Source organism: Argentina anserina, chromosome 6, assembly GCF_933775445.1.
Source record: "Argentina anserina chromosome 6, drPotAnse1.1, whole genome shotgun sequence".
In the NCBI taxonomy this organism is placed as follows: Eukaryota; Viridiplantae; Streptophyta; class Magnoliopsida; order Rosales; family Rosaceae; genus Argentina; species Argentina anserina.
Window position 1 is genome coordinate 20,068,815 of NC_065877.1, and position 60,948 is coordinate 20,129,762.

General features: G+C 39.0%; 5 protein-coding genes and 1 non-coding gene across 7 annotated transcripts; 5 read left to right on the top strand and 1 right to left on the bottom strand.

Annotated features, from left to right (window-relative positions):
• The first annotated feature begins 4,298 nt into the window (after positions 1 to 4,298).
• LOC126796671 (pentatricopeptide repeat-containing protein At3g58590) lies at positions 4,299 to 7,970 on the top strand. 2 transcript variants are annotated; one of them, XM_050523406.1, is made up of 3 exons: positions 4,299 to 4,649; positions 5,379 to 7,190; positions 7,386 to 7,970. In XM_050523406.1, exons 2-3 carry the CDS (start codon positions 5,610 to 5,612, stop codon positions 7,830 to 7,832), a joined length of 2,028 nt encoding a protein of 675 aa, XP_050379363.1. In that variant the 5' UTR covers positions 4,299 to 4,649; positions 5,379 to 5,609; the 3' UTR covers positions 7,833 to 7,970. The 2 variants fall into 2 exon arrangements, with proteins under 2 accessions (XP_050379363.1, XP_050379362.1); XM_050523405.1 differs by having other exon boundaries at positions 5,379 to 7,970.
• A 20,231-nt stretch (positions 7,971 to 28,201) lies between these two features.
• LOC126796692 (transcription factor GTE4) lies at positions 28,202 to 33,324 on the top strand. Its single transcript, XM_050523437.1, has 5 exons — positions 28,202 to 30,327; positions 30,407 to 30,452; positions 30,538 to 30,651; positions 30,770 to 30,853; positions 32,919 to 33,324. Exons 1-4 carry the CDS (start codon positions 28,537 to 28,539, stop codon positions 30,826 to 30,828), a joined length of 2,010 nt encoding a protein of 669 aa, XP_050379394.1. The 5' UTR covers positions 28,202 to 28,536; the 3' UTR covers positions 30,829 to 30,853; positions 32,919 to 33,324.
• A 589-nt stretch (positions 33,325 to 33,913) lies between these two features.
• LOC126797018 (uncharacterized) lies at positions 33,914 to 39,283 on the top strand. The gene is given in 9 exon segments (XM_050523709.1): positions 33,914 to 34,166; positions 34,169 to 34,253; positions 34,255 to 34,476; positions 34,544 to 34,640; positions 38,446 to 38,479; positions 38,482 to 38,595; positions 38,669 to 38,774; positions 38,927 to 39,008; positions 39,082 to 39,283. Coding segments are annotated over 9 exon segments (1,059 nt in total). The 3' UTR covers positions 39,148 to 39,283.
• Positions 39,284 to 49,733: 10,450 nt separating this feature from the next.
• LOC126801335 (small nucleolar RNA R71) lies at positions 49,734 to 49,840 on the top strand. Its single transcript, XR_007672826.1, has one exon. It is a non-coding gene; the product is annotated as a small nucleolar RNA R71 (small nucleolar RNA).
• A 5,488-nt stretch (positions 49,841 to 55,328) lies between these two features.
• LOC126800292 (signaling peptide TAXIMIN 1) lies at positions 55,329 to 56,336 on the top strand. The gene is made up of 2 exons (XM_050527623.1): positions 55,329 to 55,584; positions 55,958 to 56,336. The coding sequence occupies exons 1-2, from the start codon at positions 55,475 to 55,477 to the stop codon at positions 56,079 to 56,081; spliced, it is 234 nt and encodes a 77-aa protein (XP_050383580.1). The 5' UTR covers positions 55,329 to 55,474; the 3' UTR covers positions 56,082 to 56,336.
• Positions 56,337 to 56,727: 391 nt separating this feature from the next.
• LOC126800285 (seed biotin-containing protein SBP65) lies at positions 56,728 to 60,227 on the bottom strand. Its single transcript, XM_050527615.1, has 2 exons — positions 57,831 to 60,227; positions 56,728 to 57,622 (listed from the first exon to the last, which is right to left on the bottom strand). Exons 1-2 carry the CDS (start codon positions 59,808 to 59,810, stop codon positions 57,056 to 57,058), a joined length of 2,547 nt encoding a protein of 848 aa, XP_050383572.1. The 5' UTR covers positions 59,811 to 60,227; the 3' UTR covers positions 56,728 to 57,055.
• Between the last annotated feature and the right edge of the window lie 721 nt (positions 60,228 to 60,948).

The following is a 60,948-nucleotide window of genomic DNA, read 5'->3' on the forward strand; positions in this document are numbered from 1 at the left end:
GCCACACAACTCTTGAAGGGATTTGATAATGTTACACTCATACATATTCCACGAAAAGAAAATCAAATGACAGATGCATTGACAAACTTGCCAGCGACCTTGGCATTGTCTGGAGACGAAATTTTGGACATCCCAATTTGACAAAGGTGGGTTGTGACAACAAAGCCTTCACTCCAGTGTGCCAGTTCTCATGTAGTGTCAGTTCACACCATTGATGTTAAAGATTGGAGGCATCCTTTTATCGAGTATCTTGAGCACAATAAGCTTCCCAGAGATTTGAAGCAAATGTGGAGCATCAAGCGGCGAGCATCGCGCTTCCTCTACTACAAAGAAACTTTATATCCGAGGTCATTTGACGGAGTACTCCTTCGATGCTTAGGAAAAGATGAAGCGGTCAAAGCCATTGAAGAGGTTCATTCTGGAGTGTGTTGAGCACATCAGTCAGGACCAAAGTTACATTTTCAAGTAAGACGACTAGGGTATTATTGGCCCGCCATGGTCAAGGATTGTATAGAGTATGCACAAAAATGCCAAGCTTGTCAGTTTCATGCCAACTTCATTCATCAGCCACCTGAGCCGTTGCATCCGACAATTGCTTCGCACTCGTTCGATGTCTAGGGAATGGATGCAATCGGACCCATCACTCCGAAATCATCAGCTTGTCATATGTACATTCTAGCAGCCACAGATTCTTGCTCAAAGTGGGCAGAGGCGATACCGCTCAAAGAAATAAAGAAAGAAAATATTGTATACTTCATTACTGGACACATTATACAACGCTATGGTGTACCGCGATGCATCATCACGGACAACGCTAAGTACTTCTCGAATACCACAACAAAAAAGTTGAGCAAGAAATTTCACTTCAAGCTTCACTTCTCTTCGATGTACAACACTCCGGCAAATGGATTGGCAGAAACATTCAATAAAACGCTACGTAACATTCTGAAGAAAACTGTCAGCAAGAAGCAGAGGGATTGGCATGAGAAATTGGGCGAAGCTCTCTGGGCTTATAGAATGACGTATCGAGCAGCCACAAATGCTACACCTTATTCTCTTGTCTATGGTGTACAAGCCGTGTTACCATTAGAGAAAGAAATCCCGTCATTGAGAATTGTTTTGCAAGAAGGTCTCACAAATGAGGAAAATGTCAAGTTGCCCCTTCAAGAGTTAGAAGCTTTGGACAAGAAGAGGCTTGATGCACAACAACACCTGGAATGCTACCAAGCTCGGATGTCACACGCCTTCAACAAAGGTGTTCGACCACGGTCATTTCAAGTTGATGATTTAGTTCTTAATGTTCGAAGACCCATCATTATGACACACAAGACTGGCTCCAAATTCAAGTCAAAGTGGGATGGTCCTTACATCGTCAGAGAAGTATACACCAATGGAGCTTACAAAATTGTAGCGGAAGACGGTATGAGGATCGGTCTCATTAACGGCAAATTCTTGAAGAAGTATCATGCTTGAAAACGTCAAAGTATGCTCCAAGTCTGCATGAACCTAAACTGCACAAGACAAAAAAAAGAACAAAAAAATAAAACAAAATGCTCCAAGTCTGCACGAGCCTAAACTGCATAAGACAAAAAAAACCCTTGAACTATGTAATGACTTGATTCCTTCTTTAGAATGATATGTAGACATCTTAAGAATAACAATCTTAAGTTCAGTCACATCAAAAAAATATATATAAGAGTTTGATTGAAAAAAAAAGGAGCAGATCCTGAGCATTCAAGTCAGTTGTCACATCCAAGTCAAAACCTTGAAGCTGGTCCGACGTTCTTTAAAACTGGCTCATAACTTCTTTGCCTCTTCAATCTCTGTTCCACCACATGTTCCCCTATCTCTCTCTCGTTAGCTCTCTGCCCTCTTCCTTGAATCAATGATTCAATCATCACAATCACACCTCCTCTTCAGACCTCTCCTCCCCAATTATTCTCCAATCTTCTTCTTTTCATCATCTTCTTCTCTCTCCTTCGGCATCATCATCTTCTTCTTCTTCTTCTTTCTTTCTCTCCTCCTTTTTCATCTTCTTCTCATCTTCTTCTTTTTCTTCCTTTCTCTCTTTCTCTCCTCCTTTTTCTTCTTCTTCTCATCATCTTCTCTCTCCTTCGGCATCTCCTAAAAAAATGTAAATGCAAGTAATTATTGTAAACCTATAGAAGTGATTCCTTCCTCTCCAACAGCTGCTCCTCGTAAATTTGCAACACCAATTGGACGGTCCACATTACCTTTATCAACTAAGCCATCAAGATCCTCCACTCCCAATTCACGAACCACCTTACCATATGTCAAGCCAGTGGCTCCTCCAGTGAGGTCCTCAACTCCTTCTAGACCCACTGTGCATTCTTCTACACCAACTAGCAGAGCTTCTGTCCCGGCTTCTAAGACAACATCAAGATCGGCAACACCAACCCAGCTGCCAAGTTCATCAAGTACATCTACACCTGCTGCTCCATAAGAAAGTCCGGTAGTTACACCAGCTAGTGAAGAAACCAGTGAAGTCAGTCCTACTGTTGCTGAAACAGAAACATCACCTGCCTCTGAAAACATCAGTGAAGCAGCTCCTGAAGAAACAAGTGATAATACTGAAACCTCATAGGAGAAGACGGCAATGACTGAGAAGATGAGGATGAGGAAGAATGAAATAGGAGGCTACCTTTCTTTCTTCTGTGTTAAACTAGAAGATTGCAGGAGATTAAATAGGAGATTATAAAGAACTTTATGGGACAGAATGATGCAAAATGGCCCGATGCTCGCACTAACAATGTGCTGATGAGTGGCATTTGCCAGAAAGGGAGGAGTTGTGCTGTTGTTTGGTGAGATGCTTGGCTAACTGATGCATTTGTTTATGCTTGGCTAAAATGGGAACTAAAAAAGACGATGGGCATGTGACTTTGCATCAATGATACTTGACCTCATTCTTTGCACCATCATGAACAAGATGAGTATTACTGTGGACCATGAATTCCGGTACTTTTCATTATTACTGTCGCGAGGGCATAGACGTTTTCGGTGGTGGATGAAAAAAAATTTCAAAATTAAATTCATCTGATTAAAATATATGATGGAAAGATTACTACAAAATTTAAGGAGCCTCGAAAGCTAGCTCCACAAATTCTCCAAATCAAAGTGCATACTTCAAACTGCGCTTTCGACACGTGACGACGACATGTCTGCAACACGACTTGAAAGTGGGCGAATTTGTAGACATATGAAATTTAATGAAGTAAATTATCTTCATTAAATAATTAAACCGACTAAGGACCCGATAAAATTGCACACGTGGCCCAAAATTCAATAAAGTTGGTGCATATCCGAATAAAACTCGTGTCAGCACATAAATGGATGATCGTAATTGATGCTACGTAATTTAGACGTAAATCAGAAAATTGAATGTCATTGACGAATCGAAATTGTAATCGGACATTTGATTAAATTAATAAATTCCTTAACGGTTATAATTAAATCAATTATTTCTGTTTAATTTAGTTATGAGAATACATATTGATTTAATTATACAATTAAAAAAATTATTAATTTAGTGTCATTCAAATATTCTACAAAATAGAAATTTTGACACTATAAATACCCCCTTCAACATGAAGAGAATAGACTTGAGAAGAAGAGAGAAAATCACTTAAACAAGATCACTCTCGAGCAATGTTCTAAAAATCCCCGCCTAGGACCGCCTAGGCGCCCGGAGACCCTTGGCCGCCTAGATTTTGGGCCGATTAATCCCCGATTAATCCTCTAGGCGCTGGTTTTTAGCTGTCCGCCCGATTAACGCCAAGCGTTTTTTAGAACCTTGCTCTCGAGAAATCCCAAAGTCTATCAAGTTCACGAAGATCATCAAGTCCACGAAGATCATCAAGTCTACGAAGATCATAAAGTCCACGAAAAATCATCAAGCCACCAAATCGTTTGTTCTTCATCAAATCCAAATTCAAACTCAAGTCCACGAAGAATCGTCAAGCTACCAAATCGCTCATTCTTCATCAATCCAAATCCAAACTCAAGTCCACGAAGAATCGTCAAGCTACTAAATCGCTCGTTTTTCATCAAATCTAAATCCAAATTACTCAAATTCTCAAGATCAAGTGTACGTCACCCTTAAGCCAAGTCATATACGGAGATAAAATCATAGGAGATTACAAAGATTGTAACCCCGTGCTTGATATTCAATAAATCACATTTTATTTGTACACGTGTCTGTATTCTTGTTTGTTTTCATGTTCTCGTTCTATATAAGGCTCTCGTTTTCGTGAATCGGTGAGGTTGAGGATTGGTTTTTGTCTTTTGATTGGATTTGGTGAGGTGGATCTTGTGCTGCAACTTTCTCCTTTGGTCTGACTTTCGGAGTTTCGGGTTCTTCCCGATCGGATCTGAGGGTGTGCCAAGCTTGTCCTTGGAGTCCGGTCATCTTGAAGGATGATGGAGCTAAACGAGTTAGGAGATAAACGAAATAGGTGTGTCGTTCCGCTCTTTGTTTAATTCAATCGTACCTCAAATCTTTTTCATCCTCGCCCCAAATAGGAAATAGAACCCATCACTGCACCCCCAAGTTCAAACGCATTCCCAAGTTTCTCCACTGCTTTTCTTCTCCCTTGAAGCTCATCTCCCAGAATCGCCCTCACTGAACCCAGGTAATCTTGTCTTCTTTTCTTCTAATTTATGATCGAAATAGGTGACTTTAACATTGGGTCTTTCATTCAAGATTTAACTTAGGCTTTTTACTCACTTGGTTCTATGATGCTTGGAATTAAATTCTACACTATTTATGTGTGTGGTGATATCCAATGCATAGCCATCAGTTTATCAGTAACTGGAGGATAGATGTAACTAGAACCTTCCATTTCATTGTTGAAATTCCATGGTCAATTTCACCTGAGTGTTCTTTAGAAACTCTTGATAATAAGACAGTAACAACGAAGTGTTTGTGTCATTGAATCACAACAATGTCGCAAGCACGTCGTATGTTCTGATGGACACGGAAGCATCACTTGTGAATGTTTAATGTTGCAAGCATTCTTGGAGTCAAACCTAGTTCTTCTACTAGGTTGGTTGAAATATTATTGTCTTAACTGAAAAAACAACAGGAACGACATGACACACTCGGCAGAAAATTCATTGATAAAATGAAGCCGAATTTTAGATCGATTGCATTCTTTGTTAGAGGGTATTGAGGTTTTACTAGTGCGAAATTTTGTGTTGATTAAGCATTGAACATGCATTTCTGGATAAATTTAGTTATATCAAAGTTGGCAACTTAGAACTATTGTCTTTAAAGCAGATAATAGTGGTTATATGATCTGCAGTTTGTCTTGTAAATGCTTATGCTATTTTTTCTTGGTTCGTTCATATCTTTTTCACAGCTTATATATTTGGGAAGTGTTGAAAAGATGATGTGACTACCAACATTTGGACAAATTCTTCTTATTGTGATCAGAGGTTCAGCACACCCTATTCTAAAATATTCTGCTCCTTTCTTGCTTCTATGAAAAATCTCTATGGAAATCAAATGTAAGACTAAGAGATTGTCCATGTCCAAATCCGCATAAGTTCTAACCTTGGGTAAACCAAAAATAGTGTTTCTTACCAACTGCATGAGCTTCCATGGAGGTTTCCACAACCATCAAACACATCTTCTGCGACTACTGCATGCATGCTCAAGGGTACGATCCCTCAGTGCAACAAAAGCACTCCATGCTCTCAACATCACAATGGGTCCGTCTCCCAAGCAGCCCATTTTTGTTTCCAACAGTATCATGTCACAATATTCCTCCCTTGGGAAGTTATTGGTTGCTTGCAAGTTGTTTGATAGGATGCCTCTTAGAAATGTTGTGTCATATAATATCATGATTAGTGCTTATAACATGTCTGGGAATGTAGGGGAAGCTTGGAAAATGTTTTATGAGATGATGGCTTCAGGGTTCAAGCCAACTCAGTATACAGTTAGCAGGTTATTGTCATGTGTGTCATTGGATGTTTATCATGGGGTTCAGTTGCATTCTTTGGTAATTAAAAACGGACTGTTTGATGGTGATACTTTTGTGGGGACTTCCTTGTTGGGTTTTTATGGAAGGCATGGGTTGTTAGAGGAAGCGACTTGGACATTTCAGGATATGCCTTGCAGGAGCTTAATAACATGGAATTCAATGATATCATTGCTTGGGAATCATGGATTTTTTGAAAATTGTTTGTATTCGTTTCGGGAGCTGGTGCGGATGGATGTTGATTTGTCTCCAGGTTCTTTTGTGGGTGTTTTTTCTGCATTTTCATGCCCTGAAGACTTGAAAATTGGGGAACATTTGCATGCTTTTATCGTAAAGAATGGATTTACTTGTGAAACTTTGGTGATGAATTCTATAATAGGTTTATATGTTAAATGCACTGCCATATGCTTGATAGATAAAATTTTTGAAGAAGTACATGTTAAGGACGCTGTATCATGGAATAGTATCATCGGTGCAATAGCAAAAGTTGGTGCACCACAAAAAGCAGTAGAACTCTTCTCTCAAATGTGCATGGCTGGAGTGATGCCCACAGAGATAACATTTCTTAGTCTTATAAATTGTAGTATCAATGTGGAGATTCCTATTTCTGGAGAGTCTGTACATGCTAAGATAATCCAGCATGGTTATGAATCTCGTGTTTTAGTCGGAACTGCGTTGGTTGATTTTTATGCTAAATGTGCTAACTTGAAAGCTGCCCATATCTGTTTTTACGAGATATGTGAGAAAAATGTGGTCTCTTGGAATGCTTTGATCTCAGGTTACTCAAATAATTACTCACCTATATCTATATGTTTATTACAAGAAATGCTTCATTCGGGTTATCAACCTAATGAGTTTTCATTTTCTGCTGTGCTTAAGTCATCATTGGCATTAGAACTCCAACAGCTTCATTGCTTGGTTGTAAGAATGGGCTTTGAGCAAAATCACTTTGTTCTGAGTTCTCTTATAATGTCATATGCCAAAAATGGTTTAATATCTGATGCCCTGGTCTTTGCCACAGCTTCTCATGGTCTGCTTCCTGATGTTCCCTCTAATGCCATTGCTGGAATTTACAACAGAACTGGGCAATATAATGAAACTCTAAGATTCCTCTGTCCACGTGAAGAACTTGACAATGTATCCTGGAACATTGTGATTTCAGCTCTTGCCCGTATTGGTGATTACAAAGAGGTATTTGAGCTTTTCCAACAGATGCATTTGAATCAAGTCTGGCCAGACAATTATACACTTGCTAGTCTTCTAAGTGTGTGCGCTAAGCTTTGTGATCTTGCTCTGGGAAGTTGTCTTCATGCATATATCATTAAGACTGACTTCAGTTCTTGTGACACATTTGCATGCAATCTTTTACTTGACATGTACGGGAAGTGTGGTAGCATTGGAAGCTCAGTGAAAATATTTGATGAAGTGAGGTCCAAAAACTTAATCACCTGGACTACTTTGATTTCTGCTCTTGGAGTTCATGGTTATGTTCAAGAGGCATTAGAAAGATTTAGAGAAATGATATCATTGGGCTTTAAGCCTGATGAAGTGGCTTTTACTGCTCTTCTTACAGCTTGCAGGCATGGTGGGTTAGTTAGGGATGGACTGGAGTTATTCAGGCAAATGATAAGTGATTATGGGGTTGAACCAAAAATGGATCATTACCAGTGTGTGGTGGACTTGCTGGTTAAAGGTGGTCATGTTACAGATGCAGAGAAAGTTATTACCAGCATGCCCTTCCCACCAGATATGATTATATGGCGTTGTTTCCTCGAAGGGTGCAAGAGTCATGGAAATGCAGTGGATGTGGACCAAGCAGTAGCACATTCTTAATTCTGATTCAGCCAATATATTCATTTGGAATTTAATTATTCTGACTGATTTTTTGAGTCCTCCTTACAATCGTTACTACCTCTAAGTGTTTACTCAGAAATTGCAACAAGTGAAAGACGTTTCTTGTTTCTTGAAGCAGAGCATTCTTCATGGGGTATATTTTCATTTTGATGGGGTGCTTGCAATACGCCTCTATTGAGGAAATGGTTGTATATCTCCATCATCCAGAGAGGAGGATCTTGATCCCCATTAACACATAATGTAAGGCCTCATTAAAATTCACAATTTTAATCTGCTTCACCTTTTTTTTTTCTTTGCTTCTTGTAGCTGACTAGCTGATCACGCTGCTTCTACCCTGTTTTTTTTTTTTTTTGTTAATCCATTAGGCAACCTTTTGGGAGCAAAGAGAACATCATGCATGTGAAATGGCTGCATTAAAAAGAGAAAGTTGTTCAGTAGTTTACTGTGGAACTGAAGACTATTTCCGGAGTTAAAAACTTTAGTATGTTGCACCCTATTTGTGAACTTTTTATTGTGCACCACCCAAAAGGGGTTCCTTCTGTGGCGTTATTTGGTGTCAGATATGTCTATGGGATCTCGCATTGCTGAGTACAAAATCAGAGCGTTTCTCTATCTACACTAGAGAATGTTCATAAACTTGTATTTCTGCTTGAGTATCAACTGAGGGGATTGGGAAGGCTCCTACGGATTATGATGCAGAAGAGCAGACCGCACCAAAAGCAGTCCAATGGTATGCTCTTTATGAATGCCACAAGTGGAGCTTGGGGTTATATGGGTTGAAAAGAATTAAAGTTTAGCCTGATCGAGGGGATATACCTTATGGGTGGCAACATACACAAGGAGGATGAGAATAAGTGATGGATATTAGTCACAAGGGAATCTATTCCAGATTAATACAGTGAACTATCAACTCTTGGTTTTAATGAAGCGTTTTCCAAAGGCATCAGTCTTATGTCCCTTCTTTAGGGTTTGAAGTGTAGAAGTAGCCTTCAAACTGCTTGGTATCATGATGAGTAATGTTATCTCGGTGGAGATTTCAGAGATGAATAGACATGTTTGAGTTTAGTGGGAGCAAACAAATTAGAGAGGGAATTCTCTTGCTGTTATATTAGTGTTATTTGCTGACTGCATGGAGCATTATATCAATTCATTTGGAGGATCTGATGTCATGGTTGAATGGGCTTGAAGGTAAATTAAACCCTATTTTACTTTAATGATTTTTACTGGTGAAGCTCAATATGGCAAGCTACAAATCGAGACCATATGGAATTTTATTCACAATTAAGATACTCGATATCTTAGATGAACAAACCATCATAGATATCACATTTGACTGTTGAAGAAAACGAGTAAATTTTTTTTGGAAATCTCTGGAATTTTCTTTGATCCCAAATTCCCAATATCTGTATCAGCTTGTGTATAATATATGTTTACTAATTTTAATTACTAGGAGTTTCATTAAAACTATTGATTAGATTTGTTTGTGATGCTTTTGCTGGTGATAAGTAGATTGTATCTGCTAATGCACTGTTCGGTTAAGATTGTATACTTAATCCCCATAAACATAGATTTAGGGTTGTTTTTTCACTTTAGCGTGATTCAAATTTTGTTGACTGGCAGGGGTCCGCATTGCAGTTAGTAAACTTTCAAAAATGATCAGTGTGTCGGTCATTTAGGTTGAACTCATGTCGGTGCTTCCACGGGTAAATATGGTAAGAATCTATATTAGTTTTTGCTGATATGGTAGCCAAACATTTATAGCTTCCTGGTCACACAATTTCATTTAGCAGCTTGTGGTATTCTGTATATGGTGTCTGAGAATTCCTAACAAAATTATTAGGAGGTTTGTAATCCAAAAAGTATGATTCTGTTGCCTTGTTATTGTAATAGATGCATCAATGCATTATGGATTAAGAACAGATTGCAAATTTGAAATAATTTGTGAACCTTCATTTTCAACTAGAGTAGTTCTTTGTGGGCTTTGGTGTGCTCTCTAATGTGTACTTTCTCTTTTCATGACCTCATATCCACACTGTTTCTCTTTAATGAGAGTTAATTTTTTATGCAAAAAATGGTTAGTTGTCGGTTCATATACTTGAAATGAGGGGTTTCAGTTTCTGTTGAACATATTCAATTGTAGCAAGAGTTGTGGGGAAGTAGCTATTGCGGTGATATTCAATTGTTGAACTTCATTGCCACATCCTGTCTTGGAGTCAAGTTATGCAGATTAACATCCTTTTTCTTTGTTCTTTTTTGTTTTCTCCTATGGCATTGAACTTTTCTCTACAATGCAGTGGCTGCATATATGTTCATTTGTTTTTATATTTCATTTTTTCTTTTTCATAGTTCAGTTGATGTCATTTGTTGTAATAAATATATGTAAAGGTTTAGGCAGAGACAGAGGATACAAGGGGCCAACATTGGCTACAGCCTAGGCAGGCTTTGATTTTCTGTTCCAAGTAGTCCTAAAATCCTAAGAAACCAACAAAGCTCCACTAATTTAACCTCAGCCCACCCTCTATGTACTACTGTTTGATTGAGTTATATATTTTTCATTGAGCTTATCAAAAGGTTACAGAAGTTAGAGTTCTACCTAGTATTTAAAATGATAATTTTAACTAATTAATTACAAAAATGCTTAGCAGCCCTGTATCACCCTCTTGTTTCTTACTTTTGCAAATTAAATAGCTGTGATTTTGGTACCTATGAATTTTTGTTACTCAATATGGTACTTGAACTATTGCACTGTTATTAAATATGGTACATTTGTTAATTTTTCCGTTAAATCAATAATGTAGCACATATTTAGAAGGGCAAAATGGTCTATACACAGTAAATAATAGATTTTTGCTCCCTCCCTAATTTATTTTATTTTTTATCTAAAATTCTCACAAATTTCCACCAAACTATACATGGTCATTGAGGATAAATATATATATATAATTATATATATGTATGATGTAGGTTATTTGCAAATTTGATGAGACCTTAAAACTAACTGGTAATACAAAACATAACACAATTTTTAGTCTAATATACAAAATTAATTTAAATTGTTGTTTTGGCCATTACTTATTGAGCCAAAAAAAGTCAAAATACATATCACATGATTAATTTAACGGAAAAACTAACGAAAGTATTATATTAGATAATGAAGCTATAGTTCAGGAACTATTTTGGGTCATACAAATTCGTAGGTACCTTTAACAAAAATCTGGGTCCCATTTTAGGTTTTTACTCTAAATTTTTTCTTAGACTAGTATTTTATTGTTCAAGTTGGATCATACCTTCATCAGTTTTGAAACTTGTTATTTCTTAGTCACAGATGTCTTTGTTCTTCATATTCTGCAGTTTACAAGCATAGAGAGAACAGATAAATTGGTAGTATCGTCTGCCTCAAGATTGTTGAATGGATTTTTATACGTTACATACGGTCAAATAATTATCTGTCGTGGACGGGTGCCCTGAGGCCTGAGGGTGACAGAGCACCACCCTGTCAAGATTGTGCAAATACGGCAGGAGGTAAGTTCGAGGCCCAAACCTCAACATTGGATTTGGAAGCTGGCTGTGCCATTATCTTTCCCCCACGCTCTGCAATCCGAGCGCCAACTTCCTTTTCCTTCTTAATGGACGCGTCGTTGGAGGGAAATAAATTTTTTTTTTCCAGATTGATTCGAGTCTGAAAAACGTACCTTGGGTCTAGGCGAATTATATGAGGATCATGTTAATTGCTTGAAAATTCGTGTTGTCTTTAGGGATTAAGGTCTAAATGAAATCCTGAATCTCGTAACCCATTTATTCACGTACTATTCATGAGGCTCTGATACGTAAATTTTGGGTATCAACACTTGTACCGAGCAAAAATACAAAGCAACGATTCAAAATTTCAACCATCTTATTGACTTAACCCCATCCAATTACAAAGCGCTCATCTGCTCCAATACGCATAATTCAAAGATAATATTCAGGTTTAATATGATAAAAGAGGAATTAATGAAGGTCTCAAGGTTTTATCGTCCACTTTTTCATGGTGTATTCTATCTCTCCCTCTATCACCTTGTAATTCTATGAATATAGGTTGACATGATGGAAAGCTCATCAATTTATGTGAATCTTGCTTATCAATTCTAGTTTGCATTTAATTAAACATGTCTCTTTGTGTGCTGATTTTTGATTTTGTATCATGGAAAGCTTTTGCATACTTATTATCTGGTGTGCAACTTAAGACGATTGCATGTAATTGAGATATAATTAGGCTCACAATTCACTTAATAGTCTTGGAACCTAATTTACAAATTGAAAGCTACGCACAATAGCTAAGATCAATCAAATTGTGTTATTGACCAGACATGATCCGAAGACTGGCACAATTTTACTATAATATTTTGAATTAACAACATGATAACTACTATATCTTGATTGCATATTGAAAAAGACTTTGTTTAAGGAAGACAGCATATTAGATTAGGGAAGGAAAGACATGTACGTGTGAACTTTGCTCCCCACAATTTTTTGCCGGAAATCGTCTAATGATATAGTAAGAATATCTAGGACTAACAACTTATTCTGGTGGTAGAGACTCTCTTGTTCGCTACGTTTCATTACTATATTAGAATTAAATTAGTTAGATTGGAATATACAAATATCTAAACGAAGAACTAAAATATGTTTCACTCTTGAAACTCTCTCTCCGCCACCGCCCCCTAGGGTTTTGTGGGGGTGAGCATATATTTTCTAACAAGTTCATAGGAGTTTTCACTCCTTTCTCTTGGCCAAATCATGGCGTCAACGACTTGGCTCGTGGATGCTGACATCTAGGAGGCTTTGGACTTTTGTGTTGGTCTGATTCGACAATTCCTCACCCCTTTGGAAGCATTTTTGTTCGATTTGAGTTGGCTTTGCGGGCAGAGGCTCCAACGTTTGGTGGTGGCGTTGCTTCTTTTGAGAGGAAGGGCATCGCCAATACGGCAGCGGTGGTAGGGAGCCGATCTTGGAATTTGACAGTTGGTGGTGTTGGTTGTTGGTTTGGCAGAGGCACTTATGGATTGCTTGAGGGTGCTGCTGTTTGCCTATTGTTTTGGGCCTTTTGGATCTAGGCATGTGATTCTGATGGGAAAGTGTTGAAGATGCAACAGGTGCGATTCAGCCTGTTGAATCGACGGTAGAGATGGGGAAACCTATCTCTGTTGAGTTTGATTAGTTTTTTTTAATATGAGGGTAAGTAAGGGGGTGTATTCAATAAGATTCTTGCAGACTTTAAAAACTCAATTGATTCTTTTAGTTCTATTGATTGTTTTAACTCTATATGGAGTTAAACATATTTTACTAGATTGAGTTATTGGTATTCTTTTGGATTCTATAAGTCTACAGAGGTTTTTTTTTTTTGAAAACTACTAAACAGATAATGGCATTCAGAGTGCTAGTAGCCCACTATTGACTACTACTAACATAGAAGCTGGATTACATCTTATTCATATGAGAAAACACTATTGGGATACTTCCGCCTAATACAATCACTCTTGTTTACTGCAATTCCTTAAGAAAGTCTGCATTATCAACCAAAACAGTTTTCCAAATTCCAACAATTTAGGTCCAAGAAAGAGTTAATCTTGGTAGGTAATGTAAAAGCATGTCCATGCATCAAGAGTTGATAATAAACATAAGAAAATCTTCGTAGGTAATGTAAAAGCAAAGTAACAACCTTAATTTTACAATGAAAAATTTAATGTCATATGGCCAAAGAATAGTTATTCTTTCTTTTCTAGTTTGTACATGTGATCAAATTAACCTTGTAAATTCCATTATAGATATATAGTACACACTTAACCGACTAATCAAGAAATTGATAATTAAGTGCTCCAACTCATTTTCCATCTCTCCAGAAGCTGGTGATAGAAGACCTAGAATCATGCCAATTTTAGAGTATTCTAAGTAGAAACCTAACCAGTCTCACTTCTCTCAAAATTAAATATATATGGGGTCTTACTTATGTGCCAGAAATTGGATAGGCCAATTATCTCAGAAATTAGATATATATATATATATATATATATATACAGTCTCTATCCAGAGTGAAACTTCACTCTGAAATGGCAGAGTGAAGTTCCAATTTTGGCACATTTTTTGGTCAAATTTTTTCACCATAAGTGATTCAATATTTAGGTATGTTATTCAAGATCATCTCTATAAAGTTTCATCCAATTCGGACATCGTTAAAGTATTGAAATTAGATTAAATCAATAAATGAATAAAAACGGTTCAACGTGAACCATTCGTATATATCTCAATTTTGAAAACTCAAACCATTGTTGAATTGGATGAAACTTTGTAAAGATGATCTTGAATAACATACCTAAATATTAAATCGCTTATGGTGACTACAAATTGACCGAAAAATATGCCAAAATTGAAACTTCACTCTATAATTTCAGACTGAAGCTTCACTCTGAATAGTGACTATATATATATATATATATATATATATATTTCACCATTTAACTCATATTACTCACCTTGCAATTGGTCTTTGCACATCTCTCAAGTCAATGCATATTCATGGGTGCCGTAATCTATTCTATATACCTCATGGACTGCTCACACATTCAAAATGTATGCATATCAAGAAATCCTGATGCTATTAGCTCCCTAGCTTGTCTTTAAATCCTAATAATGATTCTACAAGAGTAGTTCCTTCTAATCCACAATTAACCATATCATGGAGTAAGAAACCAATTAATCCCAATCAAATTTGATGTACAATTTTGAGTTTTGACATATCAAGTAATCAAGGTAATCCCAAAATTTATTTGATAACCCACCTGCGCATTGGAGTTTAAGAAATTTCAACATACTCAATCCATATTGATAAATTAACAAGAGAATACCCAAAATCTCATTTTTAGGGTATATGAGTTCACCAGAAAATTCATCCCCAGGCCAAACCCAAAAGATTTGAAGGTGAAGACCACAAGGAGAAAGAAATACAGAGGAGAGAAAGACCATTACCTAGCTAAAGGTTTGGATTTGATCCTTTTTTCTCGTTTGTCAAGACCAATTCGTCTGTATGTTCATCGTCAAAGCAAGAGAGAATAGAAGTACTTCAAAATATGATGGTTAGAGAGCGGATTCTTGAGAGGGGCTGATATTTATACCTAGGGTCTTAAAATCTATCAAAATCAGCCATCTAGTAAAATCTGTCAAAGTCGGCCAATTATTGAATACCACAATATTTTAAAAGACATTTTAAAATCTGAATTGAATACCTCAATATTTTAAAAGAATTTTTAAAATCTGAATTGAATACTTATAGACTTTAAAAATCCAAAACAATCTAATAAACTCCTGATCGAATACACCACCCTAAGTTAGTGTGGTTGGTACCTTTTATTCTTTCTTTTATATTGGTTTAGACTTGTTAATTACAGTACTATATACAGTTGTAGGTGAGTCGTAGTTAGTTATATCTAGTGTTTAAGATCAAAAGATTGCTCTTTCTGTCGGCCTTAAAGTGTGTAATCTTGATTATGCTTACTTAATAATATTTTATGACCTTTCGATTAAAAAAGAATATATACAATAATTCCCCTTATCTTAAATTGTATATATCTCATACTTAAGACTAATTATTAAATCTTTGAAGTTTAATTGACAATAAGCATCCTCACTCCCCTATCTAAAATCATACCCTACTTAACCAATACTACAATTATCATGAATTATTATCAACTGACTATACATGTACAGTATTGTAGTAAAATTACATTGGCATTAGTACCATACTTTACCATATACTATTGTTATGTCTGCTTCCTTCTTATGTTTGGCTTGGTTGGTAACTCGGTATCACGTAGATTGGGAGATGGATGAGTATTCATGTCAACCAGCTTCCACAGACTGCCGCCCCGGTTCTGTTTTCCTTAGTGCGTTTCCCTCAAATTGTGGTCAAGAGTTCTGCTATTCTGAGGATCGTGCGAACGTCCTTTTTTTTCTTCATCCACCTAGCGCAAAATTGGTCGAAATTTTTTCTTCCCACGTGATACCGTGCTCTTCTATTTTGCAAATAACCATACTGCTACTACTACTTTTTTTCCCTAAACATAACTTCAGACGTCTATGCATGGCGTATTTTAGAGAGATCCATTTATTTGTGAAGCTAGGTTCCCTTTATAGTAATTTAGATGTGCGAAGAACGCAATGACCAAGTCTGGAATGATAAGAGGTTGGTGGCTATTGATCAGAGCACTCAAGCTGCTGTGATAATTCAGGAATTCAGGTACCACAATACTACTCCTAAAACGAGATCTTCTTCTGTAATCAAGTGGATGGTAAGCTCCTTCTGTAGGGGTTTTGAATGTGATTGTGGATGGTGATTTCTCTCATATTTCCAGAAGTAGTGGGGGAGTGAGATTTGTCGCTGGGAGACTAGACAGGTGACATACTAACATGGTGGCAGGAGGGGCAAACTTGCTTCTAGTTTGTTATCGACTTAGTGTGCCGAGTTGTTGGCATGAAAAGGCTGTGAATTTTACATTTACCATAGAGACCGATGCCTTCGAAGTGAAGAGGCAGCTCTCAGATGAACAGATGCCAAATACTATTGTGTTAAGTTAATTGGATGCGCACTTGTGGTTAACCATGAAGGATCTATAAATTGGTTAGTGTATCATGCATACTCATCGATCTAGTAAAAATGCAGCACATGTGTTGGCTGCATATGTAGGCAGGGCCGGCCTAAGACCAATGTAGGCAAGGTTCAAGACTTAGGCCCCATAAATTGGAAGGCCTCCTCTTTGCATCCCATATATATATAGAGGCCGGATTAGGAGTGGACGGTCCATACAGATGCATTGGCGATTTCGGCGATTGGCGACACGCAACGATGGTGCAGATGGGGCCGACTGTGCTCCCCCTCCTGGCACTCCTGTCTATGTTGGTAGCAGCTCCATCGCTAACCCACGACGGCCGAAATCTGTAAATTTACCATAAACTTGAAATTTCTGCAAATTTACAGATTCCGGCCACCGTGGGCCGGTGATGGAGATGGAGCACCGACCAGCACAAACAAGAGCGTTGGGAGCACGGCCGGCACCATTCGCGCCGTCGTTGCGCGTCGCTGGAATCACCGACGTCTGCACTTTTGGTGCAGTGAAGACGTCCGCTCTCGATCGTCTCCATATATATATATATATATCCTTCTAGTGAGGGATCCCTTGTTTTTGTTTAGAAAATGGATATGTCATTTGACCAACTTCTCGATTATAATTTCACATCTCCACCGTTTAACTTTTAGAGTCTATTCAACTTTTGGATGAAACTTTGTAGAGATGATCTTGAATAACATACCTAAATATTGAATCGCTTATGGTGAAAACATTTGACCGAAAAGTGTGCCAAAATTGAAACTTCACTCTGTAATTTCAAAATGAAGGTTCAATGTGGATAGGGACTGTATATATATATATATATATATATATATATATATATATATATATATATAAACTTAGCTAAGTCAGAATCTGACGTTTATCAAATTGGGATTAGAAAGAAAAAAAACCCAAATGTTTTCTTAATCTTTCATCAATTTAGAAATGGAACGTTGCTCTAAGCTTTCAATTCAAAACAGTAATATCTCTAATCTCTTTCAATCTTCCTTTATTTAAGCTCTTAAGCTTATAAAATCGTATTTACAGTCAACCGTGTCATAAGAATGGTTGAATGAATTGGTTATGTTGTTTATTGAAAGTAACTTGTTCAAAAGTTCAATTACGATAATTTGATCAATCTTTTTGCGTCTCAAAAGACAAGAAAAGTGGCATATATTCAACTGAACATGGAATTGTTTGGCATGTCTTTTGTATCAAGCTTCTTATATTTGTTAATGCAGTCTCCCTGGAGCAAGAAGCTTTTTATTTTTCAATACCATTGGTGGGATTTGGTGCTTCAAGCTGTTGCAATTGCAGCTGAAGCTTATGATCTTTGAAATTCTTAATTTCAATAAAGTTTTTGTCATCTGAATAAAAAAAAGTACGATTAGTCGCATTTCTTTTCATTTTGTTCAACCAAAGTTAGAACAAGAAAGAAGCTTGTTGCAATCTAATGTCGTTCGAGTATATTTGTCTTATGTTTTCATAACCATGAGATGCATGAAATTTGAGATTTGAGATTTATTTAACATCCACATCCGACCCATGTGGCGGTAACCATTTTTGCCTATAAACTTGACAAGCAGAAATAAAGAGATTGTTCAATCTTTTGGCATATATGGTTTTGTTGTTGATTTAAAATGAACAATTACAATTGTACAGGCGTGGCAATAATTAATAGAACAAGATGACAAGCTGCACTGGGAGAGACAGGTAGAGAATGGATGTGTACAATGAGGATATACAAGACAAGCCAAAAGATAAAAATGGGTCAAAAAGAAAAACACACAGATATAATCATCTCTATAATAACACTAGAAAACAAGGATTTGATAGCCAATTTGTCCATGACATGTATCATCATCGAGTTCCACTATTGACACTCCTTACTGGATTTTCCTATAAATTGAAGCCCTCAGACCATTTGAATCCCTCCCTCTCAAACTCTCTCTCCATGTATAACTGAATATCTACATACATAGTGCGAGCTAAGTCAGATCTCATTTTGTGTTTAAGAGTTCAACCATTACCCTCTTCTTACTATCCCTATATACTGGTGTCCTTGAACCATTTCAATCCTCCTCCTTCCTATTTGCTTCCCTTTTCATATCCAAAACTGAAGCATACAGTCTCAAAGTTGGCTCCCTCTTTGTAAAGAAAAACAATGAAGTGTACTATTTCGATGTTGCGTATGATGATGATTGTCTTGATCATCTTCTTAACTTTCGTTAGGGTTCCAGAGGCACGTTTACTTGAAGAACATCATAACCAAGGCATTGTGCGTCAACATGTACAGAGCAAACATCTTTTGGATCAGATACTTGCTCGTTATCAAATAAAGGTGCAGTTAGAGGGCAACGGCACTGATAGGAGAGTACCAGGAGGACCAGATGGGCAGCACCACTAAACTTTGGCCACTACATCTATCGGAGGTTGATTTCTAGCTCGGATGATGGTTGGGACTATTTACCTCTGCCAACACCAACCCGCTCTCCATTTTGGCCACCAATGTAATCAGAAAAGAAAAGAATAAATTACTGTATTTATTTGATCAGGTATATGTACGTATCTGGAAATGAGTACTTTGAATTGTGTAATTTTCATCTTAATTAGAAGCTTTTTTGCTTTAATTTTTTTTCTGAGAATGATTTCATCTTAGAAGCTTTCCTCACAGAGTTAAAGAAAATATGTGATGATTGTGATATTATTTTTAATCTTATTTTTACTATCTTTACTTTTGGGATCCTCGTTTATAAAATCAACACCATCTATTATATATTATAGTTGTAGCCAATAATTATTTCTTATGCATACTACATATCAATCTTCAACCCCAAAACAAGTTATACAAATGAAACAAAGAAAAGATTCTCAAAAGAATAATTGCGGGCAGCTTGTCGTGACTAATATATATATATATATATATATAGTCCTTATCCAGAGTGAAGGTTCACTCTGAAGTTTCAAAGTGAAGTTCCAATTTTGGCACACTTTTCGGTCAAATTTTTTCAGTATAAGCGATTCAATATTTAGGTATGCTATTCAAGATCATCTCTGCAAAATTTCATCTAATTCGGACATCGTTAAGGTATTGAAATTAGATTAAATCAATGAATGAATTAAAATTTCAACGTGAACCGTTCGTGTAAATCTCAATTTTGAAAGCTCAAATCATTGTTAAATTGGATGAAATTTTGTAGAGATGATCTTGAATAGCATATCTAAATATTGAATCGCTTATGGTGAAAAAATTTGACCGAAAAGTGTGTCAAAATTGGAACTTCATTCTGAAACTTCAGAGTGAACTTTCACTCTGGATAGGAACTATATATATATATATATATATACATCTATGGAGATCTTGTTCACTCCATGTGGTTCACTTAAACTTTTACATATTAGTAAGAGAACTTGATCGATCCACATAGATCTTTCTTCATCAACTTTCAAACACCTTAATCGGACTATATATCAGTTACGGTGTTCAAACAGATTAGTTGAAGGAAATATACTCGTACTCGCTTTTCCTCAAAATTAAGACCATTATAGCGATGGAGAGATGGATAATTATCCATTGCATGTTCCTTCATGTGTTCCACACAATATCTTAAATTGGTAAACTAATTAATTAATTTCCTTATTTGGGATTATCGATCAGATGCTTCTCTTTTAGTAAAAAGCTCCAATTGATAATCTTATTCCTTTGTGATTGTCGGTATTGTCCTTTTGCTCTTCTACCATTGCCACTTTCTAAAATATTCAGATGTAATTTCAAACCCTTTAGTATATTATAAATTAGTAGTTTTTGCATAGTAATAGCCTACACCAGTTTTAGTCTAGCATTTTAGATTCTAAGCAGTGTTTCATGTAAAACCAAATTTGGAGGTAGACGGCGAGCAAACATCTCAACCAGAAAAGACTAAGTTCTGCAATACGTACTGATGCAAAGCACTGCTAGCAGAGGGTGTGCTACCATGGTCAGCAGAGACATATTGCTGCATATGTCCAGGGAACATAATTACATACACCCACATTTTAGTTACCACAAATTAAGGAAACATTTCCTAATATAGACCAGATCGGTACTTCTTCTTTGGGTTGGTATATGGAGAAATCAGTTCTATAGATGGAACATATATAGGTTTAATAATTGCCACGTGCAGTTGTACTGTATATGGAGAAATATTCAATTCTCGTTTTTGTTTTTCCTAGCAAAATTAAATTGGAGGTAATGAAATTATTAGTTGGCATGCATGCATTGGTATCAACTATCGAGTACTACCAAGTTATTGAAAAATTTACATTTCTGTCATTAGTTTATCACAAACCAATATAGGGGTTGTAAGGTAAAAAAGTAAAATAAATACAATTTAGAGATAATTGTGAAAAAAAATTTGAGTAGTGGGTAGTAGAAAGTTATAACTTTCGTGAAAATATTTACGTGTAAAAGGCTAGTATAAAAGTTTGAAATAATTCATCCGCGCGGTAAATAAATATTAAATAACTAAATAATTTTAAATTTAAAAATATTAGTTTAAATACTTGTAACACTTTGCATTTTATACTTCAATTAAAAGTTTCATCACTCAATTTTCCAATTTAATTGGTACATTCTTAGTCACTCAATTCTCGACATTTCTGTCCATTCTTATAGTTGATCATCAAAAGATCTCTCCGCTAGTAATGACTAAAATATCTTTTTATTTATTTATTTAATGGAAACCACTTGGTTTTATTGAAATTGATAAGAAAGACCATAATAACCATTACATAGGGTTTTCCAAATAGATAAAAGGTTTGTGAGCATACTCACAATGATACATAACATAGGCCAACTCATTTTATGTATTTATGTATGAATTATTTTACCTACAACTATGGCTTATTAGCATAATTCTAAGGACCTTACTCTAAAGTCTAGTATTATGTTGATGTTTCTCATCACGAAGCTTGATTTATCTTTTTGGTGATAACGGGTGGATATTCTATAACCATCTTGACATGAGTTAATATATGAGATGCTTTCATCTCTTCTTTTAAAACAATGAAGCTAGGTAGGTAAAGAATATGTAATACTAAAGTTTAGAAAACATATCAGTATGTTAAGAGTTGAAACTATTCTGCATTATATCTATTGGCCTATTGTTGCAACCGTAGTGTCTGATTTGTCAGTGCTAGGTATTAGCCTCACTAGCACACTGGTTAACTGAATATATAGCTTGTATACTCATTGTAATTCACTTGACAGTTCTGCCGTGCACTACAAATTGAGTGATAGAGGGTCGGCTAGTTAGTTAATATAAATTGCTTAGCGCCATCACATAGGAAAAAAGTTTCGGCATTGACTTTGCTTGTGTGACCTCTACCAAGGTGAATATCACTTCTAATTTCAAATTACTAAAAAATGTATGGCAGCATATGTTGACAATGATATTTACTTATTTAATTTTGTCCATCCGGCCATTAGTGCTCATTTCTTGCCCAAAATATGATATATTTATCATGAAAGCATAGTGGTTTTATATATCTAAACTTTTGATTACATGTGCATATGTTTAATTTGTTGAGTCCACGAAAAGAAATTCCATAGAAGAGATTCTCCACCAGTAATGTAAAAGGCATAGACAAATAGCTAGGAATAAATCTAATCAAAGTTATCAAACAACAACGAGAGTTGAAGAAAAGTAGATCTCCTCTCTGTTTTTAATATAAATTTGATTAGTCTCGCATTCCCTCAAATCCAAAAACTAATGCAAAGTGACTCATTGAGTCAATCACATGTCAAGAGGACAATATTGAAAAGAGTGCGTGGCGACTCGTTTGCGGGGAATTTTAATTGGTGAAAATAAATAATAAGAAAATTGATGTATGATGAAATAATTGTATCTTAATAGGTATTACAAAATCACAATCTCTTACGATTCAGAGTCATAATATATTACATAGATGGTAATGATGTCCATAACAAGAGAATATGTCTCCTCATAGTCAATGTCAGGTCGTTGTGAGAATCCTTGCACCACGAGCCTTACTTTATAACGCAAGATTTTGTTCATCTCATTACGCTTACGAATGAAGAGTCATTTATGTCCAACTGGTTTGACATCTCTTGGAGTCAATTCAACATTTCTGAAGACTTCTCTCTTCGTTAATGAGTCAAGTTCTACCTGGATTGTTTCCTTCAACTTCGGACAATCCGCTCTGCTTTCACATTCATCTATAAAGTAGGGTTCAACATTGTCGTCAGATATGATCTCATGTGCGACGGAATAAGCAAAAACATCATCAATGCATGTAGTGGCTCGGTTTCAGACCGATTGCTCACTTGTGTAGTTCACTAAGATTTTGTTGTTCTCTGGCATCAAACAATAGCGTCCCATGGTAACACTTGAGTTGATTCATGGACATAGATGTAATCAGAGACAACTTCATACGATGGAGATTCATCGTTGATGATGCGTTGTGCCTTGGTCATTCACTTATTTCTAGGATTTGAATCCTTAGAGTTTATCGGTCTCCCCCTTTTCACTTGAGGAGCCGAGGCTGAAGCTGCTCCATGCCGGTCTATCTTGGCATCGTTACCACAAGGGGCGTCGGCAGCGCTGTCGCATATGGTTGCACTGACGAAGGCTGCCGTCCCACTGTCAGGGACGGTGCCAACGTTGCTAGGTCCAGGAGCTTATCTTTCACGCCCGTTTTTCGGGACATCCAACCGTGTCGGTACATTTGCAATGGGTATGTTTGATCTCGTTACTTTAGCAATATCTACAAAGACGTCGGGCATCGAATCGACTACTTTATGGAGGTCGATAATGCATTGCACTTCTAACTCAATTTGAGAAGTGCGGGGACCATAAAGAGACATAGTGGGGACACACCACGTCAATTCCTGACGTTCATTTGGAATAATAACATTCTCATCTCCCCCTAACGACGAGAAGCATGTCTCATCAAAGTAACAATATGCAAATCATGCAGTAAAAAGATCTCCGGTGGTTGGTTCTAGGTAGCGGACAATCATTAAGGAATTTTAGCCAACATAGATACCTAATCGTCTCTGAGGACCCATAATCATTGAGTAATTATAGCCAACATAGATACCTAATCATAGGCATATAGACGACATAACCAAATATGTGTAAATGTCAAATATTGGGTTCGTAACTAGTTACCATATAGTACGCACGAAACGCTTGGTTAGCCGCGGGTCTAAAATGAATAAGTGTCACTACTGCATGCAACATTGCATATCCCCACGCAAACACCGGCTGGTTAGTACCCATAACTATAGCCCGAGAAACAAGCTGAATAAGCTTAATGGTAGCCTCTGCTATACCGTTCTGTGAATGAACATGAGGAACGAGATGTTCAACTTCGATCCTAATAGACATGCAGTAATCATCAAACGTTTTGGAGGTGAATTCTCCTGCATTATCCAAACGAATGGATTTGATAAGATAGTCAGGGTGGTGAGCCCTAAGTTTGATGATCTCAGCTAATAACATAGCAAATGCAGCATTCCTTATGGATAGTAAAGCGACGTGTGACCAACGTGTCGATGCATCAACCAATACCATAAAAATATCTAAATGGTCTGCATTTTGGTTGAATAGGTCTACAAATGTCACCTTGGATACGCTGTAAGAATGAAATGTTCTCGGTTGAAGCCTTTGCAAAAGAAGGATTTTCCTGAAATTTAGCAAGAGAACAAGCTTTGCAAAACAAGTGATGGGCATCGAAAATTGTCATGGAAGCATTAGAAAGCACGTGAGGTATCACAAGCTCTTATGAATGATAAGATGTCGCCACTAATGACATGAATGCTGTGGAGTTGCCAAGAGAGGCAGGCTCGGCCTCACCGTGCAGTACACGGGTAGGCACGACCTCACCGTTGGAGCACGGGTGAGGTAATCCTCCAATCGCTTCCGAGACTTGAAACATGGATGATCATGTGAATTTTAATCATCATATCACGTCCAAAGTTCCCGAGACGGGCATGCCAGAGCATATAAGAGTCAGAATCACAAAAGTTGCGTTCAATCGCATATGATTCAAAGATTCGAATGGAAGTAAGATACAAACCATTCTCGAGACTCTTCATCTTCTCTAAGATGTGCGTTAGCCTGCTTTCAGAGGTAACACAAAGATATTCCTCTCCATTCTCAACATAAGTATCGAGGTGAAAACCATTGGTACGTATATCCTTAAAACTTAGCAAGGTGCGGAGAGACTTCGGCACATAAAGAGCGTCCACGACGTTTAGAGTCGTACCATTAGACAAAAAATGTGTCTCTCAAATTCTCTTCAATCTCCTCTTCCTTATTCTCATGAAACAACATCTATTTATAGGGAAACAAAGATCTTCACTCTAGCTCTATCTCCATGTGAATATGACTTTCTCTCTTTCAAAATTATCAAGCTTGATGGCAATAAGTCTTCACTCTAGCTCCATCTCCATGTGAATATGACTTTCCCTCTTTCAAAATTCTCAAGCTTGTTAGCAATCAGTCTTCACTCATAAATGCTTCCATACATCTTCACTCTAGCTAGCTTCCATTTTTTATGTATGTATCTATGATTCAAATAAGCAAAAGTAAATTCAACAATTAATGGCTAAGGTAATATTTTCAATACAACACACTTAATGCAATGAGAATGCTTCCATTAATTGTAAGCTACACATGTTATGGGAACAAGAAGAATGTGGTGAACTTATTTGCTTATTAAAATGGGAAAACACTCATGTTAAATCAAGGACTCAATTTACCATATGAAAATAGATAAATTGCTTCAATATCTTTAACATTTTATTAATGTAAGATAAATACTTATAAGGAGACAATATCAAACTAAATCACTCAAACTAATAAAAATAAGTCACTAACAAATATAAATAAGGGAGAATAATATGATATATAATGTGCTCATTAAGTCCAATAGACAGATGTGATCCCATGTAACGGTCAATTCAGGGAGAAACGTATCATGAATGTTGTTGTACCGCAAGCGTAGTTTGTCCCATAATTATTTAGGATCTTTTACGTTCAAGTATTGCCACTTGAGAGTTGCATGGATGTGACGTCTCATGAAGTTGAGAGCTTGAGTCTTGGTCATAGGTGGGAAATTAGCAGGAGGGTTGGCAAACATGCCTTGGATCCCTCGGCTCTCGAAAGAGAGCTCAATTTCGGAAACCCAATTGTGGTATTTCTTGCCTTCTATATCAAGAAAGACAAACTTCGGTCGCGAAGACGACGACATCTACAAAGAAATACAGAATCAATTAGATTCAAGTATAACAGGAATTAGATGGGATGACGTATATGGTCAAAAGAAAAATCGATGCAAACGGTGATATTCACGATCACACCCAAAACAGCGGTGCACTCAGGCGACCACACAAAATCGATTAACTTCCCTTTCAAAACAATCGTGACTCCCCCAGGACTGTCACACGAAAAACATCGACTAAAGAGAAGAGTGGCGAGTTTCCTCGTTTGGCCTCATCTGTAGTATAAGAACGGTGGGAGATTGAAGTAAGACGAATATTGCCCGATATAATATATCTGTACGTTCAAAAGCGGGAACGTTAATGAAAATTACATTTGAAGGTGTGGAAAAGACGGGAGTAGCTTCTCTTGAGCGAAGAATTTGCTTGTTAAGTTCCCGTTGCTTGTGTGAATATGCTGGAGGAGCAATCTTGAAAATGCTTTGATGCGGGGTCTTGCGGGGCAAAAAGTCGATTTTGCGGAGCAAATGCGGAGGGGGCACTATAGAGCTATGGGGCTGCATGTAGGGGTTGCGGGGGTCTGCAGAGACTGCAGGGGCTGCAAGGGGGTTGAGGGTAGTTGCGGTAGAGGGCCGCAAGGAGCGGCATGCGAGGCTGCGAGCAGGGGGTGTCGCCGACGAGGAGCGTTGACGGAAAAGTTTCCAGAGGCCGGAGACAAGGGCGGCTAGCGGGGAAAATAAGAATTCTAGGACTCTAAAAGTTCAGGATTTTAGGGCAAAATGCGTGATAAAGTGATACATGATGAAATAACTGTATCTTTATTGAAGGATATGTGGGCTTATGTATAGGCATTACAAAACCACAATCTCGTAGGATTATGAGTCATAATCTATTACAGAGATGCTAATTTATCTCTAACATGAAACCTAACAAGGCTAAGAAACACACAAGTGTAGCATAATAATTCTCCAGGACCAAAAATGAGATACTAATCAAGAATTAATTTAGTCTTAAAGATATTGATTATCATGTGCTCGATGGGTTTATTGCAAAGACAATGTCATTATAATTTTGATCACCATCCAAATTAGCATATTAAGACAAATGATATGACTAGATTGTGTTATTCAAACACAAAAGACCTTGTCATTTTTGTTGGATCATATGAATATTTGGATGCTATCCCATAGTGACGGAAAACATCACAACACAAACTATATTAACTAGATTACTTTAATCTTCACTAATTTTTTTTCCTTATGTATTGTTTCAAATTTGTATTTTTAGCCCTCTTGATCCTAATTTCGTGTTAGGGCTCTAGCGCCCCGTATGATTTTTATTCTTCTACAACACATTTTTGCATGAAGTGTTTTATGATCAAACTTTAGGACTTACGACTAGGGCATATTTGGTTGGAAAGACTAAATGTGTATTTGACAAAGTGCATTATGTTAGTAACATTTCTCTTTGTCTTCCCCCTCTCTGTTCCATCCACACAATTGTCTCAATCATAATAATTCGTCACTAGCGTCTTAACATGCACTATGTGCCTGCTAATTTTTTTTTTTTAAGAAAACACAAAGTAAAAATCAAAGGAGTGAAAATAATAGTGCAGTAGTTGTGATTATCTTAAAAAAAAAGTAGTTGTCGGTATAGGGAAGCGTAGTGGGGCGAGATTCAATTTCTGTAGTTGTGGGGTACTTGGAGAAATTTTTCCCTGTTCAGTTTTTTTTTCTTATATTAAATTTATGATTTTAGCCATTATCTATTATATTTTGTAGAATTAAGGAAGGATAATTCTAATATTAGTTGGGTAGTTCCATATAACTAGCCTAACGACCTGATATATGAACCTCATTTGATTCATCTGAGTAAAAACAGAAGAGAGAATAAAGTGGCGGCACGCCGTTTGTCTAATTTCATAGGATAAGATATTGTGTCCTCCATTAACATACGAGGCCGCCACTGCATTATAGAATATTAAAATCTTAGAAAGTTTTCACATAATTTGGTGGACTGAAAGTCTGAAACTACGTGTCTTTGTAAATTCTTACAAGGTAAACCATAGTCTTTTCTATAAATGCAAACCACTCATGACATATGAATATATAACTGGGATGTATGACTACAATAGTAGTATTGTTACGCCAAGTTACGGCGATGCACGAACTGACCAACAATCCCAGCTCATGCACTGCAACACACGCGCCCAATTTGGTCGTGGTGAATATTTACAGAGGCTGGCAACACTGGCCCGTCGTCAACAATTACGGAATTACCCAACAACTCCTCATCCACGTGAACCCCATGCCAACGCGCCCAATCCCGCGTGAGTCAATCTCCCCCACCCGTGCCATGGTACTTCCCGGGGCACGACTCCATTTATAGTGCACCCACACGCTTCGTCGTCCTCACGGACACCTCCATCGCCGTACACCTGTAAGATAAGAGATACAGAACGCCAAGAGAGAGAATCTCACTGAAGCATTTTTTTTGGAGAGAGAAACTAGAGAGAGAGAGAGAGAGAGACCGAGATCTGATCCCAACCCCGAAGCCTCCCTTCTCCTTCTTCCTACTGCTGTTTCTTGTAAGCCCTAAACTCTTGTCTCTCTCTCTCTCTCTCTATCTTCTTCTTTATGCGTTTAGCCCTACGTCGTCGTTTCGTAGCCCTAATTTTGATTTGGGGGTAAAATTAGGGCTTTTTTCGTCTTTATTTTCTTGATTTGGGGGAAAAAATAAGGAAAAACCCTAGAAATTTTGGATCTTTGTGAGAGAGAGTTTCGTGGGAATTAGGGTTTTTGTTTGAGGTACATGTATGGCTTCGGGGCCTATTGTTGGAGAAGGTGATGGAGCCAGAGAGAAGCAACCCAAGGTTTATACTCGCAAATCCAAACTCAACAAGAATCTCAACAACGCCCAAACCAATTCCACCACCACCACCACCACTACCGCCACCGCCCTAGCCGCCGCGACCTCCACCGCCGCTGCCGACTACGCCAAGAGTAACGGCGAGAAGAAGGACGGGGAGGCTAGGAATGATAAGAACGAGAATTCGACGCAGGCTTCGGCGGAGGTAATTGGTTTGGAGGATGGGAATTCAGCTCAGCCGCCGGCTGCGGTCTCCGAGGATGGGAATTCAGCTCCGCCGCCGGCTCCGGCGTCTGAGGATGGGAATTCTGCCCTGCCGCAACAGTCGCAGGCTCCGCTGCCCTCGGACGATTCGTCGAGTTTGAACAGGCAGGAGCCTGTGGCTGCGGCGGCGGAGGCGGCACAGGCTGCTAAGGATGCACCTGCAGAGAATGGGGTTTCCAAACCAGAGACGGATAACAGCCGAGTTAAGATTAATTTGGCTTCCAGGTCGAAGCAGCAGGTGCGTGAGCTTAGGAAGAAGCTTGAGAGTGAACTGAATATGGTTCGGGGTTTGGTGAAGAAGGTTGAGGCAAAGCAGGGGCAGATTGGTGGGTTGAGTTACTCGCATGATGGGGTTAACAATAATGTCAGTAAACTGAGGCGAGTTCATTCAGAGGTTGCTTCAGGTGGTGTTACTCCACGTGAGGTTACGAGGCCATTTCATCAGTTGAGTGTGTCAGTATTGGAGAATAGTCAGGGTGGGATTGATACTGTGGAGAAAGAGAAAAGAACCCCCAAGGCAAACCAGTTTTACCAGAGTTCGGAGTTTTTGCTGGCCAAGGATAAGTTTCCACCTGCTGAAAGTAACAAGAAGACGAAGTTGAATCTGAAGAAGAGCCACAGTGGAGGAGAGTTGCCGCACAAGTATACAATGGGCACCAAGTTTTTTAAGAGTTGTAGTTCTTTGCTTGATAAACTGATGAAACACAAGCATAGTTGGGTGTTTAATGAACCTGTGGATGCCGAAAAGCTTGGATTGCTCGATTATCACATCATTATCAAGAGTCCAATGGACTTGGGTACAATCAAATCCAAGCTGGTCAAGAATTGGTACAAGTCCCCCAAAGAATTTGCAGAAGATGTGAGACTTACATTCGACAATGCTATGACCTATAATCCGCCTGGGCAGGATGTTCATGTCATGGCAGAACAGCTATCCAAGATTTTTGAGGAAAGGTGGGCTATTATAGAGTCGGATTATAATCGTGAGAGACGGTTTGGATATGATTATGGGACTGCTCTCCTTACACAACCAATACCAAGAAAGGCTCCTCCCCCACCCCCTCTTGATATGCGAAGGGTATTGGATAGGTCTGAGTCCATGACACATCTTGGTGATTCCCGGCCAAAATCCATGACTATTACTCCGAGGACCCCTGCTCCAAAGAAGCCTAAGGCGAAAGATCCTCATAAAAGGGACATGACTTATGAAGAGAAACAAAAGCTTAGCACAAGCCTCCAGGGTCTGCCTGCAGATAAGCTTGATACTATTGTACGGATTATTAGGAAAAGGAATTCGGCTGTCTTCCAGCACGATGATGAAATTGAAGTGGATATTGATAGCGTGGATGCTGAGACCCTTTGGGAGCTTGATAGGTATGTTACCAACCACAAGAAGAGTTTAAGCAAACACAAGCGAAAAGCTGAACTTGCTATGCAAGCCAGAATGGAAACTGAGCAGAATAACCTGCCGCAGGTAAGGCTTTTTCAACCTCTTAGAATATATATATTGGCTGTGGCTTGTAGACCATTAATTATTCTGTTATTGTTTACAGGCCCAGGTCCCCATTGTGAATGAGGCTCCCAAAGAAACCGCAACAGGTAGTGTTTTACACTAAGATTAGCTGGCATATAAATCAGTTGTACCCTGAAGTTTATAACTTAGCTCTTACTTACTTTTAAGCAGATCCAAAGATCGTTTCATCTTCAACACCAATTCAAAGAGATGACCAGGGTGATAATAGGAGTAGGTCGAGTAGTTCAAGCAGCTCTAGCAGTGATTCTGGATCTTCCTCGAGTGGTACTATGACATATCTCTGATTGCAAACATTAAAGTTTCTTGCACACGTTATTGATTGATGCAATAATTTGATATTTGGTTTATGTGAAGCCGTTCTCTTACATCTTTGTTATTGCAGACTCTGATAGTGATAGTTCATCAGACTCTGGATCTGATGCCGGGTCACCACGGACTTGACTACTTTTTTATTTGTCTTTTTAAGGTAAGGTCTTGGACTCCTGCCATCGTGATTTTTGTTTCAACTTTCAAGTATACTTTAACTTTTTGTCCTTCAGAATTTGTTTTCAATTTCTTGTATTTTTCTACTGCTGCGTTAGTGAAAAACATGTTCTGGAAAAATAATGTCTCCACTTGTCATGTTATGCATGATATGCTATAGCAGTGTACCGTAATATTGAAAATCTAATAGAACAGATGTTGATCGAGGTATATGATGTAAATTTTCGTTTTGATTGGAAATGAATTAAAATTACTCCATGGTTGCTACATTATTCACACTTGGGTGATGTGTGGCCTTGAGAAGCCAAGTATTTGCCCTTCTTGGAATTGGCTATAGAATGACCTATTTCTATTTTCCTTGTTCTGTTTCTTTCTTTTCCTGATTTAAAAGATAACCAGGATCAGATTGGATGTTATATAAATTTGGGGATGCTCTGCTGGTAGTTTTCTTCATATTAGGGCTTGCAATGGTGAATTTTTGCTGCACTAGCTATGTAGGTGATAGCAGAATGAGTCTTATAGTGTGGAAAGCATATATTGGGATAGTCTGGACAGAAAGTTGTTGGTTTGGTCATGCTTGTGATGCTCTAATTGGTTAGATACACATGGAGATTTAGGCTATGTATTGTGCTACATGGACCAGTCATTTTTAGTGTGCATTCCCATGTTGACATGAGAAAACTGGTTAAGGTAAACTTCTATAGTAAAAAAGGTGTCTGGTAACCATTACCTAAGTCTAAGTAACACAGGGTAGCATTCTTTCCACTTTTCAGTAAACTGATGACTCAAGATAGTTGCATATTAAGAAGATGGTTTGATTTTACCACCAAATATTGCTGGAACTACCAAAGTTGGTATCAATTGTATCAGTCCCCTGAGGAATATTTTGAACCTTGTTCTGTTTTTCGTAACTCTTCTTCTGATCAATCTGAAGTGATTTTTGTCGTTGTCTTTATAATGATCTTGATATTAGGTGTTCATTACTTGGTATTTTTCAAGGGAATATATCTGTTTGAGGAGTTTTATTTTGGCGATTCTCTTTTAAATAGGGTGTAAATTCAGCATTGAACATAACTTTTAGCATGGTTGTTTTGATTTATCGAACTTGCTTGGTCGTGATGTGTGGCGTTCCAGTTTTGAGGGCGGAATATGTTGCCTGTGGCCCTGGCTAGTACAATATGCCACTAATCTATACCAGCTTGTGAAATTAGGGTCATGCATCAAAAAGTTTCCTTTGCTGACTTTTTCAATATTGACATTGAGGCTCATACACTCTTAGGTTAAAATCAAAACCACTATAAATGTTGGAATATTCTGTTGCTTTTAATTTGGTGTTGAGAGATGGCTGGGGAAAAAGTTCTATTTTGAGATTAATATGTAGTCCCGGTGTATGTATGACGATTCTATTCTCTGGTGGTTCCACCTCTCTTTTGTCAACAAAATTAGCTTATACAACCAAGTGCTTTTTGGTGTGCTTGGTGTCCTATAAATAGCATGCAGCAGAGTATTTTGAAAGACTTCAGGGTATATATTAAAATAGCTGATTTAGCTTGGATCATCAAAGATTTGCCTGTCAGTATGTGATTGCAGCGTTGCTGAATGCGGTTGTGGTTATTACTGAAATTTGAGTTTAAAAAAAAAATTATTATTCTAGCTATCAGAGAACTGTGAACTGATTAGTGTGCCAAAGCATCAAATATCTTATTTGTGATTGTAGTTGCAGTTATTATAAGATATAGAAATGTGAAAAGATAATGAGTCTAGATCAATCTGTGACAGATTGCTGTGTGTTTGACCCTTTTGTCGTAAATTTACAATATGAGCAGTTCCCTTTTATGTGCAAGTTATCCCCGTCTTCTCTGCTTATTGCTTATTTTCTTGTTCTTTCATCAGTTGTCTTTTCACCACTATTGAACTTTTGTTATATGAATATAAATTCAACTATGGGTGTCTCCCTTCGTCTTTCCTAGATGTTCTGTGTTTCATTAATTTAGGACTTTTTACCTGAGCTAAAGATAATGTCTAATCACAATTTTCTCAACTTGCAGATCTCAGACTAGAGTAGATGGTGATTTTCTTCATGGTGATTGAAAGCTTCAGACTTTGATTTGAATCGACTTTTGTTGTATAGTGGAATTTCTAAGGGCCTTCAACCGTCCCTGCTAATATAGTGGGTCTGTAGTGTTAGGGTAGTTAGTTGCTGAGTGTCTACATGGCCTCATTAATCTTGTCAGAATTTGTATAATATTGGCAGACCCGGTGATGATTAGACGCAGTTGGTCTGTTTCAATAGCAGTGTACATTTCTAAGTGCTGCTACTCATCTAGGTTTCAGCGACATGTTTTTAGTTTTGTGCCGGCAGATTCAGGATGCTTTAGTGCTACGCAAGGGTTAGTCTGTAATTCAGGTTCAGCAAGTCTAAAATGATTCATATTAATTTAATGTGTTTGCATGGCTAAAGTTGTTAGATTTGTTTGTAATGGTTTCTACAAGTGCAGTATCATTCCACTAGTGCTATCTCAAGCTTATGCTTTATATCATCCGATGAAACTTCTCCATGATCATAGTATTGTAAGGTGCAATTAGTGGCTCGGATTCTGCTCTATACATCGATAGATTTAATGTTTTTATCCTGGCATGGCTTTGGTTTCAAAATGTTGCGTTGTTGTTATTGTATAATATGCCAGGTTGGGTTGTTTGGACTTCTTTGGTCTGCTAATTGTGTTGATTGGAACCCTTGAGGATACTGTCTTTGGTACCTCATCTCGTGAAATCAAATTGGAGTATAGGTTGATCAAGTATCATCTTTCTGAACCATTAAAGAATCAGCTCTTGAGATGATTGCATTATACTCGTCACTAGCAAAGGGAAAACTGAGCGGGCATATGAACTAGATAGCCGGTACTGTGCTCGCCGACGGGGGTTCTTTAATTTTTTTTTCCGGTAAGTTTGAACACGACAAAATTACAAAACAAGGCATCTAGGTACCAATTATTATGTGTACATTTAGTGCACCATCATCCAGAGATATGTAACGATAGAAATGCATCGTCTCAAACTCCACCACCGCGCTGCTCCCCTTCTCCATCGTCATCCTCGCGCCTCACAATCAACTCCTTCTTCTTCTTGTTTGCAACATTACTCACCCTGGTCTGGTCTCGAAACCTGGAGAAACAGCCCCCTCAATGACAACCGTTCCTGGGGACCCAAAGGCCCCCAACAAACGCAACATTCTTCTATTGACACCACTCCAACGCTGCCTTCCTCTCGAGCTCGGCGCTCTCTCGTTCTCTCCACCCCGACCCCCTCGCCAAGTCCGCCCTCTCCCACCTCGCCTACTCCACGTGGCGCCAACATAACCTTCCACTTGGCTCATGCCTGCCTGCCTCCTCCTCCTCCTCGTCAGTCCAGACTTGTTCTTGTCTTCTAATTCAGTTTCTTTGTTTGAGGTTCAATTTGTTTGTTGCATTCTTCTGTTGTTCGGTTTTCTCCCTTTAGTGACATTCTAGGGGAGGGCTTTTTCGCTGACTTTGCTCATGTTGCTGATGATGAGAGTCGCCATTTTGCTTGGTTTCAAGTGAGGAGACTCTATAGTGTTTTTTGTTTGTTTGTTTGGTAGATAATTGGTTGTTGATTCTGCTTGTTGACTTGTGAGTTCGGTTGTCGCAACAAGGTATGGAGATATGCCTGCTCATAATCTGCTATGGAGGGAGTGTGAGAAATCATCTGACGACGTTGCTGCGCGTTTGGCTGTCATACCTCTGGTCCAGGTAAATACCAATGTATATATCTAATCTCTAGGAGGATATTTAGATAAGATCATTTGGTAACTTATGCGTGGTTGAAACGTTATCCCATGTGGATGTGTATTATGTTGCATTTCATTAATCTACTTGCATGTTTTAGTTGCTATCACCTCAGTTTGTCTTTGCTTTCAATCGATGAGCGACAGAGGCAGCTACTTGTGGCTTGACTCTGCCGACTAGTAGCTGAATGCTTTGAAGCAATACTGTTCTATAAATAAGTCACTGAGCCATGTTGTTGTGTAAATGCATTGTCATGATGGCTGATCCCCATGGAAGTTTGCATTATTTTAAGTTAATGTCTGAGGTTGTGTTTTGTTCTTTTTAGTAGATTCAGTTCATCCCATTACAGCTGTCAAAAATAAAATACATTTATACATTACTTGGGATGTTTTTTCAACTTTTAGTCATTTACAAGTGGTGCTGAGAAAGATATACCCCCAACGTACTAAGAGTACGTACTACTTGTAATAGTGGGTTGAGGATGGTTGAGTGGTTACAAGATCACTTGTCTCTACAGAAACGAGGCTTGGCGTAGGGTTCAAGTTTTAGGAGGCAGTTCTTATAAGATAATGTCTACTATTACATGATTGTGAGGGAGTCATAATCTATTGAAGGGTGTAGTAGTTAGATTTATTTCTCATGCTCTCTCTTTAGTTTCTTAATTGAGGATTATTCTCTTCCAATATTTAGGCTAGTGGCTTTGATTTGGGAAATTTTAAACCCTACATTAGTCCCAAGATTTAGCGTATTGCAGTCATGCTCAGCTCAATATATGCTAGATGCTTCTGAGAGAGAGGAAGACCAGATGCTTGCTTATCCCCAAGTTGATGTATCCTGTGTAGAATCATTCGAAGAGAGGATGAACATGTTTTGATCCAGTGGAAAGTTGCTCATTCTCTTTGGTTCTAAACTTCTAATATTTTTACAAAAAGCTGAAATATTACCAGATTACCTTCGACTTTATTTAAAATGTTACGAAGGTACAGATGCTACTTTAAACGCATTAAATACATTCATAAATCATAATGATGCAGCACACTCATTGCTTAGGTAGTTAGGTACCAGGATCAACAAACTCTTAGATTTATAGGATGACCACACACAATGTTTAGAAAATTAAATCACTCTTAGGTTTCTCTCCTTAATCTAATCTAGGCTTCTAGCCAATCCCATAACAGGACAACTCAGAAAATAATCTGATAATTCTTATTCAACAACACATATCTTTGCCATTCGACACTTACACTTATTTATACTAGAGTAGATAACTGATATCAACTAGCTTAAAGACTCATCAGGACTCTTAATTTTCTAAATCTGAAGCATAAAGACCTAATAAAGGGAAACTTTAAACTCCTAAACTAAAATTAAACTTAGAAGACACGACATAAATTTGAAAGGATCCCAAAGCTTAGGCTTCTCCTTTTCCATTTCTTTGCTCGTAAGGCTTAAAAGGTTTGATTATGATGTCCGCATCACATAACATGAATACATTGGTCTCATGGGCCAGCCAACTATGGAATTTAGACATCCAAGTTACAACTTCAGAGAAAGATAAAGCAGAAGTAGCCAATTAGTATACCATTCATTTGCAGCCTGAAAAACATAGTAGTTTCGCAACTGGGTGGGAATCCATTAGACTATGAGCCTGTTGTTGAGTGTTGAATGATACATAAATCTTTTTGAATCCTGGTGCATGTCAACACTCACCAGTATTCAGTGGCGGATCTAGAATTTAAATGCCACTAGGGCTAACTTGATGCGAAATGTAAATTTTCTTTTATTTGCGCGAAACACAAAATTTTTTTCTCCTTATATTAAGTATGTCGATATTTGTCATCAAAATGGAGCAGTTTCAAATTAATCTCTACACACATCTGTTTTATCTTTCATTATGTATCTATCTCGCCCGATGTTAATTAATAAACTTTATTACTTTGATTCTAATTTCCAAATAGGAAAATAAAATACTCAATCTCTTATCATAATCACCATCCATTCTGTAACAGACAGTACATACTAACACCCAATTTCGATTCCAAATTTCCAATCATTCTATATTAATACTTTAACCAACAAGCCCATATACCCAAAATCTCAAATCATTCCAAATCAAATCAATCATTCCATAAGCTAAAATTTGATTCAATTTTGAAAGAGATTAGAAGAAAATAGCTAAACTGTGGACTGGTCCAGAGCTTCAGCGGCACGCACGGGGAAGTAGAGAACGGCGACGAATAATGGCGAGTGGTGAGTGGTGAGAAGCAGGCATGAACGAGAACTCGAGAAGATGATTAGAAGAAGAGGCTGAAGAGCAGATCAGTAAAAGCAGACGAGAAAGTCTTCAGAGATTGAAAAAATAAGACGCGAAAGTGTGAGAGACAGAGAGAGACATGTGCTGATGTTTTAATTTTTATTTATTTTTAATAGAAGGTTGAGTTTTTTTTTCTGGACTTCATTTTCACCTGGGCTCCAGCCCAGTCAAGCCGGGGCTGGATCCGCCCCTGCCAGTATTAACAAGAGAAACCATGAACTTCAAGTCAGCTTTCACCAAGATCGATTCAAAACACAAGTCTCTGCTAACTCTAACCCATTCACAGTTTCCACATGTTCAATGACAGAAGGAGAGAAGCATCCAATTAGCGGCCTGGACAGTGCTAGGACTATTCAATCAATGAAAGACTCACTGCAACATCTATATTTAATTTCATAAGAGGATTAGAATGTTATTTACTTGAATGCAAGAGTTGAAGATTTGTGTACTACATATTAATAGCTCAAAAGTTATAAGTTTAAATTTCGACGAATTACGATTATTTCATGATCTCTTATATGTTATAAGAAAAAATTTATAAGTGAATAAAAAGTTAAATTTTCTTTTTATTGTAATCTCATACATCTCACTTATTTAGTTGATATAATGGTAATTTCTCATTACATTAAATAATAATTAGTCTTCACTCCTCTATTCTTTCATTTTTTTTCCTTAACTAAGGCCCTCTTAAATGTATGGGTGGACCCTTGAGTTCTAGTTTGTGAGTTTGAATTAAGAAGTTTCTATCTTTTAAGAATCTGGACATAGCTAAATGAAGGAGCAATAACTTAATGAATACAGCTTTTGCTCAATAAAGTATGTGTTTTCCCTCAAAATTTAGGCATTTGGCTGCTATATGCAGCAAAGGGATGCTATGACTGCTTAGTAATTGATGCAACTACTTCAGTCTTTGTTCAATTGGCAATATGAGGTGATTATTTTCCTATTTTAGTGGACAAAGAGAATTGGGTTGGGAGTGGACTGCTGGATGTTATAAAATTGATTAAAGCTAGAATATATAAGGCATGCTGGTTGGATCAGAAAATCTAAGAGCAGCCTTGTTGAAATCTGGAAGAGCAAAGATAGAACATATTTTTAGACATCAAGTGAGAGAATTTTTTTACAATGTTTATAGACCTTAGACAACTTTAGACAATCAAGTGTTTTCAATTTGTTGCTTCTTCCATTGTTTTGTTTCCTTTCTGCTATAATTCCAAGTTTACTAATAAATTATATTTATTTTTGCTGTATATGGTGATTGTCTCTGTACATTGACATAATTAGCAATCATGGAGCTCGGGTACTAAAGTGCAATGACTCTTGCTAGAAAATTACAATGGGATTTCCACTATAAAGGAAAAATCAAAGAAATGAATATTTCAGTCCAGAATTCTGCCATTTGCTTTGGTTAGAACTATTTTGATAGGTTGTACTTCATTCTTTTGGATGTCGTAGGAGGCCAGAGGACTCGATGCCGGACCACGGCTTCTGCAAAATTGGTTGGCTTTGGAGATCTGAGGACATCTGAAATCGTAGCTAGGATTGCTGATGAAGAAGTGGCACATGTAGCTGTTGGTGTCCACCATTTAAAGGTTTGTTAGTCCTGTTTCTTTTCTTGTTTGTTTATTGACCTTAGGAATCCCAAATTTTAGAGCAATCTGAATCACTATGCAGTGAGGATCATTTTTCTGTAACCCTGCAGACTTGTTAGAAGAGTATAACGTTGAGTTGAAAGGGCCCTTCAATTATTCAGCACGTGATGAAGCTGGAAATCCTCGTGACTGGTGGGAACATTGCACATATATTTGGGCTCTATTTATTGGTATGAATTCGGAGGAACTGTGAGCGTTATGGCTGACTGACTCGTGTTTCTAGTCTTCATGCTTAAAAGCCTGTGTATATGAAATTGTGACAACTTGCCTTCTCCCATTTGCAGGTATGAGTCATCTACAAATAGCGAAGACAAGGACAAGAAAAGGGATACTAGTGAGAAGCTTTCTGAGATCTTGTTCGACCCTGTAACTAATTGCAGAACCTTGTTATGTACTCTTTTATAAATATTGTTTATGATGTCTCACGTGTACCATACAGGTGTATCAGAGGCTTGCTTCCATAATTTCCATGGAGAGTGAGAACTCGAGTTTGAACAGGCCTTAGTAGTTTTGCATCAACAATTATTTTCTTCGTTAGGCATATGATATGGAGCTTATCTGTCCGGATGGTTACACTAGAAACACAAGTCATGCAAGACAAGCAGTCTCTATTATCATTATATGTGTTGACAGCCAGCTCTGTAATCTGTGAGTGGATGGTAGTAAGTGAATGAAATAGTGGAGGAAACAATCGGCAGTGGAGTGATTTGTTGAGAGATTAGCATATAGTCTAAATTAGTCTATATATACAATTGAATCTGTATATGTAAATCATCAATTTGAAGAAAAAGATCAGTATATTACCACTTGGTATCAGAGCCTCCTGCTCTGTTCTTTCCTTTTTTTTTTTTCTGGCAGGTCGACCTCCGGCGTCTCTCCACTGCGTCTGCTTGGCCGCTCCGCACTCGGACTCGCTGCTCGACGTCGCCGTCGACTTTTCCTGGAGCTAATCGCCCGATGTTCCTCCGAAGTCGCTCCGTCGCTGCTCCTCATCAACCCGCAGTCACCGCTGCTCCTCCGGTCGTGCTCTCTCAGTTTCCAGGAGCTGCCTCTCCTCGGTGCTCTCGACAATCCGCCGTTGCTCACCTGAGCCAAGCCTCTCCTCGGTGCTCTCTCCGCCGCTGCTGCCGCTGTCTCTCCCCGCCCCGACGTCGCTCGCCCGCTCTTCAGTTGCCGCTGCCCACCCCGACGTCACTCGCCGCTCCTTAAGATTGCCCATCTCCTCTCCGCTCCCCATACCCAAATCGGCCCTCTCCTCTCCGCTCTTCATACCCAAATCCGACCTAAATCCTAAATCAGCCACTCAACCCGACCCGCTTTCATTCACCCGGCCCAGCCCAGCCCAGAAACAAGTACGGCCCGACCCGGCCCGCTTGATCCGACCCGGTCCACTTTCTCCGACCCGGCCCGCTTGCTCCGACCCGGCCCGCTTGCTCTGACCCGGCCCAGCAATAATTAGCAGCCCTTTTCTTACTGTCAGTGCATACGCACCGTCAGTGCAAGTGCACCAGCAACAAATTCTTCTCCATTGCTTTCGCTGTATAACTTCTAATTTGTCAAAAAATGTTCATCCCTACCGCATCCATCGCTGGTTGTGGTAAAATTGGTATGACTTTAAATATCTCTCACTTTGTTGGTTTTGATACATGGATTATTGATTCTGGTGCGTCTGATCATATGACTTATGACAAATCTTATTTTACCGTTTTGTCTTCTGCATAGTACCCTATGTTACTAATGCTAATGGTGAGGCATTCCCCGTCTTAGGAAAAGGGTCTGTTCATATTACTCCCACTATAGAGCTTCACAATGTGTTCTATGTCCCTGCTTTATCTCATCATTTGATATCTGTTCCCCAATTAAACACTGACGCTCAGTGTTCTGTGACATTTTTTCCTATGTATGTGATATTTCAGAATCTTCTCACCGGAGAGTTAATTGGTCGGGGGTATCTGAGGGGCCGGTTGTTTCATCTGGATCAGACATATGCGGGGGAGAAACCAGAGGCACAATCTCGGACCGCTCTAATCTCTACTTCTGATAAGCTAAGTGAAATTTGGTTATGGCACCGTCGCTTAGGGCATCCATCTTTTAGTATTATGAAGAAATCTATGCCTACTTTGTTTTTTAGTGTGGATGAGTCTTCTTTACATTGTGAAACATGTGTTTTGGGCAAGAGTCATCGGTCTACCTATTCCCCTAGTAAATCTAATCAAAGTACTCTTCCTTTTGAATTAATTCATTCTGATGTTTGGGGACCTTCTAAAGAGTCTACTGTGTCAGGAATGCGGTACTATGTGTCATTTATTGATGATTGCACCCGTCTTTCGTGGATTGTTCTTCTTAAAACTAAAAATGAGGTTTTCCCGGCTTTTCAAGCCTTCTATACCACTGTGCAAACACAATATAATGCCACAATTAGAGTTCTTCGTTCTAATAATGGGGGGGGGGGGGGGAATATGTGAATCATATCTTTCAGGAGTTCTTTAACTCACACGGAATTATTCATCAAACAACGTGTCCTTACACACCTGAGCAGAATGGCGTTTCTAAAAGGAAAAATCGTCACTTACTTGAAATGGCTCGGTGTATTCTTTTTAGTACCCATATGCCTAAGTATCTTTGGGGTGATGCTGTCATCACTTTTGCCCACCTCATTAATCGTCTTCCTTCTCGTGTCCTTCAAGGCAAAGTTCCATATGAGGTACTTGCATCTCATGTCTCATTACCCTATTTTCATAATCTTCCTGCCCGTGTTTTCGGTTGTGTTGCTTTTGTCCATCTTCCACCACATCATCGGTCTAAATTGGATGCCCGGGCAGTTAAATGTGTGTTTGTTGGGTATGCAGGCCATCAAAAAGGGTACCGGTGCTATCATCCACCTACCAAGCAGTATTATGTCACTATGGATGTTATTTTCTTCGAGGACATGAGTTATTTTGCCCCTTCTGATACTGCTCTTCAGGGGGAGAATTCATATTTTGAAGAGCTGTATCCTGGAGAGGGGGAGACAAGTAAGGCAATAGATATGGTGACAGGTTCAGTTGAGATTATCAATGTAACAGCTACACAAGCGCCATCGGAAGATTCCGGCGGTGTAATCAGCGGTATAGTCACTCCAGAGATTCAGGAACCAGCAGATGAAAACACAACTGCCCCTCATACTACTGTTTCTACACCTGACCAATGCTCTCCTGGTATAGAAGATCACTCACCTGAGGTTAGTCATTCTATTAGAGATAATAGTAGAGAATATGTTTTGCCCAAAAGGTCTACTCGGGGTCAACCAACAAAAAGATATGAACCTACCCTTCAGACTACAACCAAGTATCCGGTAGCGAATTTTATATCTACCAAAAGATTATCTAAGTCATATGAGTCATTTGTGAATCAAATATCTACTGCATCAGTACCTAACAAAGTGCAGGATTGATGAGTGCTCGATTACTCGACATCAATATTTAACCCTGTACACATCATTAGTAGTATAAAGCAAGAGGGTATCGTTCACAAACCGGGGATCCAGCCAGAGCTTAGGATCACATCAATTAACACGAATTCATAAAGATATAAAAAGTTGACATAGGTTTTAGATTGAATCATAAAAACAGTAAATAAAACCTAAACTAATATATACATGTGATCAACCAACCAACACATAAACAATCACCAAAACAACTCATATAAAAGAAATCGAACAAGCTTCATGACTTCTTTTAGAATCATGCCGAGACTATATAATGAACAACCAAAGATGGATCATACATTTAGGGTTCTAAGCAGTAACCTAAACACATAGACACTTAACACATTCGATCAATACCAAGCAGCCATAATCGAAATCTAACATGTTCATCTTCATCATGTACTTCCAAAGCCATGCACATTGAATTCATCAAGTATGTCACCTACTTAACCAACAACCATGCAATTCGAAATTCACATATAAAAGAGTAAACATGTTCTTAGCATAAATCTTTAATCCAACAACCTAAATATCATGCTACAAGCATAGTCATAACACTTAGAAATCGAAATTGATCAAGAACAATACTCGGCAGAAACCAAAATATAATTTCGAATCCTTTATATAAATTGAATCAAGTAGCTATTTTATAGACAAAATTGAAACAAGATTACACTACACAAATCACAACTCATCCAAGAACAAGAATAAAACCAAAACCGAATTGAAACAAGAGTGAATCATGGTTACACTTTATAAATCAAGCAATCCACAAGTGTATAGCCGTGACTTCTATGGATGAAACCTTCTTCATAAGCGTGCTTGAAGGCTATTGATTGGTGGGGAATGATGGAATCGGTTTTAGGATTTCTTGGAAGGGTGAGGAATGAATTCGGCAGAGCTATGGCTTGTGTTTGTGTGTAAGGCTGATGATGATTATATGGGGAGGCCGAGCCTCTATATATATAGGAGTCTAGGAAGCCATCTTGCCGTCCTATAAGGAAGTAGAATCCAATTGGGAAGCTGAAATCCTCTTTGTTATGGATTTGATTTATGTACTCCATATCCAACTTGATGTAGGAAACCAAGTCCAATAGGTAGATCACAAATAGGCTGCATGGCAACAATCTTGGTCCAACTAGGAGTAGCTAGGCCGGCCTCCTCTTCTCCTTCTTCAACTCGAATATGATTTCCTTGTTCAACTAGGAATGCATCTCGGCATCTCTACTTCCTTTCTAAATATGATTCGTCTTTCCTGAAAAGAAATCGTCGATTAAGGAATATGAAAGAATGAAAATAGGAAAGTAGAATCATAGTCGAGTAAGGAATCCTAGCTCAATAAGGAGTTCTAATCACTTAGCACAATTTCATCATCAATTCATCTAAATTCGAAATAGCTATACTTAGAATATAGAAATGACAAATATGAAACTAAAATAACTAAATAAGAAGTAACAAAGCATAAGAATAGGACATATAAACATTAAGAACGTCACACTTTGTGCTCCTATCAACAACCCCACACTTAGACTTTGCTAGTCCCTTAGCAAACACTAAATAGGGAAATCAAAACAGAAAACAAAATCAAAGCAACTTAAACTGACAACACAACATTCTAATGCCTTCAACATTTTGTCTCAGAGATCTTCAAACTCATAGCATCAAGAATAACACTCAATCGAAAATAGATAAGATGAATTCAATGGTTAATAAACATGAGATTTCGTTTAACAAGTAAGACATGGCAAAAACAAAGGTGAAATTAAGCTCGACATGTTCAAAACAAGCTCAAATTCAACTCACAAGGGATATGCACTCCAAATCTTTTCTCTCAAGAACATGGCATATGCTTAAAAGCTTTTCACACACAAGAGTTATAAACATAGTGAAATCGAAAACCTCATGAAAGATACCAATCATGTGCACAAATGAACCCAAACCATATGCTTACTCATGAAACAAACTCCAAAAATCAAGAGCTACTCATTTTCAGAATCATGCGGATCTTTAGAAAAAGGATGGCTTAGGCTCGGCATTGATATATTTTCAAAGTAAAGGAATCATAAAGGTCATCCTTAAGACTTAGCAGAGCAAAACATCCACCTTATGTCGCCATACTCCATAAAACAAGGGCCAAATATCATCATGTTGGACCAATTCTTCACTTTAAACATTGTGAAAACGAACAAAGGCTAAAGTATAACATTATTGAGCCTTCAATAAATACATCACAACTCCAAATTCACCAAAAACAACATGTATGCCGAGATCTTTTCATTCTTTCTTTCATCTTTTTCTTTTCTTGCCGTCTATCATGAATCTTTTGTTTTCTTTTCACACGGTATCAATACATTTTTTCTCTTTTTTATACTCTTTTCACGGCATACATACAATAGCATAACCCCACACTTGAATCAAATCATCACTCCATATTAACATCCACAATCGGCTCTGCCAAGCCTCAAAGACAAGGTAGAGATATAACTATACTAAGCAAGGATATGACATGTTGGTAACGAAAGAAAAGGCTTAACGTAGGCTCAAAGGGGTTAACACTAAGGTGTCCCAAGCAGGGCTCAAATAGAGAATACGGCTTTTTGGCTTAAAGTGGTGGAAATCCTAAAAAGATCCAACAATCCCTTTCAAAATCAGAGTATATTATGACATAAAGTTTCGAAAGTTTCGCAAAGTAAGTTTTAGCATTCTCTAGTTCATTGCAATTCTATGGCATATGAATCGATCAAAATAGATGTAATGAGGTTATAAAGCCAAGAAACGATAGAATAAACTCTCTAAAGAAAGGCACAAGTATATGGCTCGAATCTCATATAGGTTCCATGAATTCAAACAAGTAAGGAACATGCTCATTCTGTATCTAAGTTTCAAAATCCTCATCTACTACATGTTCATACAAAATCTACACATCGATTAACCATCAAATAACAATGAAGTTCATTTCAATATCATGATCATCTATCAATCATAAATTCAAAGATCAACTCATCCTAGACAGTCAAAGGCATACCTAGGACTCAAAACAAAAACAAAACCACTAAACAACTTAAAAATCGAAAAACATAACCAAAATGACACTAAAATTCGAAAATCAAAACAATAAAATCGGAACACATAAGCATCAAACACTAGAATTCAACGAATGATGTATACCCCACCCCACACTTAAAACTTACATTGCCCTCAATGTACAATATGATAAGCAACGAAAATTAAAAAGAGATAAGGGATAAGAAAATGCAAACACTCGTTGATGGCTCCTTCATTGGCTTAAGTTTAGAGTCTATAGCCTAGACTATCTCCACATCATCACTTGCTTGCCGTAGGATCAAGGAGAGACGTCTCCTCCACGTTATGTTCTACGAAATTGTCATAGTACAGCTTCAAGCGATGTCCATTGACCGTGAATTCCTTTCCATGCACCATACTTTTGATCAGAATAGCACCAGAAGGAAAAACATTAGTAACAACAAACGGTCCAAGCCACCTAGAACGGAGCTTGCCCGGAAACAATCTAAGTCGAGAATTAAACAAAAGAACTTTTTGCCCAACGACAAAGTGTTTCTTCCTAATCATGCAGTCATAGAATGTCTTAGTCTTCTCCTTGTAAACCATTGCCGAATCATAGGCCTCATTTCTAATCTCTTCAAGTTCATGCAATTGCAATTTCCTATGTAATCTGGCCTCATCAATGTCCATGTTAAAATTCTTCACAGCCCACCATGCACGATGTTCAAGCTCCACAGGAAGATGGCACGCCTTGCCATAGACTAATCGAAATGGTGACATGCCAAGAGGAGTTTTGTATGCCGTCCTATAGGCCCAAAGAGCATCATCCAATCGTTGAGACCAATCCTTGCGTGATGGTCCAATAGACTTCTCCAAAATTCTCTTGATCTCACGATTAGATAGCTCCACTTGTCAACTTGTTTGAGGGTGATAAGGCGTAGCAACCTTATGCTTGATTCCATACTTCTTCAACAACGCCTTAATGGTCCGGTTGCAAAAGTGAGATCCTCCATCACTAATGATAACTCTCGGCATACCATACCTCAACTCGAAAGAGTTGCTCATCCGGAAAACTCTCTTGGATGGCCAAAGGCTCGGCATCTCTCACCAAACGACTCAAATGATCCGCCACAACATTGTCACTTCCCTTCTTGTCCTTGATCTCGAGATCGAATTCTTGGAGTAGAAGAATCCATCGAATCAATCTCGGTTTGGTATCCTTCTTTGTCATTAAATACTTCAAAGCTGCATGGTCAGTGTAAACAATAACTTTAGATTGAAGTAAGTAAGAACGAAACTTATCTAGAGCAAAGATCACGGCAAGAAGTTCTTTTTCAGTTGTGGTGTAGTTTTGTTGAGCATCATTGAGTGTTCATGAGACATAGTAGATGGCGTAGGGCTGCTTGTCCTTCCTCTGCCCTAGCACGGCTCCAACTGCATAGTCGGAGGCATCACACATCAACTCAAATGGCAAGGACCAATCCGGCGGTGCCATGACTGGTGCTGAAGTTAGGAGCTTCTTCAAAGTCTCGAATGCATGCTTGTAATCATCATCAAAGTGAAAGGCAACGTCCTTTTGAAGCAATGTACTCATTGGTCTCGCAATCTTGGAAAGGTCTTTGATAAACCTACGATAGAAACCTGCATGTCCAAGAAACGATCGAACATCCCTCACACTTGTGGGGAGGGGTAAGTGACGCACAAGATCTATTTTAGACTTATCAACCTCAATCCCTCTAGATGAAACAATATGGCCTAAGACAATGCCTTGCGTGACCATAAAATGACATTTTTCCCAATTCAAAACCAAGTTAGTTTCTTCACAACGTTTGAACACAAGTTCAACATTTTCTAAACAAGTTTCGAAATCTTCACCATAGACAGAAAAATCATCCATGAAAACTTCAATTTTAGAACCAATATACTCAGAGAAAATGTGATACATGCAACATTGAAACGTACCTGGGGCGTTGCATAAACCAAAAGGCATGCGACGATAAGCAAACGTACCAAAAGGGCATGTGAATGTAGTCTTCTCTTGATCTTCTTCCGCAACACTTATTTAGTTGTATCCACTATATCCGTCAAGGAAACAATAGAAAGAGTGACCAGCTAACCTCTCAAGCATTTGATCAATGAATGGCAATGGCATATGGTCCTTCCTTGTTGTCGCATTGAGCTTCCTATAGTCAATACATACTCTATGACCGGTCACTGTCCTTTGAGGCACCAACTCATTATCTTTGTTCTTCACCACCGTGATGCCTGACTTCTTTGGCACAACTTGAATGGGAGAGATCCACCTACTATCCGAGATGGGGTAGATCACGCCACAATCGTGCAACTTAGTGATTTCATCCTTTACAACTTGCATCATTGGTGGGTGAAGGCGTCTCTGACCTTCCTTGGTTGGTTTGGCCCCATCTTCTAGCAATATTCGATGCACACACATGGTAGGGCTGATTCCTTTGATGTCGGCTAGGGTCCATCCTATTGCCGTCTTATGTCTCTTCAACACTTCAATCAATCTCTTCTCTTGTTCCTCATTGAGTGCAGAAGAAATGATCACGGGCAATGTATCCTCTTCTCCTAAAAATGCATACTTCAAGTGGTCCAGAAGAACCTTAAAATCAAGCTTCGGAGCTTGCACCAGAGAAGGAAGATTCTTGTTAGTAGTTAAGAGAATTGGACTAGGAGAGACAAAGCTTACCTCACGTGCAACCTCAAGAGAGGTCACGTTTTCAAGAATGAAGGATGGCACGGCATTGTTAGCTTCTAACTCCGAAATGTTAGAACCATCACTTGTAAATCCGGCCCCTTGGGCAATGGTGAGTGCCAACTCGTCATTTTTTAAGGTATCTAGATAATTATCTGCAAGGGAATCAAGAATGTCAACTGAAAAACAATCACTTAACTCCGACAGAGGATACCTCATAGCTTCAAAGATGTTGAAGCTAATCACTTCACCATCGAACTCAAAGGTGAGTGATCCACTAAACACATCTATTTTTGTTCGTGCAGTCCTCATGAAGGGCCGGCCCAATAAGATAGGGACCTCCTTGTCATCTGCCTCAGTTGGTTCCATGTCTATGACATAGAAGTCGGCAGGAAAGATCAAGCTTGAGACCTGCACAAGAACATCTTCAACATAGCCCAAAGGGACTTTGTTGGAACAATCAGCCAATCGAATCACAACATTGTCACGTTTCAAATCACCTAGACCTAGGTCCTCATAGATATAATACGGCATTATATTAATAGATGCACCTAAGTCTAGCATTATCTTCTCAAATGTCATGTTTCTGATTGTACAAGGGATAGAAAAACTCCCTGGATCCTTAAGCTTTGGTGGTAGCTTCCTTTGGAGCACGGCAGAAACCGTCTCACTCATTGTGACAACCTCCTTCTCCCGAGTCATCCTCTTGTTGGTGCACAATTCTTTCAAAAACTTAGCATACCTAGGATTCTGTTGTATGCATTCAATAAGAGGCATGTTCACTTCCACCTTCTTGAAAACGTCGAGCATGGCTTGATCAAAGTCATCATTCTTTTGCTTTGCAAATCTACTAGGGAAGGGAACACGAGGAAGATCATTAGTTGAAACCAAACCACTAGAGTTAGGATCCTTACCTTTGTCATGCACGGCATGATCTCCTTTTGGTAAAGGCACGGCATCATTGGCTTTAGAGGAGGCATGGTCCTTCTCTAAGTCTTTAACATTGAAACTCTCGGCCTCCTTTCCCTTAGAAGGCACGTCCTTCTTGTGTTGCTGCAATGGAGCATCCAAGATCCTCCCACTTCTTGTCATCATGACCTTCACGTTAGGATTAGACTCAGTTTGGCTCGGCAATTTTCCTCCTTCATGGATCTTGCCCATGAAATCGATCACTTGTCCCATCTGCTTCTTAAGCTCGGTTATGTCCTTAGAATGAGCTTGTTGACTTGTAACTAAAGCTTGAGTAGCAGAGTTTAGATTTTGCTACCCTTGAGCAAGAGACTTCAAAAGTTCATCATAATTAGGTGAAGATGCATTATTCGAACCATGAACATTAGAGTTAAAGGGAGCAGAACCTTGAGGTACCTGAGGCCTCACAAACAAATCTGAAGGACGAGGTCCTTGACGTTGAGCATTGGATGGTTGAGCATTGTTGCTCCAACGAAAATTTGGATGATCTCTAAGTCCAGGGTTGTATGTGTTCGAGTATGGATCGTACCTAGGCCTTTGTTGCCCCATGAAGTTCAATTCTTCTTCAGTCATTGCACCATTTGGACAATTGTCAGTCGTGTGATCTTTGAAAGAACAAATACCACATGCTTGATTGTTGATGCTCGAACCATTGAATGCCTTGACTAGAACGTCAAGCTTCCTTTCTAAAGTAGCCATCTGATTCCTTGCATCAACATCATAGACCCCACGACTCTTGCTTCCTCTCTTCTCCTTGGAACTAAATTGGCGATTGTTGTCAACCAAGTCATCAATCAAGGTGTAAGCTTCTTGACCGGTCTTGTTCATGAATGTGCAGCCACATGCCGAGTCCACCATGCTCTTATTGGTGGTGTCGAGTCCTTCATAGAAGAATTGCACCAAGTCATCCAACGAAATACCATGGTGAGGGCACTTCCTTTGTAGTTCATGAAATTCCTCCCAAGCCTCATAGAGTGAATCACCATCTTTTTGAGTGAAGTTCTGAATCTCCCTCCTAAGTCTTTTCGTGAGTTGAGCAGGGAAGAATTGCTTCAAGAACCTCCTAGTCATTTCGTCCTATGTCGTGATGATTCCTGCAGGCAAAGAATACAACCAACGTTTAGCATCATCCTTAAGGGTAAATGGAAACAAAAGCAACCTCAAGCCTTCTTGAGAAAGATGATGAATCGATTGGAGCTTGCAAATGTCCAAAACTCCCTAAGGTGAACATTAGGGTCTTCCATTGAAGAGCCAGAGTACTTAGGCAGCTGCCTAAGCAATTGAACCGGAATGGAGAAGTTAGCTTCATCAGGTGGAGTGAAAGCAATGCATGAAGGTGATTCAGGGGTGGTGGGAATGAATGCATTCTTGAGTGCCATTGGAGCACCAACAGGAATTATGTCACGGTCCGCAATTGTGTCTAAGTCTGAATTGAAGATGAAGGGGAAGGAAAGCTCCTCCTCTTCTTCTGATCTAGGTGAAGAGTTTAAGATTGAATTGCTTGGAGATGTTTCGAAATTTAAAGGTCCACTTATGAAAGAGTTGTCTAAATCTCTAAGTGCTTGAATTCGATCTTTGAGCTCTTGTGTTTTCTTAGAAAATTCGGACATGCATAGTACCTGTTGTACGAAAGTTAAAGAGTTAGCATTGAAGAATACACAATGAACACATATAATTCGTGCCTTCCCTTAGTCACACACATGCACACTTATGGGGAAGGGCACGGCAACTATGTCAAGTTTACAAAGAGTTAGTTCTTTACGTTTACATAAGTTCATACAATTCACAAGTTCTTTTTGCCATTTCAATGATTGAACGATCGATTGATTCTAAGTTGTAAACCAAGGTGGACGTGCGGCCTAAGTATGGATGCCTAGACACAAGATCAAGTCTTTGTTTCAGAAGGCCTTGTAGCTCAATCAGAGATAGTGAACATGGTAGGACTCATTTGTTGAACTACGGAGAGCGAACTCCCTATCGACTCCATCACCGAGATGTATGTCAGTCAGTAGTTCTCTGAGATCCAATTTTGGTCCCATACACCAGAGTAATAAGAGAGCGTGCCCCATACTCAGCTGGACTTAACCTCGTGTGTTAGACAAATCTCCAAGTGTTAATAAAAGCCGCCATCGACCTTATGCAAACTCGAGAGCTAGCATGAAGGGTTAAGGCTAATATTAACAAAAGGGGCTTTATCTATTCCTTTTGATTTACAACCTACAACAATCATTCACTCAAGCACCAAAACAACAACCTAAGATACATTACTATATGTACAACGAAACAAGATAAGTATATACAAATGTACAATATACACAATGAATTCGCATTAAAAGTTAGGGATCCATCTCTTATGGATCCCCGGCAACGGCGCCATTTGATGAGTGCTAGATTACTCGACATCAATATTTAACCATGTACACATCATTAGTAGTATAAAGCAAGAGGGTATCGTTCACAAACCGGGGATCCAGCCAGAGCTTAGGATCACATCAATTAACACGAATTCATAAAGATATAAAAAGTTGACATAGGTTTTAGATTGAATCATAAAAACAGTAAATAAAACCTAAACTAATATATACATGTGATCAACCAACCAACACATAAACAATCACCAAAACAACTCATATAAAAGAAATCGAACAAGCTTCATGACTTCTTTTAGAATCATGCCGAGACTATATAATGAACAACAAAAGATGGATCATACATTTAGGGTTCTAAGCAGTAACCTAAACACATAGACACTTAACACATTCGATCAATACCAAGCAGCCATAATCGAAATCTAACATGTTCATCTTCATCATGTACTTCCAAAGCCATGCACATTGAATTCATCAAGTATGTCACCTACTTAACCAACAACCATGCAATTCGAAATTCACATATAAAAGAGTAAACATGTTCTTAGCATAAGTCTTTAATCCAACAACCTAAATATCATGCTACAAGCATAGTCATAACACTTAGAAATCGAAATTGATCAAGAACAATACTCGGCAGAAACCAAAACAGAAATTTCATAAAACCAAAATATAATTTCGAATCCTTTATATAAATTGAATAAAGTAGCTATTTCATAGACAAAATTGAAACAAGATTACACTACACAAATCGCAACTCATCCAAGAACAAGAATAAAACCAAAACCGAATTGAAACAAGAGTGAATCATGGTTACACTTTATAAACCAAGCAATCCACAAGTGTATAGCCGTGACTTCTATGGATGAAACTTTCTTCACAAGCATGCTTGAAGGCTATTGATTGGTGGGGAATGATGGAATCGGTTTTAGGATTTCTTGGAAGGGTGAGGAATGAATTCGGCAAAGCTATGGCTTGTGTTTGTGTGTAAGGCTGATGATGATTATATGGGGAGGCCGAGCCTCTATATATATAGGAGTCTAGGAAGCCATCTTGCCGTCCTATAAGGAAGTATAATCTAATTTGGAAGCTGAAATCCTCTTTGTTATGGATTTGATTTATGTACTCCATATCCAACTTGATGTAGGAAACCAAGTCCAATAGGGAGATCACAAATAGGCTGCATGGCAACAATCTTGGTCCAACTAGGAGTAGCTAGGCCGGCCTCCTCTTCTCCTTCTTCAACTCGAATATGCTTTCCTTGTTCAACTAGGAATGCATCTCGGCATCTCTACTTCCTTTCCAAATATGATTCGTCTTTCTTGAAAAGAAATCGTCGATTAAGGAATAGGAAAGAATGAAAATAGGAAAGTATAATCATAGTCGAGTAAGGAATCCTAACTCAATAAGGAGTTCTAATCACTTAGCACAATTTCATCATCAATTCATCTAAATTCGAAATAGCTCTACTTAGAATGTAGAAATGACAAATATGAAACTAAAACAACTAAATAAGAAGTAACAAAGCATAAGAATAGGACATATAAACATTAAGAACGTCACACTTTGTGCTCCTATCAAGGATGCATTGGGAGGTCCAAAATGGAGGAAAGCAATGGAGGAAGAGATGGAAGCATTACAAAAGAACAATACTTGGGAGCTTGTACCTCCACCATATGACAAGAAGACAGTAGGATGTCGTTGGGTGTTTACAGTGAAGCATAATCCAGATGGGTCAGTAAGCCGGTATAAAGCACGCTTAGTAGCGAAGGGGTTCACCCAAACATATGGCATAGACTATGATGAGACATTTGCACCTGTTGCAAAAATAAACACTATCCGGGTATTGCTTTCTGTCGCTTCTAACTTGAACTGGCCACTTAGGCAATTTGATGTTAAGAATGCATTCCTTCATGGAGAACTAACGGAGGAAGTATACATGGATCTTCCGCCTGGATATGGGGCCGCTTCTCCAAGTAACTCCGTATGCAGATTGAGAAAATCTTTGTATGGTCTTAAACAGTCACCTCGTGCTTGGTTTGGAAGATTCTCACAATTCATGAGGAAGATTGGCTACAAACAGAGTAATTCAGACCACACGTTATTTCTTAAACATCAACAAAGGAAGGTAACAACCCTAATTATATATGTTGATGATATGGTAGTTACTGGGAATGATACTGTTGAGGTGGATAGATTACAGAAACAGCTTGCCACAGAGTTTGAGATGAAGGACCTAGGTACACTCAAGTACTTCTTAGGTATTGAAGTTGCCCGGGGTAGTGATGGTATCTATCTGTGTCAAAGGAAGTACATCCTTGATCTACTAACAGAGACATGTATGTTGGACTGCACTCCCATTGATACTCCTATTGAGCAGAACCATCGGTTAGCAGAGTATCCAGATCAAGTCCCTACTGACAAACCTCGTTATCAGAGGCTAGTCGGGCGCCTGATTTATCTATCACATACCAGACTAGATGTTGCGTATGCAGTAAGTGTAGTAAGTCAGTTTATGCATAACCCCAGTGAAGACCACATGGATGCTGTTGTAAGGATCTTGAGGTACTTGAAGTCAGCTCCAGGGAGAGGAGTAATGTTTTCTAATCACAACAATATCTTTGATGTTTATGGCTTCACAAATGCAGACTGGGCTGGAAATATTACAGATCGGAGGTCCACATCAGGGTATTTTACCTTTGTTGGAGGTAACCTTGTTACGTGGAGGAGTAAGAAACAAAATGTGGTAGCTCGATCTAGTGCTGAAGCAGAATACAGAGGTATGGCTCAGGGAGTGTGCGAGTTATTGTGGATTATGAATTTGCTACAAGATTTGGGTATTAAACCTAAATGTGTTATGCATCTGTACTGTGACAACAAGGCAACTATTGATATTTCACAGAATCCTGTACAACATAATCGTACAAAACATGTGGAGGTTGATCATCACTTTATAAAGGAGAAGCTAGACGCGAAAATCATCAGTTTTCCTTTTGTTCCTACAGAAGAACAACTTGCTGATATGCTCACAAAAGGAGTACCTAAGAAAGCTTTTTATGACTCACTTGGAAAGTTGGGCATGGTTGATATGTATGCGCCAACTTGAGGGGGAGTGTGAGTGAATGGTAGTAGGTGAATGAAATAGTGGAGGAAACAATCGGTAGTGGAGTGATTAGTTGAGAGATTAGTATATAGTCTAAATTAGTCTATATATACCATTGAATCTGTATATGTAAATCATCAATTTGAAGAAAAAGATCAGTATATTACCACTTAATCAATCCGATCCCCGATTGAATTCGGAGGCAAATCCCCATGACAAGATTGTTCAGAGTTGAGAAAGAATTGCTTGGAGTTATCCTGTGCTTTGTCGCTCCTTCGTTACCACTCCTTGCCTTTCCTGATAAACTGCGCGTTGGAGAGATGAAGGCGGATGTACACCAGAACTAGACTCGTCCACTCAGATTTCCAGTTGATTATCTCTGCCTTTTTCTTCAATTTCTTTCTTATTTCTTTCTCTTTCTGGTAGTGGTGGATTAAAGAAGAATCTTCGATTAGTCTATCTCCAACGAATTAGTGTAGTTTGTGTCTATGCACAAATGCATCATGTATATGAAGATTCTCTCGATATCTCTTTTGGTTTGAGAAATCTAGCTGTAAAATTATGTTTGCATCAGCTGTCAGTTGACTAGAATAATTGAGCTTGAAGTTGTAGGCGGTTGAATCACTTGAATGCATCATAGCACATGGTTCTCAACATCCCAGCAAAGCTTGCTAAAGAGCAAATTATAATATAACAAGATTCTAATCACCTTCCTGTTCAATTTGCTTTGCATTTTTGTCATTTACGACAAGTTGACAATTTAGATAATTCGCCGAGTGTGACACGCCACTTATCATGGGTTCCATGGTGCTTTAACTTGACGTCCAATTCTCTTGTTGTCATCTATGCTAGGAGATAACATGCATGACTATGATGTGCTTCACAAGTACATATATATCGTCAATTGATCAAAAACAGAAACCGTGAGGCAAATTGTTTTGCTACTGCGTGTCCACATTGGATATTTGTGGTAGTGCAAAAGCCAGAAAACGTGCAACGCCTCTCAATTATAAATTTCTCATCGGCAATTACTGCAAGAAAGAAAGTAAAGAAAACACAGCAGAGACGAAGACCCATCACCTTGAGTCAGTCCACTAACTTCTCTGTAATCTCTTCTTCCTTTATCTCTGTCGCTCTCTGCCGATCGAAGTGAATCCAAGAAACAAAGTGAGACAGAAAAACAAAATGTGTTCTTCAGAAGGTGACTGCAGGCCTTTGGGGTTTCTACTCGGCCTTCCCTTTGCCTTTCTCTCCCTCCTCCTCTCCGTCGTCGGCATCGTCATCTGGATCGTCGGGTACTTTAATCTTCACTCTCTCTTTCTCTTTCTTCTCCTTCAATTTTAAGCTCTGAATTCAGTGTTTCTCGTTTACATTAGAATTTGACCATCTTGGTGTCTTATATTGGGTGCTTATAGTTTTCTTGATTAATATGAGAATTTGATCATTTGGATATCCACAACTTCTTGCTATGTCATCTGGGTATCTGTTTCTTTCTTGATTCTTTGCCTTTTGCTCACTTGGGTACCTGCAATTTCTTGCTATCTTTTTTGGGTATCAATTGTTTTCTTGATTGGTTTAGCAATTCGTTTGCCTGATGGATTTCTTTAAGTTCTGGAAGTTGTTGATTTTGATGATCTGATTGGTATTTTGAATGAAATTTTGGCGTAGATTAATGCTGACCTGCATCTGCCCCTGCTGCTTGTGCGTGACTGTGATAGTGGAGTTGGCCCTGGAGTTGGTCAAGGCCCCATTTCATGTCATGGAGTGGTTTACATCTCAAATCCCCTGTTAATTTCATCCTCATGGTTATGCAAATACCTTGGCTTTATACTCTTTTTTAGTGTTGTATAGCATTTAAAGTTCGTTCAGACTTCTCAACTTTGGTTACTATGAGACTTTGTACTTGCTAATATGCCACCCTTTATGATGGCAATGATTTACAGCAAGCTTTGAACTAATTCATGCAGTACTAGCACCCTGTCGAGTTTTTATATTTTACATACAATTTTCTCGGTTAAGATTTTATTTTATAATTTGTAAAGTAGGACTTAGCCACTTATGACGTTCATAATAATGAAATATAAGATGAGATGTTTCTCCTGCTTTAGTCTCTGAAAAAGCTAACTCTGCCTAAACTTTAGTCTTAGAATAAGAATAGACAGATGGATCTCATGCCTCAGTGTCTTACTCCCCAGTTTTATTTTTGAGGAAGAACAATGTGTTTTTGCACTACCCATTTGTATCCCTTGAACAAACAATTACTCTTGATACTTGGCTCCTCAACCATAACGACATAAGTGACATTAAGAAACTCTTGTTTTTTTTTCCCAAATGAATTGGTCTCTGCTTTTGTACTGGCTTTGCTTTGCAGTGGAACCAGAGTACCAGACTGTAACTCTTGACTTAAGAAATCAAGAAATGGCGACTAGAAACTGTAATTGAATTCATAAAAAAGACATGCGTACATGAACAAGTAGATGCATAAGCAAAAGACCCGGTTTTATTATACAATCACCAGTTCACCACCAGCAACATCCGAACTGACATACTGAAATAGTGAAATTACAAACCAAAACATGTCTGCTATCAACCATGTATATACACCAAACTTCCAAAACACAGAGTTGATCTTGCATTATTTCAGACTACATCGCCACTTCATTGTGCTGGTTCCATCTTCCATAGTTGTCTTCTGGTCTCGGCTTCCATCCCTGCTACTGATCGGTTCTTGTCTGTCCCTGTCTCTGCCTAAGCCCAGCAATATTGTCAACATTGTCTTTTGTCGTCTGAGCTATTCCTACCAGTCTCCCCAACAGCGCGCGGTATTGAACCCGATCCTTGCTGCTGACCAGATGAGCTCTGTTCTTTTTCAACACTTACCTCTGCACTTTGGCCCCGCCCAACAATGTTGTCTTTTGCAGTCTGAGCTATCTCAATCAAAGTTTCTCCAACGGCACCCGGTATGCCACTTAAAGTGCCGCTCTGCTTGCCTTGCTGAGCATCTGTGCTCCACTGCTGCTCTCCTTGTTGTGGATTAGTGCTCCACCCCTCCTGGCCTTCCTCACCAATTAAACTTTCGCCCTGCCCAACAACCAAGTTTTTAGTGCTCTCAGCTATCTCAACTAATGTCTCACCAACAGCTCCCGGTACCACACCCAGAGTACCCCCAATCGAACCAAGCACCCCGGTACCGCCCTCTTGTGCTCCCTCCCCTAGAAATTGAGCAGTCTCTTGGCTGGTTTTTTCAGTTGGTCTTCCACCTTCTCTGTGCATCTGCTCACGTACCCTCTCCCCGCCTTTGAATTCTTCTCCTTGATAAGTAGTCTCAGAACCCTTGTTTACATCAAGCAATAAACGAATTAGTTTCTAGAATAATTAACGATCAGTACTTATGCAACTGGTGTCATCTTTTTATTAAATACATCTAGAATTTTATTTGTATGTTTTCAAATAAAATCTACTTGTTCTCTCTCTTTTGGGAGTAGGAAATGCAGAATGATACATAAAGGGAAACTTATTACAGGCGACAGGATGCATCTACCTTGGGCCTACTTGCTTCAGCTGCTTTCTTGGCTTCATATTCACGCTGTGCCTTTTCCTTCTTGCGAGCAGTGAACTCCTCAGCTTTTACATCAGTGACCACAGCAGCATCTTTAGCAACACTCAAAGGCTTTGACACAATATCTACAACCTTATGACCAGCATACTCCGCTGCTCCTGCAACTACTCTTGCAGCTGTTTTGGTTCCCTCCACTGCTGCCTCAGTTGTGTAGTGCGCTGCAGTCCAACCAGCCACAATCGCTTTGTCCTTCAAATCCACCGCCACATCACCAACATAATGCAGAGTGGTTTTCCCTGCAGATACGGCCATGTCTTTAGTTTTCTCTGCCAATGGCACTGTATACTCCGCCGTTTTCTTTCCTGCACTTGATAGAGTATCTTTTTCTGCATATATTCCTTGTTGGCCTTTCTCTAATGCTCTGTCTTTCACTTGTGCTCCTTTCTCAGTTGCAGTGCCAAGTGTCTGGCTTGATATTTCTTTAGCCTTCTGGGTAGCAGTACTGGCAGTTTCTTTTGTTTTCTGGGCTGCAGCACCGAGACTTTGGCTTGCAGTTTCTTTAGTTTTTTCAGTTGCTACTTTATCCTTTTGAGCTGCAGTTCCGAGTGTCTGGCTCGCAGTTTCTTTGGCTTTCAGCGCTGTTTCCTTGACCTTCTCGGTTGTAGTTTCGAGTGTCTGACTGGCAGTCTCTTTGGCCTTCTGATATCGCTCTTCTGCAGCCCTAATTGCCTCCATGGAGTTCTGCTGTGCTGTTTGTCTGAATGCTGAAACTTCTTCAAGAGATGGTTGTTGTTGTTGCTGCTGCTTGTTCGCATTGGTCTGCATTTCCTCTTTGATTCTCATCATCTCCGTGTCCATTCCCTTCTCTTGTGCCATAGCCTCTCCTTCGCCCATCATTTGCTGTCTACCTTCACCCTCTCTTCCCTTCTCTTCCCCAGCCCTCATCACTTCGACTTTTCCGACACCTTGAACTCCACTCTTGCTCTCTCTGCATATTATGTTCATGTTTGTGCCTTCCATTTGACTCCTACCTTCTCTAACCCTTGAACCCTCCTTCCCTTCACTCACAACAATCATTTCCTCTCTACCCTCTCCTCTAGCTCCCTGCTTTTGACCTTCACCACTTTCTTGAACCTCAAACTTTGCTACTCCATGACCACCGCGCTCCCTCCCTCGTTTCTCCTCAGCCTCTTTGTCCGCGACCATATTGGCCGTTCTAGCGCTATCTGCATTCTCCTCCCTCACCTTGTCTCTCTGCTTCTCAGCATTCTCCTCCTCCAGCCTGTGACTCCCGAGCTCGTGAGTCTCTCTGGATTTTCCCATCCCCAGGTCCCCGATGGTGCTTCCCTTCCTCTCTTTCTCGTCGTGCGACTCCTTGGTGGTGTCCGCAGGCGTGTCTTTGCCGCCGGCGTCTTGCACATGCACGGTGAGCGACTCGAAGTGGCTGGTCATCTTGGGCACCTTGTCTCTCTGCTTCTCAGCATTCTCCTCCTCCAGCCTGTGACTCCCGAGCTCGTGAGTCTCCCTGGATTTTCCCGTCCCCAGGTCCCCGATGGTGCTTCCCTTCCTCTCTTTCTCGTCGTGCGACTCCTTGGTGGTGTCCGCAGGCGTGTCTTTGCCGCCGGCGTCTTGCACATGCACGGTGAGCGACTCGAAGTGGCTGGTCATCTTGGGCACCTTGTCTCTCTGCTTCTCAGCATTCTCCTCCTCCAGCTTGTGACTCCCGAGCTCGTGAGTCTCTCTGGATTTTCCCGTCCCCAGGTCCCCGATGGTACTTCCCTTCCTCTCTTTCTCGTCGTGCGACTCCTTGGTGGTGTCCGCAGGCGTGTCTTTGCCGCCGGCGTCTTGCACCTGCACGGTGAGTGACTCGTAGTGGCTGGTCATCTTGGGCACCTTGTCTTTCTCGACGTGAACTTCCCTGTCGGGCGCCACATTCTCCCTCCTCAGTTGCTCAGAAGACATATCTCAACAACCTCTATCTTATCTCCAAAGTAAAACTGATTGAAATTAACAATGGTAGATTGTTTTAGTTTCTGGCTTTCTGCTGCTCCTTGTAGTCTCTGCAGGTTTTCGTGTTTTGGCTCGATCCCTTGGAGTTGGTAATAAAGAAGCCATGGCGGTGATGGGATTGGGAAGATCGAGCATGGCCGTCATTGCATGGAGAACGACAAGTGTTCGGTAGATCCATGCAACGTGGTGCCTTCTGGTAAGCTTTGAGCTTCAGTTGGATAAAAATGTAACCCAGGAGCTCACACGTCGTGCACTTTAGATTAGCATAGCAAGTCCTTATGTTTCTTTCCTGACACGTGGGAAGATAGTCGACTGACACGAGTTTGAGGTGGTGATCTTCAACACCAGATCGGCATGGTTGGAGATTGGGGCACTTCGTGATTGGATAATGCAAATCAATGAGGCTGAGGGATGAAGCAAACCCATATAGATCGAATTTTACCGACAGAAATTTTAATTCCCTACCTCAAAGTTTATTGCTAATCTTCTTGGTTATGCATTGCAAAGGTGTTTGTATGCTATGTGCTATGTAGACGTAGGCTCTCTACCATTTACTGTCAAACGTACACGTACATTTATATGAGTTCATTGAGCTTCTTCGGATTGAGGTGTAATCCTGAACAACTCATATCACCATGTGTTTTTTCGACTAGAACGTCACCATGTATTTCTCAAAACTCATATCACCAATATTTGTTTGTTAACTATATGAGGCGTGTACTTATGTGAAATCAACACATAGCACCATGATTTCCTCAGAATTCATACCATCATGTGTATCTTATATGCACAATAAGTCAATAACCTTGACATATAAAGTTGGTGTTTGAAATGCATATATGGTGTACGTTCTTGACCTAAATATAACCTGAGCCCAGTGACTTATTAGTTTACTATTAAGTACTAAATGGTCGTCCGGATCCTCTCATTTGAAAATGTCCCAATGACTTCCACGAATATGTTATCTATGAAACAAAACAATCCGATATACAGAACCTTGTACAAGCAGAGCTTGTCAAATGGTTATGAGAAGATTGAGACTGGCCGGAGTAGAGTTTTCGTTACATTAATCTGGGAAACTGATCGATCG

What these genes read in the sequence shown, in the direction of transcription:
- LOC126800285 (XM_050527615.1), bottom strand. Translation starts at nt 59,810, where the DNA reads ATGTCTTCTGAGCAACTGAGGAGGGAGAATGTGGCGCCCGACAGGGAA. An exon ending in CTGAAGCAAGTAGGCCCAAG is followed by an intron (nt 57,623 to 57,830) that starts GTAGATGCATCC and finishes GATGTAAACAAG; the next exon opens with GGTTCTGAGACTACTTATCA.
- LOC126796671 (XM_050523405.1), top strand. Translation starts at nt 5,610, where the DNA reads ATGAGCTTCCATGGAGGTTTCCACAACCATCAAACACATCTTCTGCGA.
- LOC126800292 (XM_050527623.1), top strand. Translation starts at nt 55,475, where the DNA reads ATGTGTTCTTCAGAAGGTGACTGCAGGCCTTTGGGGTTTCTACTCGGC. An exon ending in ATCGTCATCTGGATCGTCGG is followed by an intron (nt 55,585 to 55,957) that starts GTACTTTAATCT and finishes ATTTTGGCGTAG; the next exon opens with ATTAATGCTGACCTGCATCT.
- LOC126796692 (XM_050523437.1), top strand. Translation starts at nt 28,537, where the DNA reads ATGGCTTCGGGGCCTATTGTTGGAGAAGGTGATGGAGCCAGAGAGAAG. An exon ending in AGCAGAATAACCTGCCGCAG is followed by an intron (nt 30,328 to 30,406) that starts GTAAGGCTTTTT and finishes TATTGTTTACAG; the next exon opens with GCCCAGGTCCCCATTGTGAA. An exon ending in TCCCAAAGAAACCGCAACAG is followed by an intron (nt 30,453 to 30,537) that starts GTAGTGTTTTAC and finishes ACTTTTAAGCAG; the next exon opens with ATCCAAAGATCGTTTCATCT.